Source organism: Theropithecus gelada, chromosome 7b (genome assembly GCF_003255815.1).
Source record: "Theropithecus gelada isolate Dixy chromosome 7b, Tgel_1.0, whole genome shotgun sequence".
Taxonomy (NCBI): Eukaryota; Metazoa; Chordata; class Mammalia; order Primates; family Cercopithecidae; genus Theropithecus; species Theropithecus gelada.
In genome coordinates this window covers 47,827,881-47,899,969 of record NC_037675.1, presented here as the reverse complement: position 1 = coordinate 47,899,969, position 72,089 = coordinate 47,827,881, and the positions used below count along the sequence as shown (strand labels likewise).

The following is a 72,089-nucleotide window of genomic DNA, read 5'->3' as shown; positions in this document are numbered from 1 at the left end:
ATCTAAAAAGACAAACAAGGGCATTAGATGATGGTAAAGGGATCAATGTAAGAAAAAGAGCTAACTATCCTAAATATATATGCACCCAATACAGGAGCACCCAGATTCATAAAGCAAGTTCTTAGAGACCTACAAAGAGACTTAGACTCTCACATAATAGTGAGAGACTATAACATCCCACTGTCAATATTAGATGGATCAATGAGACAGAAAATGAACAAGGATATTCAGGATTTAAACTCAGCTCTGGACCAAGTGGACCTAATAGACATCTTCAATACTCTCCATTCCAAATCAACAGAATATACATTCTTCTCAGCACCACATTGCACTTATTCTAAAATTGACCACATAATTGGAAGTAAAACACTCCTCAGCAAATGAAAAGGAATGGAAATCATAACAAATAATCTCTCAGACCACAGTACAATCAAATTAGAACTCAGGATTAAGAAACTCACTCAAAACCACACAACTACGTGGAAACTGAACAACCTGCTCCTGAATGACAACTGGAAATAATGAAATTAAGGCAGAAATAAATAAGTTCTTTGAAACCAACAAGAACAAAGACACAACATACCAGAATCTGTGGCACACAGCTACAGCAGTGTTTAGAAGTGAATTTATAGCAGTAAAAGCCCACAGGAGAAAGCAGGAAATATCTAAAATCAACACTCTACCATCACAATTTAAAAGAACTAGAAAAGCAAGAGTAAACAAATTCAAAAGTACCAGAAGACAAGAAATAACTAAGATCAGAGCAGAAATGAAGGAGATAGAGACACGGATAATCCTTCAAAAAATAAATGAGTCCAGGAGCTGTTTTTTTGAAAAGACTAACAAAATTAATAGAATGCTAGCCAGACTATAAAGAAGTAAAGAGAGAAGAATCAAATAGACACTAGAAAGCCAGGTGTGGTGACTCAACCCTGTAATCCCAGCACTCTGAGAGGCTGAAGTGGGCATATCACCTGAAGTCAAGAGTTCGAGACCAGCCTGACCAATATGGTGAAACTTCATCTTTACTAAAACTACAAAAAAGAAAAAAGAAAAAATTAACTGAGTGTGGTGGAATATGCCTGTAATCCCAGCTACTCAGGGAGGCTGAGGCAGGAGAATTGCTTGAACCCAGGAGGCAGACGTTGCAGTCAGCCAAGATCGCACCACTGCACATCAGCCTGGGTGACAGAGGGAGACTCCATCTCAAAAAGAAAAGAGAGAAACAAACAAACAAACATATAGACACAATAAAAAAAATGATAAAGGGGATATCACCCACCACTGATCGCACAGAAATACAAACTACCATCAGAGAATACTGTAAACACCTCTGTACAAATAAGCCAGAAAATTTAGAAGAAATGGATAAATTCCAGGACACATACACCCTCCCAAGACTAAACCAGAAAGAAGTCGAATCCCTGAATAGACCAATAACAAGTTCTGAAATTGAGGCAGTAATTAACAGCCTACCAACCAAAAAATGCCCAGTACTAGACGGATTCATAGCTGAATTCTACCAGAGGTACAAAGAGGAACTGGTACCATTCCTTCTGAAACTATTCCAAACCATAGAAAAAGAGCAACGCCCCACTAACTCATTTTATGAAGCCAGCATCATCCTGATACCAAAACCTGGCAGAGACACAACAAAAAAAGAAAATTTCAGACCAACATCCCTGATGAACATCAAGGTGAAAATCCTCAGTGAAATACTGGCAAACCAAATCCAGCAGCATATCAAAAAGCATATCCACCACAATCAAGTTGGGATTATCCCTGGGATGCAAGGCTGGTGCAACATACACAAACCAATAAACATAATCCATCACATAAACAGAACCAATGACAAAAACCACATGATTATTCCAATAGATGTAGAAAAGGCCTTTAACAAAATTCAGCACTCTATTTATGCTAAAAACTCTCAATAAACTAGATATAGATGAAACGTATCTCAAAATAATAAGAGCTATTTATGACAAACCCACAGCCAATATCATACTAAATGGGCAAAGGCTGGAAGCATTCCCTTGGAAGATCAGCACAAGACAAGGATGCCCTTTCTCACCATTCCTATTCAACATAGTATTGGAAGTTCTGGCCAGGGCAATCAGGCAAGAGAAAGAAATATTATTCAAATAGGAAGAGAGAAAGTCAAATTGTCTCTGTTTGCAGATGACATGTTTGTATATTTAGAAAACCCCATTGTCTCAGGCCAAAATCTCCTTAAGCTGATAAGCAACTTCAGCAATGCTTCAGGATACAAAATCAATCTGCAAAAATCACAAACATTCCTATACACCAATAATAGAGAAACAGCCAGATCATGAGTGAACTCCCATTTGCAATTGCTACTAAGAGAATAAAATACCTAGGAATACAACTTACAAGGGATATGAAGGACCTCTTCAAGGAGAACTACAAACACTGCTCAAGGAAATATGAGAGGACACAAACAAATGGAAAAACATTCCATGCTCATGGATAGGAAGACTCAATATCATGAAAATGGCCATACTGCCCAAAGTAATTTATAGATTCAATGCTATCCCCATCAAGCTACCACTGACTTTCTTCACATAATTGGAAAAAACTACTTTAAAGTTCATATGGAACCAAAAAAGAGCCTGCATTGCCAAGACAATCCTGGGCAAGAAGAGTAAAGCTGGAGGCATCATGCTACCTGACTTCAAACTATACTACAAGTCTACAGTAACCAAAACAGCATGGTACTGGCACCAAAACAGATATATAGACCAATGGAGCAAAACAGAGACCTCAGAAAGAATGCCACACATCTACAACCATCTGATCTTTGACAAACCTGCCAAAAATAAGAAATGGGGAAAGGATTCCCTATTTAATAAATGGTGCTGGGAAAACTGGCTAGCCATATGCAGAAAACTGAAACTGGACTCCCTTCCTTACACCTTATACAAAAATTAACTCAAAATGAATTAAAGACGTAACACCATAAAAACTCTTGAAGAAAACCTAGGCAATACCATTCAGGACATAGGCATGGGCAAAGACTTCATGACTAAAACACCAAAAGCAATGCAACAAAAGCCAAAATAAACAATTGGGATCTAATTAAACTAAAGAGCTTCTGCACAGCAAAAGAAACCACCATCAGAGTGAAGAGGCAACCTACAGGATGGGAGAAAATTTTTACAATCTACCCATCTGACAAAGGGCTAATATCCAGAATCTACAAAGAATTTAAACAAATTTACAAAAAAACAACCACATCAAAAAGTTCCACATACACAAATAAATAAACACAATCCAGCATATAAACAGAAACAAAGACAAAAACTTCATGATTATCTCAATAGATACAGAAAAAGTCTTTGACAAAAATCTCAATAGATGTAGAAAAGGTCTTTGACAAAATTCAACAGCCTTCATACTAAAAACTCTCAATAAATTAGGTATTGATGGGACATATCTCAAAATAATAGCTATTTACGACAAACCCACAGCCGATATCACACTGAATGGCAAAAACTGGAAGCATTCCCTTTGAAAACAGTCACAAGACAAGGATGCCCTTTCTCAACACTCCTATTCAACATAGTGTTGGAAGTTCTGGCCAGGACAATCAGGCAGGAGAAAGAAATAAAGGGTATTCAATTAGGAAAAGAGGAAGTCAAATTGTCCCTGTTTGCAGATGACATGATTGTGTATTTAGAAAACCCCATCGTCTCAGCCCAAAATCTTCTTAAGCTGATAAGCAACTTCAGCAAAGCCTCAGGATACAAAATCAATGTGCAAAAATCACAAGCATTCCTGTACACCAATAACAGACAAACAGAGAGCCAATTCATGCGTGAACCCCCATTCACAATTGCTTCAAAGAGAATAAAATACCTAGGAATCCAACTCACAAGGGATGTGAAGGAGCTCTTCAAAGAGAACTACAAACCACTGCCCCGTGAAATAAAAGAGGATGCAAACCAATGGAAGAACATTCCATGCTCATGGATAGGAAGAATCAATATCATGTAAATGGCCATACTGCCCAAGGTAATTTATAGATTCAATGCCATCCCCATCAAGCTACCAATGACTTTCTTCACAGAACTGGAAAAAACTACTTTAAAGTTCATATGGAACCAGAAGAGACTCTGCATTGCCAAGACAATCCTAAGTCAAAAGAACAAAGCTGGAGGCATCATGCTACCTGACTTCAAACTATACTACAAGGCTACAGTAACCAAAACAGCATGGCACTGTTACCAAAACAGAATATAGACCAATGGAACAGAACAGAACACTCAGAAATAATACCACACATCTACAACCATCTGATCTTTGACAAACCTGACAAAAACAAGAAATGGGGAAAGGATTCCCTATTTAATAACTGGTGCCGGGAAAACTGGTTATCCATATGTAGCAACTGAAACTGGATCCCTTCCTTACGCCTTATACAAAAATTAATTCAAGGTGAATTAAAGACTTAAATGTTAGTCCTAAAACCATAAAAGCCCTAGAAGAAATCCTAGGTAATACCATTCAGGACATAGGCATGGGCAAGGACTTCATGTCTAAAACACCAAAAGCAGTGGCAACAAAAGCCAAAATTGACAAATGGGATCTAATTAAAGAGCTTCAGCACAGCAAAATAAACTACCATCAGAGTGAATAGGCAACCTACAGAATGAGAGAAAATTTTTACAGTCTACCCATCTGACAAAGGGCTAATATCCAGAATCTACAAAGAACTTAAACAAATTTACAAGAAAAAAATCAAACAACCTCATCAAAAAGTGGGCAAAGGATATGAACAGAAACTTCTCAAAAGAAGACATTTATGCAGTCAACAAACATATGAAATAAAGCTCATCATCGCTGGTCATCAAAGAAATGCAAATCAAAACCACAATGAGATACCATCTCACACCAGTTAGAATGGTGATCATTAAAACATCAGGAAGCAATAGATGCTGGAGAGAATGTGGAGAAATAGGAAAGCTTTTACACTGTTGGTGAAAGCGTAAATTGGTTCACCCATTGTGGAAGACAGTGTGGCGATTCCTCAAGGATCTAGAACCAGAAATATCATTTGACCCAGCAATCCCATTACTGGGCATATGCCCAGAGGATTATAAATCATTCTACTATAAAGACACAAGCACACATATGTTTACTGCAAGAATATTCACAATAGCAAAGACTTGGAACCAATCCAAATGCTCATCAATGATACACTGGATAAAGAAAATGTGGCACATATACAACATGGGATACTATGCAGCCATAAAAAAGGATGAGTTCATATCCTTTGCAGGGACATGGATGAAGCTAGAATCCATCATTCTCATCAAACTAGCACAGTAACAGAAAACCAACCACCACATGTTCTCACTCATAAGAGGGAGCTGACCAATGAGAACACATGGACACAGGGAGGGGAAGATCACACACTGGGGCCTGTCGGGGGTTTGGGGGTTAGGGGAGAGATAGCATTAGGTAAATATCTAATGTAGATGATGGGTTGATGGGTGCAGCAAACCACCATGGCATGTGTATACCTACGTAACAAACCTTCACGTTCTGCACATGTATCCCAGAACCTTAATTCTGCCACAGAATTTTTTCCTGTAACTATAACTAATAGAGTAGTGAACTACCTCTCTCTACTTATTTATTTACTTATTTATAACCTTACTACTTAACTGTTTCTCTACTTCTCTTTATGCCTCATATACAACACAGATTGTTAGCCTTATTTTCTGATTAGCTCTCCAAGTAAATTAGTAAATAATCATCAGACATAGATTCCTTTATAACACAGTACATGTCTAAATTCTTCATTCCTCAAATGATATTTTATATTGAAGAAACATTTAGTAATAAATTAAAAATGTTTAACAAACCTTCTTTAAAGTAATCAATTATTTAAAATATTTACAGTATTAACCCTAAGCAAATAAAAAATGAAAACATATAAATCTTGAAACAAAAAATTAAGCAAATATCACAAACATGAGCAGACTGAGATGATCCTGAAGTTGAAATAGGACGCTGAATGAATAATACTGTGGGATGTGAGGAAAAAAAGTTAATGTTATTCCCTTTTCGCTCTGAAGTTAAAACTGGATTCATCCTTTTTAGATTTGTGGCTATCACTTTTAGATCTGAGGCTATTAATCATTATCATCTGAATCTGGGATAATTCTCTTCGCACAGTTCTGTGTGTCTTTTTTTTTTTTTTTTAATTTTTTAAAAATTTTATTTATTTATTTATTTTTTAAAGTCTCGATTCTGTTAAAGTAAGCCTTGCCTTAGAGGTTTTAGAGTGCAAATTCAGCAACTCACTGATGAAAGTTGTTTCCCTTGCTGATTCCTGTTAAAATGTTCCATGGGCATTATTCCATTAAGAACAAGTCCAGCAAACCAGTGAGTCCTTTGCAACTTGTTGTGGTAAAATGAAACTGATTAAGTCAGTGAGCTTTAAAAGTGTCTAGTCAGTTGTCTGATTAGTCTTGTCTGTTTTCTGTTGGTGTTTGCTACACAGCTTTGTTTCTCTAAACATAGTGCTAGGTTTTCACTGGCATGGGAAGAAAAACTATCTAAAAGCCTAATATAAGAAAATAATAAAATATATTTTACATGTAAAATTAACCTTTTAGAAATCCAGTTCATTAAATAATTTTAGTATATTCTTTCTATAATGTATTTACATTGAATAGGTAAGTATATTTAATATTAGAAGGTACAGTGATCTACATACAGAGATGCAAAGCTAATTTTCAAGGAAATACTTGATACTTAATCCAGCTGCTGTATTTTTTTTTTACGAGTTTAAGTTAGTATAATGTTCCATTTACTAGAAGGAGAGTCAAAGGAGGCCTCCGTGTTGGTCAGAAACTCATACCACTGAAGTCAAAATAAGAAGCACAACACTACACTGATTGATGACAATGTCTGGCAGAATCTGAAACTGTTAGCTTTATAGTACAGAAAAGAAAGCTACAGTATATCCTAAACATCCACACTGCAGGATTTCTGTGGGATTCTTTAACAGCTTCAATTTCCTGAATTGGGCAACTAAATTCCTGGAATAAAGACAAGGAGCAGATCAAAAAGGGATACTAGATAACAATGTATGACTAACTACAGAAAAGAAGTTTTTAAATTGAAAGACTAAGATGGAAAAGAGAAAGTTGTATTGTATATTATTAAAAAATTATGACAGTTAAAGAATGAAAGTCAGTGCTCATCAAAGAATACTTGAAGTATTAATTGTTGCCTTTTACATAATTCTGTTGCCAAAGTCAATCAACAATATTTTTTAAAGGTGATCTTTAATATTTAGTAGAGTCTCATGTAAATAACATTGTGCTTTACTTCTTAAGATTTATTTTTAGGAAACTGGTCTTGACTACATTTTCTCATACTGATACACAAATTATAGAATATAACATTTTTGACCAGCCAACTACTTTTAGTCACAGTATAAGCATAAACTAACACACACACACACACACACACATATATATATATTAGATACATATATAATAAAAGATACATATATACACATAACTATTATCCACCATAAACATCAGTTTTTATTTGGGCTGTAACAGAGGCACATGCAATTAACATCAAGAACTAAAAGCTGAGAATCCAATAACATATTGAAGACAAACTTAAAACTATTTATAGATAAATAATTTCACTGTTAAAGTCTTTAAGATTTTCCTACATAATATAAAAATTAAAAAGATAGAAATTAAGTGGAATACAAAATTTTATAATCTAATAAAGATGTGCTAGAGTAAATAAGTTAAAACATCTGTATCTAATCATCTACATAAACATTAACTGGAACATTATATGTAGAGAAAAATGTAAAATTTTGAAAGGCCACTCCAAATAAAGACACAAACAAAAAGTAATATTCCACAGCAAACAATGGAAGCATTAAGACATAGTTCTCACTGGGATGACATAGCTAGAGTACATTAAATAAGACAATAAAGTGAAGGAAGCTCTTGCAAAGTTCTCTGACAAGGATGAATGTGTTTATCAGGGGTCAGTAATGAACTTTGATGTGTCTGGAATGAACTAAGAAATCATGTATAAAACATTAGGATCAACAATGCAGTATACGAAATTGGTGTTCTTTTGCTGTTATATTGCAACGTTCCTTGAATATACTGAACGAATCTATTAATCATTGCTGCTGAGATGGCCATTCTACCAGACATATGGAAGCCTGAATGACTTCTTCCTCTAACTGTTCCATGCAAATTGAATTGCAGGTTGTAGACAAACCAATTTATTATGATTTTCACTTAAAATATGGTAAACACTTGTTGAAACATAAACTTAGCAGAATGTCTGCATCATTCTGAATAGATAAAAATTAAACTCATATATTTAACTGAGCATCCACTCTGAGCAATTCTTAAGTAAAATAGATGGGTGTGAAATAGATGCTTTGTAAAATACAAAGTTTTATTCAAACATTAGTCATGTATTTAATAAAGCTTTAATGACCACCAAGTACTGAGCACTAGAAAGTATGTTTGGCCTTAGGGACATATAGGCAAATGTGATTTGGTCTGTACTATCAAAAGTCTTAGAGAAGAGTCAAAGACACAAGTAATCAATGCTTGAGAGACCTTGTGAAAAGTGTCTTGATGGAGGTGTGCCTAATGTGCTCTGGGGATATGGAGAAGTGTCTACACTGGGCATGGGAATGAGGAAACTCTTCTTTGGAGTGGGGTAAGTGGTTTGGATGTTACAAGAGTCAGTTATAGGTAATCAGTAGGAGCATTATGTGTCAAGACCAAAATTTCTGACCTTAATGTTTTCCATGTCGTAGCAATATTTACCTAACCATGAGTATGGGAACCTGTTGCTTCTTACATATTTTCCATAGTATCTTTTTAAAATCATGAAGACTCATGGCCCCTTACAAATGTTACACAGAGGGATATGGTTCTTGTGACTGAACTAGGTATGAATTGAGAGAGTATACAACTGTAGGAAACATATCTGTTCTGTGCTACCTTACTCAGGGACCTTTGACGTTCAAATTTGTTTAGAGCTTAGACTACAATTTTGCCCACCACAAGTAGTAATACACTTCTGCCTCCCAACTGATGCCTCCACCACCCACATCACTTAGGTCTAAATTTCCCTTCAATGGACACCTTGTAACTAAGGTGACCCTATTTCCAGTTTGCCTACAGAAGTCCTAGCTAACTTCTGATGTCACAGCAAAATTATTAACACCCGTTTCATCTTCAAGAATGTCCTAGTTTAGTCAAAACCATTATATGGTCACTCTATGTAAATTCACTTGAGTTCCTGCCCATGATGCAGTCTCCAAGATTTTAGAAAAAAAAAAAGCATCATCACCCTCTCTGGTTCTGAACAATTTATTGTTCAAAAGCCTGATGTTGGTATTTTATTTTCTTCTAACTTAATGCCAATGACCTAGTCTCCACAATAGCCATAAATAATATATAATATGCTAACAGCACCTGGTTTTGCCTTAGGATAACAAACCAGTCAAATGTTTACAAGTAGTAAAGATGGATTTTGTAATGATGATATGACTTAATCCCCCAGTTATATGAATTAAAAATGACACAACATTATCCTTTAGGCTGTTACATAGAAGTTAGTGTTATGCCTGAAAAATGAAATAAAAGGGCACTATTGCAATGTCTGTGTCTCATAGCACTGTCATCAACTACACTTTAGTACCAGATTTTTATGTACATGACTGCAAGAGAGAAATAAGGCAATAAAAGATAGATTCTGAGTTATGAGGATGAACAAAAAAGGAGGAACTGCCATGGATATAAATAAAAAAACATGATATCATATATATGTATGTATGTATGTGTGCTCATCTAAAAACATGAATATGCACATATTGATGATCAGTATGATTTTATAATAACAACAGATAAATTTGTGCACTTTCTGTTTCTAAATATTTTACATGCACTTTCACTTCTTCCCCCCACAGCCTTAAATGGTAGGTAGTATTAGTATCTCTAATCTTACTATGGGGAACCTAAAAACGAGAAGGATCAATGATTTGCCAAAGGTCAAACCTCTCATAAATGTGGAATAGGTCATTTGACTCCCAGAACCTGTGTTCTTAGCTACCATGTAAGCATAATAATTTTTAAAATAAATACACAGAGAGAAGTGCACAGCTCAATTTTTTTTTAAAACAAATTTGAATCCAGGACCTGGAATAAGAATGAACATTATCAGCACCTTAGAAATCCTGCTTATAGTCATCCCTGGTTATATATACCCCTCCTCAAAAGTATAATAACTAGATTAGATTTGCCAGTTTTGAGATTTTATATATATAGAAGCATATCAAGTATAACTCATTTCATTTGCCTAATTTTGTTTGTGTGATTCATCCACTTTGTGTATAACAAGTTTTTAAAACTGTTTTTGCTGGCAGTAGTTTATTGAATGATTCTGCTATAATGTATATTGTGTCCATTCCCCTGTTGAAATATATTTGAATTGGTTACAGCTTGGAGTTATTATAAATTATACTGTTTTGAACTATTCCATACATGCCTTTTAGTATTTGCATGTAATTATTGCTACCACTTTGTAGACCTAAGTAGAATTACTGGGTCATCGGGAGTCACAGGGCTTGTGTTCAATCAACTTTAGTAGGTAAGTCCCAGCTTTCCAAGGTGGTTGTACCCAACCGAGTAAGAGTTCTCACAACTCTCAGTCTAAAAGAGTTTTACTTCCTTCACATTCTCCCCAATCATGTGTATTTTCTGTCTTTTTCATTTTAGTCATTTTGGCCGATGAGGTTTTGTTGTTTTAATTTTCGTTTCTCTGATGACCATTAATGAAGTTGAGCTGTTTTTATATGTTTATTGGCTATTTCTATATCCACTTTTGTGAAGTGCATATGTTGTTTTATGCCTTTTATAATTATTTAAAGGAGTTCTTTATACATTATGGATACAATTTTTTTGTGGACTGCAAGGTCAGCTCACGCCTTGAATTCTACCTTGCCCTTCCTCATAACCTTCCCAAGGATTTCGAACTTGCCTAGCAGGCCCCATAATCATGTAAGCCAATTTCTTGCAATAAATCTCAAATATATATCTTCTGCTGGAGTGTTTCTCTGGTTGAACCCTGAGTAATACAATATCATTCATCAGATTTTAAAATTGCTCATCTATTTTTAGTTTGCTGAAAGTTTTTTTTTATCATGAATAAGTATCGACTTTTATAAATGCTTTTCTGCATCTATTGAGATGATTACCTGGCTTCATTCCACCAATCTGTTAATATAATAAACTACAGTGAATTATTTCTTAATGTGAACCCAAACTTGCATTCCTGGAATAAACTCTAGTTGATCATGATGAGTTATTCTTTTTATATATCTATGGATTCAATTTCCAAATGTCATTTTCAGGACTTTAGTGCCCATGTTCATGAGAAATATTGGCCAGTGATTTTTCTTTCTTATTAGTGTCCTTGTTAGGTTTGATTAAGAAATTATGGGCCTTATAAATGAAGTGGAAGGGTACACACTTTTTTTTTCATTTTGAAAGAGAATATATGGAAGCTTTGCATCATTTCCTTTTTAATATTTGGAAGAATTTGCCAGTATAATTATCTAGGCCTGGAATTGTTGTATTTCTCCTGGGCCAGTGTAATCATCTGGGATTGTATACTCTTTATTTTGCAATACAGAGAAATTCATTCAGGTTTGTTTTTCTTCTGATTTCAGTTATGGCGAGTTGTGTTTTTCAAAGGAATTTGTCCATTTTCTCCACACTGTTATATTTATTGACAACAATTTGTTTGTATTTTAGACATATTATCATAGCAGTATTATGTATTTTTCATTGACAGTATTGATCATTTATCTTCTCTCTTTGTCCTGATTAACTTAAAAGAGGCTTTTTTTTTAAATTAACCTGATAAAAGAATCATCTATCTCTGTTGATTATTTTGATCATATATTTGCAATTAGATTTTATCTCTATACTTTATTTTTATTTTTATTATTTCCTTCTTTCTACCTCCTCTGGTTTAAGTTTGCTCTTCTATTACTATCTTCTTGAGTTGGAAGTTGATATTTTTGGTGTCTACCTTTTTGTTAATGTACACAATTATTATCATAAATTTCTCTCTGAACAATGCCTCAGGTCCTCAGCTGAATCCCTGCAAGTGGAATAATGCCCTTGTATTATGAGGGTTAATTTTACTAGGCCTTGCATTGTTGTGGGCTATGTTGAAGTAATAAATGTGCTTAAATGGTAATCATTACTGGTCAAGAGCTGAGTATACTGATTAGTGTTTTTTTGTAACCATGTGTCCAAGATGAAGTCTGGGATGCTTTATAACAGTTTGTCAACATTGTTTATTGATAACGGGGAGACTGATTATTTGTGCCTGATCTTAGGTAAAACCTTGGAGAGCTCTACCATTGAGGATGTCTATGCAGTATGAAAATGCCTACGTGATCAGAAGGAAATAGGTTTTGCACTCTATTTTGGGCTCCCTGGTTTCAAGGGTGTTCCATCCACTTGTCGGTGCTTTAAGATCCGAGAGAGAAGAATGTCAATTATGACCCTACATAGGGAGAAGAATTGGAGATTGTGCCTATCCTCTGTAGACTTCTAACTGTGAAGCAGCCTTTGGCTACTGTGTTTATTTTTAATTGTTCCTATTTTGTAGTATTTCCTTACAATAAATCATAGATTTATATGCATTGTCATTTGGGGTCCTGTGAATCTTTAACAGTCAAATCCTGTTTAACTGCTACCATTAGAGAAGACCTGCTTTCATTAACATTCAGTTCAATATATTTTCTCAATTCCATTGTAATTTCTTCTTTGACCCCTAAGTTTTTTTAGCATAGTGTTGTCCAAATGTTTAGGAGTTGTCTATCTTCACAACTTAATTTCTATTTTAAGTTTACATAGATAGAACATCATTTAAAATTTTATTACATTTCAACATATGGTATATTTTAATAACTTTCTATGTCCACTTGAATGTGTTATATATTTGTTGGAAGTAATGTTTTATGTATTCCAACTGGATCAAGTTGCTAGCGATAATAATAATAATAATAATAATAATAATAATACATAATCCTTATTTGTTTGATCTGCTCATTCTACCAGATACTGAGGTCATTGTGTTAAAATATCAAATACAACTGTGGATTTGTTTGTACCTCCCTTTATTGTTTCTTATTTTGTTCTTTTGTTTTTCAGGTGCATCCAAATTTAGCATTGTTATGTCTTCCTTTTGAATCAATACATTCATCATTATAAAATGTTCCTCTTTTTTACTAATTGTATTTCTTGTCTCAAAGTACTCTCTCTTCTTTTAGTAGACTAGCTTTCCTTTTATTTAGTGTTTGTGTGGTATATTTTTTCTGTCCTCTTATTTTCAATATTTCTGTGTCCTTAATATTTATAGTATGGCTTATATATATAACTGCATAAGTTTCTTATTTTTTCTTATCCAGACTAAAAATATTTGTTATAGTGTTTAACACACACACACACACACACACACACACACACACGCACACACACATACAATATGTTTTAGTCATATATAGTATTATTCTTTAATGGTTAACCTGTGAACTACAAATATACACTCTTCATTTACTATAGCACTTTTATTATTTTACTATTAGATTGGTGCAAAAGTTATTGTGGTTTTTGCCATTACTTTCAATGGCAAGAAACACAATTGCTTTTGCGTCAACCTAATATTTTTCTAAAGACACTAGAATCATACAACAATTTAATTCCATTTATTCATGACTGCACACTGCATGTTTTTTCATATATTTTACTTTCTCATGTGGTTTATATTTTATATCATTTGCTATTGTTTTTAAAAGTCAATACAAATTGAAGAATGTTTGCTATCAATGTAATATTAACTTTTCTTTTTCAACTCACTCATCTTACTCATCACGAAATTGAATACCAACAAAAATAAGTAATTTATTCAAAGTCACACATCTTATTTTTAGCAGAGCCAATACTTGAAGTCTATTCTATTAGGCCAGTCCTCATATCTTTACAAAAAGTGGCTTCAAATATTTTGAAACTGACTCAGAGGTTTTAAAGCTATGGATATATTTATAGCTATGGCTATACATAGAGACTAAAATTCGTTTTAATATTTATAAGCAAAATACTTACTGAGCAACTTTTATGGGGCCAGGAACCATACTATGCACAAAAGTTATAGTAATGAGTGAAACAACAAGATTCTTGCCAAAATAAGGCATTTTTCTAATTCAGTTTTAAAGTGAAGGAGTTAAGAATATGCCATCCACAATCTGTAATTCTTGCATATTAATTAAGTTAAAGGCAACTGAAAAATAGCAATTTTAAGAAGATGACTTTGACCTTTGTGCATTCTTAAAAGCAAGAGATGAAAGTCTCATGTGACAGATATTCTCCCTATCTTAGAAGAAAAATCACATTATTATCATCAAAAATGTAAAACTGAAGCCAAAGAAAATTTGTGCAAACCTTATTACACTTAATTCCTATCTTCCTGGCCACTTTTCTACCCAGTTAACTATCCTGGCTCAAGCACCTTTGCCTTATCACATTTTCATAATTTATTATTCTTTGTCAAATTTGGTATATAAGTGATTGATTCTAATTCCTTCTTTGGGTCTTTATTTTCTTGTGAGGGCTTCCATGACATGTAAAACTTGTATTAAGTAAATTTGTATGCCCTTCTTCATTTTAATCTATCTTGTGTCAATTTATTTCTTCTTTTTTTTTTTTTTTTGAGATGGAGTCTCGCTCTGTCGCCCAGGCTGGAGTGCAGTGGGTGGATCTCAGCTCACTGCAAGCTCCGCCTCCCGGGTTTACGCCATTCTCCTGCCTCAGCCTCCCCGAGTAGCTGGGACTACAGGCGTCCGCCACCTCGCCCGGCTAGTTTTTTTGTATTTTTTTTTTTTTTTTAGTAGAGATGGGGTTTCACCGTATTAGCCAGGATGGTCTCGATCTCCTGACCTCGTGATCCACCCGTCTCGGCCTCCCAAAGTGCTGGAATTACAGGCTTGAGCCACCGCGCCCGGCCTATGTCAATTTATTTCTTGAACTGGAAACCCTAAAAGGATCGAGGTGGAATTTTGCCTTCCCTATAACAATTTTATTATTGTTTGCTAAAACCTACTTTATACCAGGCAATATGTTGTATGTGTCAATATTTATCACCAGCAACTAGATATCTAATGTGACAAGGTATATAATTCTATTGTTCTTGTCCTGGATACATTGTGGAAAATTGAACCAGAAATTTTAACCTAAATACTAGATCTGTACTCCTAACTTTTTCAAACTTAATGCCATATGAAAGAAAATAGCTTCCAAGAGAGTAAGCTCAGGGAACCAGAATCTAATGTTACCATTTTATAATTCAGTATTTGTTTTTCTCCTGCCAAGAGGAATTCAACCAATCACTAAATGAGTTTTATGAAATAGTTCACCAAGTATAACCTGAGAAAAAGTTCCCACACTTCACTTGTCAAATGCCTCATTCCTAGAGGGACTTTGGGATCTTTAAGAGAAATTTATTTATAGATCACAGATGCTCAGTATTGCTTAGAATATGGACATACATATGCCAGACTTGTTATATATAAAGATCTTATAATTAAATGTCATATGTGGCAATTTCATGTTGGCTCCCACCATGGATGTTACATGTAGCTCTCTTTGAAAACCAGGTGTCTCAACTTCAAGAATCAATTAAAAATATCAAGTTGTCAGGAAACCACTTCAAGGCATGACAGCCTATATAGATGCTACTCTATCTTAATATTATATTATTTATAACAATCACTAATCTAATGTGCAACTAAATCATCACCAAGGCAGCAACTTCTCAAAGGGAAAACAAAATTCTACTTTCTGAAGAGCTGTGCAATATCTGAAAATATAATTTGAAAGATGAAGATAATAAAAAAGTAAAAGGTTATTTATAAGAAAGCCTAACAAGGCAATATAGTAAAGTGCAGTTTATTTGAAAAGCATTAGGAGCTCATCTAGACACTAATCAAATGCCAGGTAAGCAAATGCCTTGATTCAAGGGAGAAAAACTGACTTAGATTAAACATTCATGGCAAGTAACGGTAATGGTAAAAAAATTATGAACTGTAACATTAAAAAAGGAGGGAGGAAAAACATTTTCTTTTTAAAAGTTACCATATTTTCAAAAGTAAAGTAAATGGGGAAAATATAAATGTGAGATATGATTTAGAAGCTGCAACTCAAGATCTTAGATTATATAGACAGGTATTCCTAAAACACACAAAAAATTATAATTTTAGGGATAAATCAACTATTTTTTTAATGTTTTATTTTTAGTTGTTATGGATATATACTAGTTTTACATATTTATGGGGTACATGTGATATTTTGATACAAGCATACAATGTATAATCATCAAATCAGGGTAATTGGACTATCCTTAACCTCAATCATCTGCGATTTCTTTGTGTTAGGAACATTCCAATTCGACTCTTTTACTTATTTTGAAATATACTCTAAATTATTGTGAACCTTAGTAGCCATATTGTGCTACTGAACACTAGATCTTCTTTCTAACTGTATTTTTGTACCCATTGACCAACCCCTTTTCATCTCTCCCTCCCCACTACCCTTTCAAGCCTCTGTAATCATCATTCTACTCTCTATCTCCATTAGTCCAATATTTTGTAGCTCCCACATATAAGTGAGAATATGTGATATTTGCCTTTCTGTACCAGGCTTATTTCAGTCAACATAATCTTCTCTAGTTCCAACCATGCTGTTGCAAATGACAGGATTTTACTTTTTTATGGCTAAACGGTATTCCATCGTGCATATGCATGACACTTTCTTTATCCCTTCATTCACTGATGGACACCTTGGTTGATTCCATATTTTGGCTATTGTGAATATTGCTTTAATAAACATGGGAGTGCAGATATCTCTTCAATACATTGATTTTTTTTATGTATACCAGCAGTGGGATTGCTGGAGCATATGGAAGTTCTATTTTTAGTTTTTTGAGCAACTTCCATACTGTCTTTTATAGTGTCTGCACTAATTTACATTCCTGCCAACAGTGTACAAAGGTTCCCTTTTCTCTGTATCCTTGCCAGCCTCCTTTATTTCCTGACTTTTTGGTAAAAGCCATTTTAAAGGGTGTGAGATGATATCACAATGTAGTTTCAATTTGCAGTTGCCTGATGATTAGTGACATTGAACTTTTTTTATGCTTCTTTGTCATTTTTATGCCTTCTTTTGAGAAATGTCTATTCAGATCTTTTGCTCATTTTAAATTTGCATTATTTTTATTGTTATTGAGTTGTCCGAGCTCTTTATATATGCTGGTTATTAATTCCTTGTCGACACATGGGTAGTTTGTAAATATTTTCTCCCATTCTGTGAGTTGTTTCTTTATTGTGTTGATTGTTTCCTTTGCTGTGCAAAGCTTTTTTTTTTTTTTTTTTGTCCTTTTTCACTTTGGTTGCCTAGATCTTACTCAAGAAATCTTTAGCAGTCTTAAGAAATCTTTGCCCAGACCAATATCCTGGGGTGTTTCTCCAATGTTTTCTTATAGTAGTTTCATATTTTCAAGTCTTAAATTTAAGTCTTTAATCCATTTTAATTTGACTATTTATATGGTGAGAGATAGGGGTCTAATTTCAATCTTCTGTATATGGATCTCCAGTTTTCTCAGCACCATTTATTGAAGAGATCATCCTTTCCCAATGTATTTTCTTGGCACTTTTGATAAAAATCAGCTGACTGTAAACGTGTGGATTTATTTCTGGGTTTTCTGTCCTGTCTCATTGGTCTTATGTGTTTGTTTTTATGCCCGTCCTATGCTGTCTTGGTTACTATTGCTCTATAGTATAATTTGAAGTCAGGTAATGTGATTCCTTCAGTTTTGTTCTTTTGCTCAAGATAGCTTTGGTTATTCTGGGTCTTTTGTGGTTCCATGTAAATGTTAGCATTATTGTTTTCTATTTCTGTGAAAAATATCATTGGTATTTTGATAGGAGTTCTATTGAATCATTAGATTGCTTTGGATAGTGTGGGAATTTTAACAATACTGATTCATCTAATCCATGAACATTGAATAACTTTCCTTTTTTTGTGTCCTCTTCCTTTTCAATTACTTTCATCAGTGTTTCATGGTGTTCATTATAGAGATCTTTCATTTTTTTAATGAAGTTTATTTCTAGGCATTTTGTTTTATTTGTAGCTATTGTAAGTGGGATTATATTCTTGGTTTCTTTTTCAGACTGTTGGCTGTTTTAATATATAAATGCTACTGATTTTTGTATGTTTATTTTGTATCCTAAAACTTTACAGAATTTGTCACTTCTAATAGTTTTTGGTGGAGTCTTTACATTTTCCCAAATTTAAGATAATTTCATTTGCAAACAAGGAAAATTTGATTTCTTCCTTTCCAATTTTGGTGTCCTTTATTTCCTTCTCTTGTTTAATTGCTCTGGCTAGAACTTCTAGAACTATGTTGAATAAAGATAGTGAAAGTGAGCAGCATCCTTATCTTATTTCAGATCTTGGAGAAAAGGCTCTCCATTTTTCTCTGTTCAATGTACTAGGAGCGGGTTTGTCATATGTGGTTATATTTGCTTTAGATATAGTCTGTTCTGATCTCTTTATTTTATAGACAAAGGCAACAAATCTTTGAGAGAGTAACCCATTCCCTGAAGCCCTAGAACTAAAATATAATAAAACCAAGCATAGAACCCATGTGAATCTGTAATATTGTGTTATTCCTGTCATACTTTTCAACATAGAACATTTGTAAATATCCTTTTTGAGAAATATTAGACATTTTATCTTCTTTGAGAACTAAATAAACCATTTTGACATGACTAAGTAGAACATTTTTGTTTTCTGGCTTCTAATATTTCTTGGAACTTGGTTGATTAGATGGCTTTCTTTTTCTTTTTTTAATTATACTTTAAGTTCTAGGGTACATGTGCACAACGTGCAAGTTTGTTACATATGTATACATATGCCATGTTGGTGTGCTGCACCCATTAACTCGTCATTTACATTAGGTATATCTCCTAATGCTATCCCTCCCCTCTCCCCCAACCACACAACAGGCCCTGGTGTGTGATGTTTCCCACCCTGTGTCCAAGTGTTCTCATTGTTCAATTCCCACCTATGAGTCAGAATGTGCAGTGTTTGGTTTTCTGTCCTTGTGATAGTTTGCTCAGAATGATGGTTTCCAGCTTCATCCATGTCCCTACAAAGGACATGAACTCATTCTTTTTTTATGGCTGCATAGTATTCCATGGTGTATATGTGCCACATTTTCATAATCCAGTCTATCATTGATGGACATTTGGGTTGGTTCCAAGTCTTTGCTATTGTGAATAGTGCCACAATAAACTTATGTGTGCATGTGTCTTTATAGCAGCATGATTTATAATCCTTTAGGTATATACCCAGTAATGGGATAGCTGGGTCAAATGGTATTTCTAGTTCTAGATCCTTGAGGAATCACTGCACTATCTTCCACAATGATTGAACTAGTTTACAGTCCTACCAACAGTGTAAAAGCATTCCTATTTCTCCACATCCTCTCCAGCACCTGTTGTTTCCTGACTTTTAATGATTGCCATTCTAACTGGTGTGAGATGGTATCTCATTGTGGTTTTGATTTGCATTTCTCTGATGGCCAGTGATGATGAGCATGTTTTCATGTGTCTGTTGGCTACATGAATGTCTTCTTTTGAGAAGCGTCTGTTCATATCCTTTGCCCACTTTTTGATGGGGTTGTTTGATTTTTTTCTTGTAAATTTGTTTAAGTTCTTTGTAGATTCTGGATATTAGCCCTTTGTCAGATGGGTAGACTGTAAAAATTTTCTCCCATTCTGTAGGTTGTGTATTCACTCTGATGGTAGTTTATTTTGCTGTGCCGAAGCTCTTTAATTAGATCCCATTTGTCAATTTTGGCGTTTGTTGCCATTGCTTTTGGTGTTTTAGTCATGAAGCCCTTGCCCATACCTATGGCCTGAATGGTATTGCCTAGGTTTTGTTTGAGGGTTTTATGATTTTAGGCCTAACATTTAAGTCTTTAATCCATCTGGAATTAATTTTTGTATAAGGAGTAAGGAGGGGAGTCCAGTTTTAGTCTTCTACATATGGCTAACCAGTTTTCCCAGCACCAGTTATTAAATAGGGAATCCTTTCCCCATTTCTTGTTTCTGTCAGGTTTGTCAAAGATCAGATGGTTGTAGATGTGTGGCATTATTTTTGAGGGCTCTGTTCTGTTCTATTGGTCTGTATCTCTGTATTTGTACCAGTAGCATGCTGTTTTGGTTACTGTAGTCTTGTAGTATGGTTTGAAGTCGGGTAGCATGATGCCTCCAACTTTGTTCTTTTGGCTTAGGATTGTCTTGGAAATGTGGGCTCTTTTTTGGTTCCATATGAAGTTTAAAGTAGTTTTTCCAACTCTGTGAAGAAAGTCATTGGTAGTTTGATGGGGACGGCATTGAATCTATAAATTACCTTGGGCAGTATGGCCATTTTCACGATATTGATTCTTCCTATCCATGAGCATGGAATGTTCTTCCCTTTGTTTGTGTCCTCTTTTATTTCACTGAGCAGTGGTTTGTAGTTCTCTTTGAAGAGATCCTTCAGATCCCTTGTAAGTTGTATCCCTTGTCTGTTATTGGTGTGTAAGAATGCTTGTGATTTTTGCGAATTGATTTTGTATCCTGAGACTTTGCTGAAGTTGCTTATCAGCTTAAGGAGATTTTGGACTGAGACGAGGAGGTTTTCTAAATATACAACCATGTCATCTGCAAACAAGGACAATTTGACTTCCTCTTTTCCTAATTGAATACCCTTTATTTCTTTCGTCTTCCTGATTGCCTTGGCCAGAACTTCCAACACTGTGTTGAATAGGAGTGGTGAGAGAGGGCATCCCTATCTTGTGCCAGTTTTCAAAAGCTTCAGTTTTTGCCCATTCAGTATGATATTGGCTGTGAGTTTGTCATAAATAGCTCTTATTATTTTGAGATACGTCCCATCAATGCCTCATTTATTGGGAATTTTTAGCATGAAGAGCTGTTGAATTTTGTTGAAGGCCTTTTCTGCATCTATTGAGATAATCATGTGGTTTTTGTCATTGGTTCTGTTTATATGATGGATTACATTTACTGATTTGTGTATGGTAAACCAGCCTTGCATCTCAGGGATGAATCCCACGTGATCATGGTGGATAAGCTTTTGGATGTGCTGCTGGATTCGGTTTGCCAGCATTTTATTGAGGATTTTTGCATCGATGTTCATCAGGGATATTGGTCTAAAATTCTCTTTTTTTGTTGTGTCTCTGCCAGGCTTTGGTATCAGGAGGATGCTGGCCTCATAAAATGAGTTAGGGAGGATTCCCTCTTTTTCTGTTGATTGGAATTGTTTCAGAAGGAATGATATCAGCTCCTCTTTGTACCACTGGTAGAATTTGGCTGTGAATACATCTGGTGCTGGACTTTTTTGGTGGTTAGGCTGTTAATTATTACCTCAATTTCAGAGGCTGTTATTGGTCCATTCAGGGATTCAACTTCTTCCTAGTTTAGTCTTGAGAGGGTGTATATGTCCAGGAATTTATCCACTTTTCTAGATTTTTTAGTTTATTTGCACAGAGGTGTTTAGAGTATTCTCTGATAGTAGTTTGTATTTCTGTGGGATGGGTGGTAATATCCCCTTTATCATTTTTTACTGTGGATGTTTGATTCTTCTCTCTTTTCATTTTTATTAGTCTTGCTGGCAGTCTATCAATTTTGTTGATCTTTTCAAAAAAACCAGCTCCTGGATTCATTAATTTTTTGAAGGGTTTTTTGTGTCTCTATCTTCTTCAGTTCTGCTCTGATCTTAGTTATTTCTTGCCTTCTGCTAGCTTTTGAATGTATTTGCTCTTGCTTCTCTAGTTCTTTTAATTGTGATGTTAGGGTGTCATTTTAGATCTTTCCAGCTTTCTCTTGTGGGCATTCAGTGCTATAAATTTCCCTCTACACACTGCTTTAAATGTGCCCCAGAGATTCTGTTATGTTGTGTCTTTGTTCTCACTGGTTTCAAAGAACATCTTTATTTCTGCCTTCATTTTGTTTTGCACCCAGTAGTCATTCAGGAGCAGGTTGTTCCATATCCATGTAGTTGAGTGGTTTTGAGTGAGTTTCTTAATCCTGGGTTCTAGTTTGATTGCACTGTGGTCTGAGAGGCAGTTTGTTAAAATTTCTGTTCTTTCACATTTGTTGAGGAGTGTTTTACTTCCAACTATGTGGTCAATCTTGGAATAGGTATGATGTGGTACTGAGAAGAATGTATATTCTGTTGATTTGGGGTGGAGAGTTCTGTAGAGGTCTATTAGGTCCGCTTGGTGCAGAGCTGAATTCAAGTCCTGGGTATCCTTGTTAACTTTCTGTCTCATTGATCTAATGTTGACAGTGGGTTGTTAAAGTCTCCCATTATTATTGTATGGGAGTCTAAGTCTCTTTGTAAGTCTCTAAGGACTTGCTTTATGAATCTGGGGGCTCCTGCATTGGGTGCATATGTATTTAGGATAGTTAGCTCTTCTTGTTGAATCGATCCCTTTACCATTATGTAATGCCCTTCTTTGTCTCTTTTGATCTTTGTGGGTTTAAAGTCTGTTTTATCAGAGACTAAGATTGCAACCCTTGCTTTTTTTGTTTTGTTTTGTTTTCCATTTGCTTGGTAGATCTTCCTCCATCCCTTTATTTTGAGCCTATGTGTGTCTGCACATCAGATGGATCTCCTGAATACAGCACACTGATGGTTCTTGACTCTTTATCCAATTTGCCAGTCTGTGTCTTTTAATTGGGGCATTTAGCCCATTTACATTTAAGGTTAATATTGTTATGTGTGAATTTGAGCCTGTCATTATGATGTTAGCTGGTTATTTTACTCATTACTTGATGTAATTTCTTCCTAGCATCAGTGGTCTTTACAATTTGGCATGTTTTTGCAGTGGCTGGTATCAGTTGTTCCTTTCCATGTTTAGTGCTTCCTTCAGGAGCTCTTGTAAGGCAGGCCTGGTGGTGATAAAATCTCTCAGCATCTGCTTGTCTGTAAAGGTTTTTATTTCTCCTTCACTTATGAAGCTTAGTTTGACTGGATATGAAATTCTGGGCTGAAAATTCTTGTCTTTAAGAATGTTGAATATTGGCTCCCACTCTCTTCTGGCTTGTAGAATATTGGCTCCCACTCTCTTCTGGCTTGGATCAAGAGATCCACTATTAGTCTGATGGGCTTCCCTTTGTGGGTAACCTGACTTTTCTCTCTGGCTGCCCTTAACATTTTTTCCTTCATTTCAACTTCGGTGAATCTGACAATCATGTGTCTTGGAGTTGCTCTTCTCGAGGTGTATCTTTATAGTTTTCTCTGTATTTCTTGAATTTGAATATTGGTCTGCCTTGCTAGGTTGGGGAAGTTCTCCTGGATAATACACTGAAGAGTGTTTTCCAACTTGGTTCCATTCTCCCCGTCACTTTCAGGTACACCAATCAGATGTAGATTTGGTCTTTTCACATAGTCCCATATTTCTGGGAGGCTTTATTTATTTCTTTTTACTTCTCTTATCATTTCATTTCATTCATTTGATCTTCAATCACTGATACCCTTTCTTCCTCTTGATCGAATTGGCTACTGAAGCTTGTGCATACGCCACGTAGTTCTCGTGCCATGGTTTTCAGCTTCGTCAGGTCATTTAAGGTCTTCTCTATGCTATTTATTCTAGTTAGCCATTTGTCTAATCTTTTTTTATGGTTTTTAGCTTCTTTGTGATGGGTTCAAACATCCTCCTTTAGCTCGGAGATGTCTGTTATTACTGATTGTCTGAAGCTTTCTTCTCTCAACTCATCAAAGTCATTCTCCATCCAGCTTTGTTCCATTGCTGGTGAGGAGCTTTGTTCCTTTGGAGGAGAAGAGGTGCTCTGATTTTTAGAATTTTCAGCTTTTCTGCTCTGGTGTCTCCCCATCTTTGTGGTTTTATCTACCTTTGGGCTTTGATGATGGTGACATACAGATGGGGCTTTTGTGTGGATGTCCTTTCTGTTTGTTAGTTTTCCTTCTAACAGTGAGGAGTCTCAGCTGCAGGTCTGTTGGAGTTTGCTGGAGGTCCACTCCAGACCCTGTTGCCTGGGTATCACCAGCAGAGGTTGCAGAACAGCAAATATTGCAGAACAGCAAATGCCACTGCCTGATCCTTCCTCTGGAAACTTCATCTCAGAGGGGCACATGGCTGTATGAGGTGTCGGTGAGCCCCTACTGGGAGGTGTCTCCCAATTAGGCTACTCGGGGGTCAGGGACCCACTTTAGGAGGCAGTCTGTCCGCTCTCAGATCTCAAACTCTGTGCTGGGAGAACCATTACTCTCTTCAAAGCTGTCAGACAGGGACATTTAAGTTTCTGCTGCCTTTTGTTCAGCTATGCCCTGCTCCCAGAGGTGGAGCCTACAGAGTAAGGCAGGCCTCCTGGAGCTGTGGTGGGCTCCACTCAGTTTGAGCTTCCTGGCCACTTTGTTTACCTACTTAAGCCTCAGCAATGTCAGATGCCCCTTCCCCATTCTCACTGCCACCTTGCAGTTTGATCTCAGACTGCTGTGCTGGCAGTGAGCGAGGTTCTGTGGGTGTGGGATCCTCCAAGCCAGACACGGGATATAATCTTCTGGTGTGCAGTTTGCTAAGACTGTTGGGAAAGTGCAGTATTAAGGTGGGAGTGTCCCGATTTTCCAGGTACCCTCTGTCACGGCTTCCCTTGGCTAGGAAAGGGAATTCCCCAAACCCTTTCACTTCTTGGGTGAGGCAATGCCCTGCCCTGCTTCGGCTCACACTCCATGGGCTGCACCCACTATCCGACAAGCTCCATTGAGATGAACCCAGTACCTCAGTTGGAAATGCAGAAATCACACGTCTTCTGCGTCGCTAACGCTGGGAGCTGTAGACTGGAGCTGTTCCTATTCAGCCATCTTGGAACCAGACCTCAGATAAAATAGATATCTTTCATTTTCAAAAGGTTGTAAGTTTACTGAGTTCCATTTGATGTTATTTATCTTTGATTTTGCCAGAGTCCAATATCATACCTTACCCATAGTAAGTGAACAAGATTTTTGAAGTATATTATGCTTTTGTTCACTTAGTGATTGGTTGAATTTCCTCTCAGCAGGAGAAAAGCAAACAGTGAACTATGAAGCGCTACCACTAGATTCTGATTCCCTGAGTTTACTCTCTCTGTCGCTATTTGCTTGCATGTGGCATTTACTTTTGAAAATTGGAGTAGAGATCTAGGATTAGATAAAGACTTCTAAATTACTACATCTGTAATTATTCAAACTAACTTATGTATCAGACTCTGTTCATAAACCATTCCAGATCGGCTCCAGCTGTTTTCTTCCTTGGCCCTAGCAGCTTCTTCATAGGAGACATTGGGCCACTGTCCTTATTGTCTTATCTCCTCTCACTGCTGGCACTCAGCCCTTTCCAAGTGAGAGGACATCAGTAGGAAGTCTAACCACACTGGACTCACTGGCTTTTTATTTTTTTAACCACTTCTGAGCCCTGATGAATTGTCCCAACACGGGGAATAAAAAAATGGGATTCTCAAATATGTGTTCAAAGATACCAGATAATAGCAACTGCAAATGTACTTGAAGGATAAGACTACTGCCTCTCGGAGTAAGATATGAAGATAGGAAGGAACTGACAGATATGCTTTCCTTCCTTCTCTGTGATGGACTGTTCCAAAAAACAACAGTTTCATATAAACTGACTGGAAGAAGCCATATATGCTTGAGGAGGCAGCTGCATTTTCTTGTGATACTCTCGCCAGCTTAGGAATTCAGCACCTTGTATTTGCTTTCTATCCTCTACCTCAGCATGTATGTTTTTCAGACTGTGTTTCCCAGGGAACATAGTCTAAAAGAATTTCAATATGTAGCGGTTCTTATCAGTTGAGCTTCATGATTTTTTTATTTTTTTTATTTTTTTATTTTTTGAGATGGAGTCTTGCTCTGTCACCCAGGCTGGAGTGGAGCTTCATTAAATTTATAAAGAGGTTAGTGACCAGTCATAATTCAGAGACCCTTTTGTGTTTCCCTATAATCCTTATAAGATATAAAGTGAATTTTACATTTGAAGCTTGCTTAAAATAAAGGTAAACATATTCTTAACAACTGTTTTATGTGTTCCATTTGGGCCTCAGTTTCTTTTTATTTAACTGAGTATAAATAGGTAAGCATTTTTTATAATTCATAATTGAATTATGAAGTTTATCTCAGATGCCTCTAGATAATTAAAATGAGTAATTCATGGCATCACTATTTTAATCCTCTTGAAAATTTTAAAACGTTGCTTGAAGCATGAATGACAAGGCCTATTGAAATAAGTTATCTCTTGTGAATCATACTGTTTTTGTTTTCAACACATAACCCCTCAGTTCATAACTTATTCATATGAAGATCTTGCAAAACAGCTGATAGCGATGCTAAGGGAGGTGGGAGTGGGGTTATCTTATTACATCTTGTACAATCTCTAATACCTTCCATTTGTTTGATACTTTTCACATTATGTAAAATACACTTTTACTCCAGCTTCAGTGTTTACCTTCTAACCAGAGTACTTGTAGTTCACTCCCCTGCAGAAATTCTTGAGCAGCCACTAGCAAAAAGCTTAACCTCCAAATCCCATTTATCTAATTTGAACAATTAAAAGTGTATTTTATTTACATGGTGGCTATAAGAGTTAGAGATAAAGATGGTTTGTAGCCTGTACAGCATAGAGATGTTTATACTATTATTTTATAAGGTTCTTGGTTCCTCTAAGTTTTTTATTTTACCATTCCAGTGTCATCTCATTTACTCTCAAGGCTTCAATTACCTATCAATTACCTATGCTAGAAATTTCCAAATATATCTCTAAGACATCTCCACTTAACAACCCACAGAAATCTCAAAGAGTTTATCAAAGCTAAATTAAGTATATTTTTATTTATCCTGCCCTTTCTGTCCTTTATCTTTCTACATTTTGCTCAAGTCAAAAACCTAGGTTTCAACCTTGTCTCATCTCTCCCTTGTTAGCTATGTATAATCAATCAACAAGTTTTGTAACTGCATGTCATAAATAGTTCTCAAATATGTCCCATTTATCTTCATCCCTGTGGCTTTTATTATATTTCATGCCATCATGCGTCAACCACAAATATTGTAACATGCTCCCAAATTTTCCCCACAGGAATTAAACTGATCCTCTTAAACACAGGTATGTATCACCTCCTTACAGAAAACTACGTTGCAATTAATGGAAAAATCTTACATAGTGCTTAACATATGCTAGGTGCTGTTCTAAGTTCCTTAAATGTCATAATTCATTTAGCTCTCATGATAAATTATGAAACAGTTTCCTCCCCTTCTTCCTCGTCGTCTTCTTCCCAGTGAGCAAACTAAAGCACATGTGCTAAATAACTGTCCAAGAACACAGAACAAGAAAAGTGAACAAAATTAGGATTCCACGTCAAACTTGGAAACTATACTTGCACTGTCCAAAACACTAGTCACTTAACACACGTGGCTATTGAGGATATGTGTGTGTGTGTGTATAAATTTTGTCATTAGCAGCCACTTATACACACATATAAATATAATGGCTTATGACAATAATATCTTTTTATATTAGGCCATATATTTAGCTATATATCATACTGTTTTATCTAATCTATTCTTACTAAGTATGTCAAAATGAGTTTTTACCCTTTCACTGTATATATTGCTGTTTATTATTAATTTGAAATTCAGCACTTTCAAAAAATTTATATTACAAACTCCTGTCAAAGATAATTTCATGATTTGTGTTCAGTATCTCAGACAATTCTCACCATAATCCTGATAAAATGGCACTTTCATTTCCATAGGTGAGGACCCTTAGGGAAGAAAACAGCTTTTCAAAGTTAACAGAACAAATGTTGAAATAAACATTCAAAACTATGATTTCAAAGTTTGTACTTCCTTTTGCTCTTCTTGCTATACATCTTTCTTAATTTTATTTGAGAAAACTTTGGTTTCTAGTCTATATTTTAATATATTAAAAAACTCGAGCCAGGCATGGTGGCTCACCCCTGTAATTCCAGCATTTTGGGAGGCCGAGGTTGGTGGATCATTTGAGGTCAGGAGTTTGAGACTAGTTTGGCCAACAAGGCGAAACCCAGGCTCTACTAAAAATACAAAAATTTGCCTAGTGGTAGTGGGGGTGAGCCTGCAATCCAAGCTACTCAGAAGACTGAGGCAGGAGAAGTGCTTGAGCCTGGGAGGCGGAGGTTGCGGTGAGCCTTCTTCTAAACCAAGCCTTGACCTTGGCCTGTGATAAGGTTTGGGTCTGTGTCCCCACCCAAATCTCATGTTGAACTCTAATCCCCAGTGTTGGAGGTGGGACCTAGCGGGAGGTGATTGGATTATGGGGCGTGGTTTCTCATGAATGGTTTAGTATCGTCCTGTTGGTAAGATAGTGTCCTTGTGATAGTGAGATCTGCTTGTTTAAAAGTATGTGGCTCCTGTCTCCTCTCTCTTGCTGTTGTTTTCACCATGCTCCCTCTTTGCCTCTGGAAGGTAATTTGAAGGCTGTTAGAACTGAGAAGCTTTTAGTATAGACAGCAGTGGCAATTGCTGGTAGGTGCTGGAAATTGCTGATGTTGCTATAGCTCAGATGAGATTAGGTGACTGAGAATTCCAGCAGTCCCATCAGGGGCTAAACTTCCTTAGGGTTTGCTTGGTAAGCAAGCACCAACATAGCTCTGGTATCCATTTTTAGCAGTTTCAGCCCCTGAGCAGCTGCCCTACTGCAGACCAGCAGTAGGCACTGGTTCCTGGATTCTAGTCCAGTGGCATTTGTAGTATTTTGGAAAACACACTTATTCTCTCTGTTCTGCCAACAACTCTCCCTTTTGCTACACCAGGCCTTCTAACACTTTTTAACCAATTATCTGTTTGATATCCTCTTGGAAAAGTTAGCATATTTCTATTTTCTAGGCTGTACCCTGAAGATAAAATTTCTCAACCATAAAGCCATGTTTATTTCTATGAAAGAAAAGAACAATTTTATAATCAGTACATTTGTAGTTGACAAAATCAATATATTTTATAATTTTAAGAATGCCAAAAAAATATCCACAGAAAGTAAATTTATAATATTTTTCTACAGGAACAGGCAACATAAAGATTTTTCTCAGGTACATGGGTTTAAAGGGAGGATTAAAATTCTCTATAGCAATGCTATAGACCTCAAAATGAGGTCTGTGAACCAGTGCCAGTCTACAGACGGTTACCAGTCTTTTAGGCGATAGAGAGCTTATTCTAGAATGGAAATAAGCACACTGTACCTTTCATAGAAAATGCCTTTCTACAAAAAAAAAAAAAAAAACCCACATATTTTACATATTTTTGTGAGCGCCTTACCTCCCACACCAGTTGCAATCAGTTCACAAACTAGTGCATAGGCCACCATATAAAAAGATTATGAGATTATAATAAATTATAATAATTAGACTAAAAGTAATTCCTCTGAAATATCAAAATGTAGCACATTAGGCAGGTTTTCTTTTAGATGAAATTTCTTTTAGGTCAATATGTATTTTATTTTTGGAAAAAAATATGTTCACAATGATATATGAAATAACAATCACATGAAAGTAAACCTAATACCTAAAAGTTATAATGCTGATGTAAAGGGACCAGTCAATACACTAAGAACAGTCCCATTCACTATTCTATAAGGAACAGAAATGACTTGCTAAAGAAGTTATATTTTTAAGGAAGAATTGAAAAAAAAATGGCATCTCCTTATAAGGATAATGAAAAACTGATTCCACAGAAAAGGAAACAAAAAGATACAGAGCATTAAAAACAGAGAACAAGGCTGTATACTTCCACCTTTGTGTGCTCAACACAGAATTGTGTGAATGAAATAATAAGTAGGAAAAAGAATGAAACATCTAATTTATGTGAGAGAAAAGTAGAAAAAAAGTAGAAAATTTAAAATATTAGGGTCAGAGCAAATCTTTATAGTGGATTGTGAAGCAATTAAAAGAAATCAGAATGTGGTAAATAGATGATCATTTTTACCTCCTATTAGAGTGGAAGTCTTCTTTTCCAACATCCTTTTGAACTACCTGATGAAAAATGACAAAGGTTTATGTTAGTTTCACATATGCAAATAATAATTTCAATATTACAGTACTCATAATTTCAACCAGTATTGTTGAGCTTGTATTGGAATAATTTTTTGGAAAAAATACAAATATTATACTTGATATAAGTTAAGTTGTTAGAAATTTAATCTCAGGGTAGTGAATAAGTCAAATTTATTATCATATTTGATGTTTGTGTTGTCCCTTTGTACTCAGTTCTTTTTCTGAAAATCTGTACCAGCTGCTGAGTACAGAAGAAGCCTGTGATTTTTAAATAATTGCAGCACATTCTATAGCTCAAACAAATAAAGCTTTGATTTAAGATTGTTTAATCTCAAAGAGATCAGTATAGAAAACAGATTAGAAACATGGATGAAGTGGAATTCAAAAAGAATCTCTATTCAGCTCCAAAGCTAAGCAATAGCATTTCTCAAAAGATGGCTTCATGATGTGAACTGGAATCAAAGAAATTACTACATTCCTTTGAATTTAAGTGAGCTTTTAAATCAGAGGATGAGTGTATCAAAACCTGTTCTTTGTGAAAGATTGAATATGAGCCAATGCTAATTTTATATCTCTATCCTCTCAGAAAACTTACTAATGTTTAAAGTAAAAAGAAAATGAAACTTTCCTTATATTTTTAAATCAAAATCTATTCTGACAAAAATGTTTTATTGTTAAACCTATGTTTCACCACCGAGCCATCTTCATTCATGAGAATAACAACTACAATAATCACAGCAACAATTGTCAACATTTACTGGGTGCGTACCATGTGCCAGGTACTCTTTTTATCTATTTTGCATATATTAATTTAATCCTCAAAACAACACTGAACGATTATATCCGTTTTACACAAAAAGAGATAGAGCGATGGACATTTATCCTAGAAATTTCTGAGCTATATTCTTTTGGTAATTTACTGCCAAAAATTCTGTTCTTCAGAATTAGCATGTTATGATATGTAAAACATAATTCAACATACCTCTAAAAGCCTTTCACACAATAGGGCTGTTACATTAAAAAATAAAAAAATCTAAATCATAAAAAGAAGTATATATGTTTTGGAAATAATACCAGAAACTATTTTCTTCATATAATCCGGCCTTCCACAGATAAATAGATTTGTTATGTGTACGAAAAAATAAAACAGGCTTTCAATGACACTGTTAGTCTAGAAATAGAAATTTAATATACATCATAAATAATAATTTAACCTATTCCTAGTGCAAAACCATTAAGTGGTGAAAATTACTTAAAAAACACAAAGAAACATTCAAAGTCTCTGAAAATTGCCACAAGGGAATAGAGCAAACCAAGAAACATTTAGTCATGGATATTTAGTAAATCTCTGTAAGAAAAGCTAGCCTGTCAGACTTGAGTTACAGCCTCATCCTTCTGCCCCCACCCCTCCACCTCAGCATGACAGACTTTCCACCAGGCAGGTGTGGACAAGAAGACAAGAATTCTTTTTGTCCCAGCTCCCCATCAAAGGCTACTATATCTCACCAGAAAAAGTAGATTGCCATCATTTTTCATCTCTTTGAGCTCTGTTTTGCAGAGGCTAAATTCCAGATTAGTTTAGCCAAGATATCTCAGACTACAGTCTTTGATCTGGCACCCATCCTTAAAGCAGAGGCTCTAATTCAGGCACCACAGACCAAGAACACTAATACCGCAATAGCCATTGACCCAACTCTCTCATAATATGGAAATTCCACAGAGGAGAGACAAGCTGGGAAGACAAGAGGATACCACTTATGCTCAAAACTCTGCTCATAAAACAGGTATTTAACTCCAAGAGGATCTGGATCATAACTTTGTTGTCTTGATCATAACTCTGAAGCAATAAATCAGAATTTTTCCTCAGGGAAAGAATACAGGAACAGAATGCACTGCAACTCACCCCAAGGAACTGACTTTATTTAAGAAAGAGAATGAGGAAGTTCACCCCTAAGTTTACACTCCAACAAAATGGGACGCAAGGCTGGTTCAACATATGCAATCAATAAACGTAATCCATCACATAAACAGAACCAATCACAAAAACCACATGATTATCTCAATAGATGCAGAAAAGGCCTTTGACAAAATTCAACACCCCCTTCATGCTAACAACTCTCAATAAACTAGGTATTGACAGAATGTATCTTAAAATAATAAGAGCTATTTATGACAAACCCACAGCCAATATCATACAGAATGGGCAAAAGCTGGAAGCATTTCCTTGGAAAACCAGCACAAGACAAGAGTGCCCTGTCTCAGCACTCCTATTCAACATCGTATTGGAAGTTCTGGCCAGGGCAATCAGGCAAGAGAAATCAATAAAAGATATTCAAATAGGAAGAGAGTAAGTCAAATTGTCTCTCTTTGCTGATGACATGATTGTGTATTTAGAAAACAGCATTGTTTCAGCCCCAAATCTCCTTAAGCTGGTAAGCAACTTCAGCAAAGTCTCAGGATACAAAATAAATGTACAAAAATTACAAGCATTCCTATACACCAATAACAGACAAACAGAGAGCCAAATCATGAGTGAACTCCCATTCAAAATGGCTACTAAGAGAATAAAATACCTAGGAATACAACTTACAAGGGATGTGAAGGACCTCTACAAGGAGAACTACAAACCACTGCTCAACAAAATAAGAGAGGAAACAAACAAACGGAAAAATATTCCATGCTCATGGATAGGAAGAATCGATATGTTGACAATGGCCATACTGCTCAAAGTAATTTGTAGATTCAGTACGATCCCCATCAAGCTACCAATGATTTCCTTCACAGAATTGGAAAAAACTACTTTAAACTTCATATGGAACCAAAAAAGAGCCCACATAGCCAAGACAATCCTGGGCAAGAAGAACAAAGCCGGAGGCATCATGCTACCTGACTTCAAACTGTACTACAAGGCTACAGAAACAAAACAGCATGGTACTGGTACCAAAACAGATATATAGACCAATGAAACAGAACAGAGGCCTCAGAAATAGCACCACACATCTACAACCATCTGATCTTTGACTAACCTGACACAAAAAAGCAATGGGGAAAAGATTCCCTATTTAATAAATGTTGTTGGGAAAACTGGCTAGCCGTATGCAGAAAACTGAAACTGGACACCTTCCTTACACCTTATACAAAAATCAACTCAAAATCGATCAAAGACTTAAATGTAAGACCTAGGACCATAAAAATTCTGGAAGAAAACCTGGGCAATCCCATTCAGTTCATAGGCATGGGCAAAGACTTCATTTCTAAAGCACCAAAAGCATGGCAACAAAAGCTAAAGTTGACAAATGGGCTCTAATTAAGCTAAAGAACTTCGGCATAGCAAAAGAAACTATCATCAGAGTGAATAGGCAACCTACAGAATGGGAGAAAATGTTTGCAATCTATCATCTGACAAAGGGTTAATATCCAGAATCTACAAAGAACTTAAACAAATTTATAAGAAAAAAAAAACATCAAAAATTGGGCAAAGGTTTTCTGTTCTTGTGATAGTTTGCTGAGAATGATGGTTTCTAGCTGCATCCATGTCTCTACAAAGGACATGAGCTCATCCCCTTTTTATGGGATGGCTGCACGGTATTCCATGGTGTATATGTGCCACATTTTCTTAATCCAGTCTGTCGTGGATGGCCATTTGGGTTGGTTCCAAGTCTTTGCTATTGTGAATAGTGCAGCAATAAATGTACAGGAAGGGGAACATCACACACCAGGGCCTGTCATGGGGTGGGGGGAGGAGGGATAGCATTAGGAGATATACCTAATGTAAATGACAAGTTAATGGGTGCAGCACACCAACATGGCGCATGTATATATATGTAACAAACCTGCACGTTCTGCACATGTACCCTGGAACTTAAAGTATAATAAAAAAAAATGGGCAAAGGATATGAACAGACACTTCTCAAAAGTAGACGTTTATGCAGTCAATAGACATATGAAAAAATGCCTATGGTCACTGGTCATTAGAGAAATGCAAATCGAAACCACAATGAGATACAATCTCATGCCAGTTAGAATGGCCATCATTCAAAAGTCAGGAAACAATAGATACTGGAAATGATGTGGAGAAATAGGAATGCTTTTACACTGTTGGTGGGAATGTAAATTAGTTCAACCATTGTGGAAGATAGTGTGGTGATTCATGAAGGATCTAGAACTGGAAATACCATTTGATCCAGCAATCCCATTACTGGGTATATACCCAAAGGATTATAAATCATTCTACTATAAAGACACATGCACACGTATGTGTATTGCGGCACTATTCACAATAGTAAAGACTTGGAACCAACCCAAATGTCCATCAATAATAGACTGGATAAAGAAAATGTGGCACATATACATCATAGAATACTATGTAGCCATAAAAAATAATGAGTTCATGACCTTTGCAGGGATATGGATGAAGCTATAAACCATATTCCATATTTCTCACAAGTTATCACAAGAACAGAAAACCAAACCCTGCATGTTTCTCACTCATAAGTAGGAGTTGATCAATGAGAACACATGGCCACTGGGAGGGAAACATCACATACCGGGGCCTGTTGGGGGGGGGGGGGCTGGGGAGGGATAACATTAGGAGAAATACCTAATGTAGGTTATGGGTTGATGGGTGCAGCAAACCACCTTAGCACGTATACACCTATGTAACAAAACTCCACGTTCTGCACATGTACCCCAGAACTTAAAGTATAATTTTAAAAAAAAAAAGAAGCAATAAAAACAACCTAAATATCTAAAAAAATTAAAACGAATGAGGAGCAAATATGAATATATGGAAAGAATTTTGTGTAAGAGAACAATGTTATTTTTTAGAATAAAATTTAAATACAGAAAATTGAAAACTAAAATCCATGATTTGGCAGTAATCCACAGCTGCTAGCATTGAGCGTGATTGGTGGATACCACATTGCTTAGGCCAGCCACTATGAGTGCATTTTTGCTCCATTATTCTTGCCTCCACTCAGGCCAGATTCAGCATCCCAGCTCCCATGTTTATGCTCTAGGTGTCATGTGGTGGAAACAGGGCTTCTCTCAGAGGCTGTACTTGGAGTTGTGTCCTAAACTATGACTCACAGATATAGAAAGCAGGGGTGGATGCTGATTAGGCAAATATGGGACAAACATCCATGGCAGAGTGAAATGGTTAGATGGTAACATGCCTTACCTGGCTGAAATCATGATTGAGAGATAATGTACAGCAGCATCAATTCCTTCAATATTTAACTAATAGGAGAATTTACTGTGAGTCTGAATCCAAACAAAAACTATCTCCAGCCTAGGATCAATTAAAGTCACCATTAAAAAAAACAGAATATTTGTATTTGAAGAAGATGTATTTGATTATGAAAGTGAAGTTCACAAATTAGAGAGAAAGACCAAGAGAGGAGAGCTGAAAGGTTTTATAGCTGTTCTTGCGCTATCAGTGAAAGCAGATAGTATTTTGAATATTATGCTGGATGGGACAGTCTACTTAACAAAACAGTACTAAGGTTCTGATTAAAAGTACAGGCTGGGAATAAAATTATGTTGACAAATGTGAGTACTGGGCCAAAACCTGTGAGACAAAGGATAGGAATAACAAAAGTGGAAGAAGAGGAATCTGGAGTGAACCGCGAAAGACACTAGTTTCTAAATATCTCTACTGGACTAAATATTGTTACCTGCTACTTACTGAGAAAGAATTGAAAATTCATTTTTCTAATACCTCATGTAGTCTTTATGTTTTATTATGTAAAATTTAGGATTAAAGTAAATTTATAGAAAATAAAAATAAGGGGAGCAGTATTTTGGATCTTAAATTAATTTATTTATTTGACATCCTCATCTATCTTTACCTGTTGTAGACATCCTCATCTACCTCTACCTATTGTCTTGCCCTGGTGCCAATCACAACTAGAAAATATCAAAATGTGCATGGAGGATTCCAAGAACAGTGGACTAGTAGCCTGCTTCCTCTGGCCTTGCCTGAGGGAGACTGCAGGATGCTAAGAGGAGGTTGCATCCACATGGGTGTCCCACTCATTACTGAGGGAGGAGGATAGCACTACTTTAGCAGAAGGAAGGTCCCAGTTAGATTAACCCAAGAGAGACTCCCATGAGTAGTGAGTTATCTAGATTGTGTCCAAAAATTCACGTGTGCCTTGTCAGTGCTGCAAAGAAGATGAAATGATAGCAACTGGGTTTCAGTGATATGTAGATACTTTTTAACTGAAGAAAAGGACCAAAAGGACCAAGACTGCATAGTTGTGTGCCAGTACAGTGATTCAAAAAGGCAACTGAGTCTGTTCACACCCCGGGTATTATCAATTTGATGATTGAACAACATCTGTGACTGCCATAAAAATCACCTATATACTCAGACAAATTTTTGGAAAGGAGTGAAGAAGTGAAGGAAAGCTGAAGGGCAAGGATGTAAAAAAGAACATGACTAACAATTATCTAAAATAAAGAGCCATTTAAATTAGATTATTTACACTCAAGACTCTGATACCAGTAATTGACAAATTTAAAATATTTTTCTCTTATTTGTCCTAGTAATTAAAATGGAATATGTGAAGGAAAAGTTTAGTTCCATCATAGGAAATAAAATAAAGTATATTTTGTTTGTACTTATGAGTATAGATGCCATACATTTGCCATGTCATTACATTTAAATGTTTTGTATTCCTTAGGGCAGATTAAAAGATAATAAATCCTACTGTATCTTTAGAAGGAATTAGATAAACCCTGTGGTTATTTCCAGATACCTGGACTAGGGATATCCTATCTGATTATTGAAACCCCTAGCAGTGCTGAGCTGAATTTTCATACTTGCCAAGCCAAATTGTTTCTTTCTCCCATTCTCAAGAATCATTTTTTTCAACCTCACAATACTGAGCACCTACAATAGCCTGATAATTCTCAGAGAAAAGATCCATTCATAAGGAGCACCAGAATTCCAGATTTACAGAATTTATTGTACTTACATAAATGCTTGCCTTCCTCTCAAATACTAAAATAGCAACAGCATTTATCCTAACATTATACATATAATCATATTGAATCTCATTCACTTGGAATCTCATTATATCAAATTTCTCTTATTGCCTCTCACGAAAATGACCTTGCCATTAAGTTTCCAGTGAATGTTGTAACATACTCAAGTATCTGTCATATGCAAAGGAAAACCACTTCCAAAAATTTAAATAAACAAAAAAATAGCATTTATGCTGTAATGACTATCTTCTCCCTTCACAGTAAATTTTAAAAAAAATCCTCCAGAAACAAAAAACAGTAAAACTGATTATGTTTTCTCTCATTCACCTCATTTACCCCTCAACAATGATAATCACTTTCTGTTCTCACCATGATAACCTGAAATTGCTTTCAACTAAACCATTGACAGCTTACGTGTTCTTAAATAAAATAGAAACTTTGACTTTTCTACAGCATTTGACATTATTCACACTGACTCTTTGGAAAGCGTCTCTCCCCTACTTTTCCTCCCTCTCTTAGGACCTTTCAAGTTTTGGATTTCTCTAGTCCTTTTGGCTCCTGCCTTGCATTTTATTTTAAGGTTTTCATTGATCATCTCACTCCATAAAGAGATTGTAGCTATTTAGTATTAATGATGATGCAGAGGGGGAAATGAGCAGTCACAAGCATTTCTTGTCAGACATTAAAATTAGTTTAACTGTTTGGAAGGGCTATTTGGCAGTATTTATCAAGATACAAAATGAGTAAAGGTCATGAATGAAGTATTTGGATATCTAGGGCATGTAGCAGTTTGAAATTTGTGGGCTACAACCATCAAACAGTATTATTTTTCTCTACTACTTCTAATCACACTGCACTGAATTTCTTTTGCCAGCTGAGTAGCAGTCCCTTTCATTACAACCAGGACATGTCCAGAACTTTCCAGTTACAGTTTAAATTTTATCTCAAATCTACATTTTTATATTACTTGATTGAACTATATTTTATGTACAATGAACTATATACATCAAGCACATAATTGGGTAAGTTTTGGAATATGTGATACACTTGTGAAATAACTGCAATCAAGGCAGTGTACACTTCTTTCATTCCCCCAAATTTTCCACGTTTTTCTTTGCAATCAAACTGATCTTCCCATCACTCCCATCCCCAGCCAATTACTGATCTACATAGGTCAGATTGCATTTTCTAGAAATTCTTGTAAGTGCAATCATATATCATGTGTGCTTTCTGTATCTGACTTATTTCATTTAACATAATTATTTTGTGATTCATCCATGTTGTTACACGTGTTGATAATTCATTTTTTATTGCCAAGTAGTATTTCATTCTATGGAAAACATTTTGATACATTTATTTGTGGATCGATGTTTGGGTTATTTCCAGTTCTGAGCTTTTACAAATAATGTAGCTGTAAACATTTATCTACAAATATTGATGGAGATGTATAACTTCATCTCTCTTGGATAAATTCCTAGTAGTGGAATGCCTGGGTTTCATATAAACATATAATAAGCATATGTTTAAATTTTCATAAAATTGCCAAGCTGTTTTCCAAAGTACTGGGCTCTTTTACATTCCCACCAGCAGTATACAAGAGTTCCAGTTGCTCTACATCTTTACCAACACTTGGCACAGTCAGACTTTTTCAGCATTCTATTGAATATTCTTTGATTTTATGTTCACATGTTGATAGATATTTGGGTTATCTCCAATTTTTTGTTATTGTAAATGAAAGGGCTATAAACACTTGTTTCCAAATCTTTGTCATGACATATACTTTCATTTTGTTTTAATGTTGATAATTTTGGACTATGGCACTGTGGATAGTATGTTGTGTTCAATCCAGGATCTTTTATATTCCTCTATGTTGATGCTTTTGTTTTAGCTAATAATTCATCTTTTCAAGTTATTCTGTTAGCTCAGTCTCATCTTCTGTGGATGCTTGTTCAAATCTCCATCCTATTACTTAAGCCTTTGCTGAAGTGATTTGAGTTCATCCCCACTGACGTGGTTTATGGATCAATCGGAGATTGTGTGCATACCCAGAATCATGGGATCTCATCCTCCATTTTTTCTCCCCTGCGAGAATTCCCCTCACTTTCTGACAGCTGGCCATGGCTGTCCCGAATCCTTTTCCTTTTTTCTATATCCAGAAAGTAAGTGAGGTTTTTCGCAAAATTAGTTGTCTGTGATGAGCTGCTCTGCATCCGTGGTCAGCCTGCAGGGAAAAACTACAAGAAAATGGGAAACTGACAACTTGTTTTTTGTCATTTTTCTAAGTTTGACTCCACTGAATCACTGAACACTTAGGTAGCTGTTTTTGTCTTGTTTTATCTGGAGTTTGTAGTTGCTCTCAGTGAGAAAGATGATCTGAATGAGGGGTTATATTATCACACTGAATGTCAGTATCTCAAATCCAATTATAAGACTATGTCCTTCCCTCTCTCAGAACAGGTTAAAGTATGGCTTGAGGTACTCAGATGGTGGAGGGGAATGAACTACTCTTTAAGTCCCCTTTACAGTCCTCTTTTCTGGTAATGTAGCAGGGTAAACTATTGAAAAAGACAAAATATTGATAAAATATTTGTATTTTATTGGCATTTACTCATCCCTCCTTATTGGTTACTTTCTTTCTTATCCTGGATGGCCATTGGAATCTTTAAATCAACCACTGTTGACAAGTATGTTTGTCAGGGCAAACTCTTTTTACCATCCCGGTTTATAAAGAAGAGGGATACCGGCAAGGAGTGGGCTTGAGGACCTGAACGTTTGCAGATGTATAGCTGTGAATGGGATGCTGATTTTCCCTTCCTCAGGCATCTTCAAATTCAGAGAATCAATCTGGACTTTTGGACCTTTTTTTCCCTCAGCGTGGATCAAATGTTGGACTTTTCTTACTCAACTTGGATTGAATGTTGACATAGAGATCTAACAGCAAGTAAACTAATGCTGATTCAAAGACACCAAAGAGAGGGGGCGAAATGGAAGGTGTGAAATCACAGAAACCATGGGTAAGCAGAAGCATACAAGCATACTCCCAATTTATGAAGGAAAAGTTTCAGTATTCTCTGGCAGGCTGACAACTCACATTACAATATTCTTTCTTTCTCCTCCTATTTAGTACTCATTCTAAGGAAAGATTGGGCCACCTCTAAATCATTTTAGGAGGAAATCATTTTAAGAGGAAGACTAGTCCCAGATTTCTGCAGTTTTCCATAGATTGTGACTTACTTAGCTCTGTTGTCCTCAGATTTGTATCCAGGCATGAGAAAAGTCTCACTTGATATCATGCTACATTTCCATGAATGAAAAACTGCAAATAAATAAGCCATCACTTGATATCTTGCTACATTTCTAGGAATAAAAAACTGGAAATAAATAAGCCATAAGTAGAGAAATGATTAAACAAATTCCAGTGTTTCAATGCTATGAAATACTGAACAGTTATTCATATGAAATAGTTAACAAGATTGAGGAAGAAATATGTATGCTTACACGGAGGAATAACTATCTAACATATTTGGTAAAATAGCAATTTATGGAACAAATTGTGGGGTATGTTCTCATTTTTTGCAAAAATCATATGCACTTATATTCACGCATTTATCCTTATTCTCCATTTACTTGTCAGAGCTATTTGGGCAAGGTATTTGACTTCTCTATCTCTATTATCTCATCTATGAAAGAAATATAAAAATTTTCACAAGACAGAATAATAATAAAACAATTGAAACAACACAAATGTTCTGACTTGTTATAATCAAGAATGAATGAGCATAATTACAATTCTTTATCATGAAATAAAAAACGACTACTCAATAGCATTCTAGCCATTTGTGTTAGAATTGTCAGATGGGTTCTGAGTAAAAGAGATATGTGTACATAAATGCAGCTAATGAGGCATTGTTTTAAAGCCACCTCCGCACCACCAGAGAAGTAAGAAAGAACTATAAAGCCTCAATGGCTGCATGGCTTCATGTGTAATGAAGTTATAATTCTTCTCAGGTTGTATTCAGTTCTAACCACCTAGTAATCATGTTCTCACCTCACCAGCAGGTGTTCAATGCTTAGAGCTCTATAGTTCCCATTACGGTGATTCAATTATTCTGTTTCTGCTTTTATGTCTACTGACACTTTCAATGATCACCTACTTTCTCTCCCCTATTGCTCCCCTTTGTGACTTTTGCTTACCCATGGTTTCTGTGGTTTCACAGCTTCCATTTTTACCTTCTGTCTCTTGGTTTCTTTAAGTCTGTGTTAGATCACTTCTGGTTAGATCTCTATGTCAACATTCAATCCCTGACCCCCAACAGAGGCAATTTAGTTATTTCAGTCACTAGCTAGTATAGAATCTTTGTTCATCTGTCAGAGTAGACTTGGCCGCCCATACCAATGAGATGTGGCAATGTCACATTGCGAAATACCAGGTAATTTACATATGAGAACTCCTTCAAAACAGAAAGTGGAAGTGACAGAGATTATGTGGTTTCTAGGGAGAACCCCCTTACCTGAACTTTTTTTTCCTTGCATTACATGGTAAGAAGTGTCTTATATGCCAGAAGGTCATTCTTATGGCTGACATGGAAAATTCATTCTGATAGTTCTATAATTTTTGTCAGCAAGACAATAAGAATTTTGAAAAATATAAATTGTTAATATTTAACTTAGCTTTAAATTGTTGATAAAGTTAAGTTCACTTCTTGTTAGATCTCTGACCCCCAACGAAGAGTTATAATTGTTCAGTCAGTAGGTCAATAGTATAGAATCTCTATTTTAATCCAAGAACTCTCCCATAGCTCACAAATGTATTCCAACAATTAGCTGAATGACAATCTACTAGGCTAAATTTGCATTCAAATAAAAATTCTTGTAGTTTCCACATAAAACAAAATAAATTCTTTTTAAGTAAATTTCTTAATTTTAAAAAATTAGACTTACAAAATCATCATTGGAGATTGGCAAAAGTTCAAATATTGCTAACATACCTATTTTTAAGTGCCACATTCAAATTTTAAAAGTTATTATTCCAAAATTATATTATATGCCACCCTTGGTTTTTTAACATAGATAAATCTCTAAAACAAATGTCTTATTTTTTTACTTTAGTTTAAAAAAATCCTACACTTATTTTACCCGACCAATTATTTTTACATTTTATTGTTAGAATATGCTCTTAACTATAATGATTGGTAATTCACAGTGCCAGTATGTCACAATATATTCCTGCTTATTTATAAGAATTCTAGGAAACAAAGTCTACTAAGAAGTAGTGCAAAGGTAAATTGATGGAAAAGTATTGCTTTCTTCATTTGGAGATCTCTGTTGATTTAGGGTTGGATTATTTTCAAATACAAAAAAAAAATTATCATTCAATAAGACAGACCCAAAAACTGTGTTATACAGCCTGGGCATGCACAATAGCAAAAGCTTTGACTTCTAACAACACCTGGAATAAATGATTCTTCCTCTCAGAGCCAAGAAGATTGATGCACAACTGGAGCCAGAATGGCAGAACTTTCTCAGAAGTGAGGAGTCTGTTGGACCAGAAGATCTGAGGTAAAATCTGCTTCAACATACCTTACTGTAAGTGGTCAAATTTGAAGCCCTCCAATCAGATCCTGCCAAGTCAACATTCCTAAATCCTTTCTCTTGCCCTCTGATATCTTAAAATGTGCCCCACACTTCAAATTGGATAGATATATTTAAGCTCAACAATAGCCTTTCAACAGGCTGTTTCTGCAATACACCTTTTCTTTTCTCAAAAGCCAGAACCATAGGTATTAATTTCTGTGAGCACTGGGCTATAAGCCTATTTGGTCTGTAACAGGAGCCTGCTATAAAAAGGTTAAAAAAAAAATCTACTATCCTCAACACAAAGTCATCTAATACAGCTCTAAGCTTGGAACTCTAACATGAGTGGAGAAAACAAGAGAGTAGAGATCATTGAGGAGGTTTTTATGGGACAGACTGCCTACATCTGTTACCCACGTCTTACTCCCATGGCTGTATCTACCTTTTAAAGAGGCTCAAAAATGTAATTTTGTTTCGTATCAGAAGAAAAGAGAAATAGCCTACATTTCCATTTCATTCTCCCAACTATACTTAAAAACCACTCATTTCCTTCCCAAGTGAGCCAATGCAGAGAGCCAGCAGTCACTGGCCCAGCTCAGTCAACGCTCAGGAACTTCAGATTGTAGACATATCCTCTTTAACAGGTCAAGACATGGCTCCATGCAGCCCAGCAATTATGAACTAGAAAGAAGTTATCCAATAACTCTATTCAATAACTCTATCCAATAATTCTATTCAATTATTTAAATATTTCCATTTTGGATGAGTATTTAGCAACGTGGAGAAATGCTCATGACCTCATAAACAATAATGAGTAACAACAAATGGTATATATAACCCTACCTACAATATGAATTCAATTCTGTTTATATTAAAGGAGAGAAAAGGAATGAAAAATAAGTAACATTTGTACTTGGATAGTAATTTTTGTGTTATTCTTTATGCAATTGGATACTAAATGTGAATTGTCTTCTTTGTTCAGCGTTTTCAAAGAGACTCTAGAGTCTAAAATGAACAACCAATCAATTCTGCAAACCTTGCATCTTGAGGAGTTGCTGCACCTCTTTTCCAGGATTTGCAAAAGATGTAGTCCAAATCGAGTTCAGCTAGAACTGGCCTGTCATTGAGATATGGCTCATGAAAGAGATTGACGTTTAGGAGGCAGGGAAAAGGAAATATTTTGAGAGACTTCGTGTGCTCCGCACATGGAGGTGGCTTCCTTTTGCCTCAGGTGAAGGGAATTTCAACAAGATCACTCAGAGAGTTTGATCAGTGATCCTAGAATTTGCAGGACATAGGGACTGCCATTTGACTCACCCTTTAGCAAGCAGGAGGAAAGGTTACGTGGCTGGCACTTCTCGTGTCTGGGAAGAAACAACTGTGAAGTGCTGACCTAGATGAATGTTGCACTTCCACTGATGTGTAGGCAATGGCCAATGTTTTCCAGGGTCCAAATGTGGACCCAGCAACAGACAGGCTGTCTGTAATCACTTTATAAGCGACACTAACAACAATGACTACTGGGACTAAAGAGAGCACAACAGAAGTAGCTCTGCCAGAAGGGCTGAGGAGAGGGCTAAGCTACCACCCTCAGGGGAGGCAGACCCACATCAAAGACATCACAGCAGTCCCTTTCCCATGAAACAAAGAGCTAGGAATTGTCCATTTGACACACACACAAACCAGATCCCAGACTGCAAATGATTCAACTAATGAAAAGCTTGTTTTTTTCACTTGCTGTTCTAGCCTAATTGCGTAGGTGTCAGAAGCAGTTGCAAGCTAGGAGAGAAGTCGGAGCAAGACAGAAGCCAGTTCTGCCTTTGCTTCAGGATTCACTGTCCACTCAGAGGCAGGCTGGCACATGGGGGATGAGAACATTCCAAGAAAGATGTGAATTTGGAATTTTCATTTTTGTGGTAGATGGGGATTTACTTAGTGAAAGGAGCATGTTTTTGCAACTAATAGTGACCAAAATAATTTGTACTTACTAAAAATTATCTTAAAAACATGGGATTACCCTAGCATTTTGTTTCAGAAACTGAAATTCACAGAAAACTATAAAATTACTTTCTGCCTGCAACCTAAGAAGGCCAACTCATGCCAAAAACCAGTTACATTCACAATTACCTGGATTTTGTAACTTCCTACAATGAATAAAACTTACTATAAAGCAGAAAAGCCATCACTGTTTGTGTACGTGTTTGTGCGTGTGTGTACATGCATGTGTGTATCTGAGGTGTATCACTGTAATCACCTGATGTCAAGACAAATGATCAATTCTAGCAATTCAGTACAAAATGTCAAACTAGATGTTTGGCATGAGGTAGGTATAAACAACTTCAGCATTGACTGAATTTTTAACATTTAAACCAGTTATCTGAATGTCATGGAGATCAAAGTATGGAATGTGGTGACCTAAAATCTTTAGCCAAAAGGTTGAGCTTTGCAGAAGCTTGCATTTTATGCATTATAGATTAATTTGCTAACTAAACAATTTTGCCCTGCTTAGCCTTTTAATAATTCGTAGGAAGCTCATCGGGTGCAGATAAAAAGTTCACAGCAATTAGTTTCCAACTAATATTTTAGCACACTATAGCATAAGGATTATTTTGCAATAATCAGCATCAAGAGTAAAATATATAATTTATCCAGACAAAGCTACAAATAAACTATCTCACATTTTTTTCTCCCAACAAAGTATATAGTAAACCTGAACTCCCTATTGAACTACTTAAAAGTTTTGCAATTATACCGACAGAGGTGAAGGAAAAAGTATCAACATCTATACATACTTTTGCTGCGTAGTAAGAGCTGTTTTTATTCCCTAACCTTTGTCTCATACTTCACAGCAAATATGTGAAAATATTACCGTTAATAAGCTTCTTGGATCTTGCTTTATTTGCTTTAACTTTTTTCTTTTATCTCTCTCTTTCAATACACATTTTTTCTGAACACCTGCTAAATGTGTGGTATCTTTTAGGTGATAAGAATTCATAAAGAAATGCAAAGTTATGAAAAATGCTGGATATCACTAATTATTAGAGAACTGCAAATCAAAACCACAGTGAGACACCATCTCATAACAGTTAGAATGACTGCTGTTAAAAAGTCAAAAAATAGCAGATGCTGGTAAGGTTGCAGAGAAAAGGGAACCCTTATACATTGATGGTGGGACTGTAAATTAGTCCAGCTACTCTGAAAAGCAGAGTGACAATTTCTCAAAGAACCTGAAACGGAATTAACATTTGACCCAGCAATCACATTACTGGGTATATACCCAAAAGAATATATATTTCTCTGCCATAAAGACAGATGCAAGCATATGTCCATTGTAGCACTATTCACAACAGCAAAGACATGGAATCAACCTAAATACCCATCAATGGTAGACTAGATTTTTAAAAAATGTGGTAGATATATACCATGGAATACTACACCACCAGAAAAAAAGAATGAGATCATGTTCTTTGCAGTAACATGGATGGAACTGGAGGCCATTGTCTCAAGCAAGCTAATGCAGAAACAGAAAATGAAATATCGCATGTTCTCACTTATAAGTGGAAGCTAAACAACAAGAAAACATAGACACGAAGAGCAGAACAACAGACAACAAGGCCTACTTGAGGGTGAAGGCAGGTAAGAGGGGGAGGGTTAGAAAAATACCTGCTGGATACCATACTTACTATCTGAGTGATGAAATACTCTGTACATCAAATCCCTAGGACATGCAGTTTACGTATATGACAAACCCGCACGTACACCTCTGAACCTAAAATAAAAGTTATAATGAAAAATAAAAAAGAAATACAGAGTTGGCTCTTCTCACAAAATATCCATAGTCTTGAAAAAAAGGGAAAAAAAAGACTTGAAAACAGTTAAATTTAAGCTAATATATGCTAAAGTGGGGGTACATATAAGTTTGTATGTATCAAAATAAGAGCAAGCTCTTCATGTTTTCTAGAAAAGCCAGACTTTTATTTGTTATTTTTATTTTCTCAATAATTTATTTTCATAGTCAAATATTTATTTAGTTGTCTACTCCACATTTATTCATTCTGAATAATATTCTGAGTATTATTTAGTTGTATGCTAAGGCGCTGCCCAGAGTTTACTTTTAACTCGAGGCTAGACTAAGGTAAAAATCTGGATTTGTATAGTTAGTTTCAATATTAATGGGTTCTTGAAATTCTTCTTGAAAGAATAGTTAACATTGAACAACTGAATTGGAAGCTATGAACATGGTTTTGTTTTAAAAAGAGCTTAAAATGTTACAACCACCTTAATTAAATTTAACTTTAGACACAATTATTGATAATAGTTCTTTAGTATAATACTTCACACACATTTAACAATTTGTTTCTTTTCCTTCACAGATGGAGGAATTAAATCTCAAGCCCCTTCTAACTAGAGCTAGCCATTTTGAGAAGCACCCTGTTTTTATTTTTGTTTAATTTGCATTCAGTTTATGAGATATGCTTCTTGTCACTACTGTTAATCATTTTTATTAAGAAAATGCAGCAAAATGCACAAATAATTATACAGATACTGTTTTTTGATAAACATGTTGACAGATTGGAACTAAACTTTTTGCTGACAGGCAGTGTTGCTATATGTGAGGAAATCAGTTTGCCCCCTCTGGATGGGTGCTGTATTTAGATTGGCATAAAATTATTTCTTCTAATCAGGAGAAAAAGTTCATTATCTTACACTTACTAGTCATAGGAAGACATAGAAAGTTGAATTTAGAGTAGAATTTTTCCCCCAAAACAAAGAAAAAATCATATAAATTCAGATTATTTTTACTACATAAAATAAGGAATAATGAGGTTGACAAAAAAATCCATTTGTTAGAAAATAACTATTTTGATCACTCCATGATAACATCATATGATGTTAGAATATTTCTTGTTAATGTAATAGCAGATAATAAAAAAAAAGCAGAAAAATTCTATAACTTTAGAATCCATTTAACAGACATTAATTCAGTGAGTGCTATATGGGGATTGGACTGAACAACAAGAACATTTCCCTGTCCTCATTTTCAAAGAAATTTCAGAGTATTGAGAGACACAGCTAAGTGCTAGGATTGTGCATTCTTTGCCATAAGAACAAATGGAGGAACTTCTCATAGTGGCTGAGATGAAAAGGGGCAGAGGTTTTCACAGAGGCCTATCTAATGATATTTATTTAACTAAACTAAGTTTACTTCCACAAGCAGTACATGAGAGTGACAATTTCCCCACACCATTGTATATTATTGAGAAATAATTTTCTGCTTTGGGAAACTTCCCAAGACATTAAATATTTATTGAGCTCTTGTTGGAGAAAATAAAAATAAATGCAATAAATAATAATATAAATTGTAATAAAGGAATATGGGTCACAGTATTTTCTCTTAATTTCAAAGTCTATTAAGAAATTAGAGATAATTACCCGAAAAGTTAAATAATTATATGGAAGGAAGCTAATGCAATATAAGTAATGAGAAAGAGTGTGGCAGCTTTTAGGTGACAAAAATTTATAGAAAATGAAGACCCTATGAACAAACAGATGACAAAACCTCAGAAAGAAAAGCCGTATCTGCAAAAACATGATGGGTGTGGCTGTAATATATGGGACATGCATTGATAAGGTCATGGGAAAGACAGAGGAAAGCCAGTAAGACACCATGGTATTAAGCATATATGAAGAATATTAAGATACCTCAAGGAAGTGTGCTTCTTCAAAACACTGCATTCATTTTCAAATTCAATCCATAAATATCGATAGAGCATGTACTATGTGCCAGGCACTTGGGACAGAGAGCGCATAGAGCCAATGGTTGCAGCCCTTGATATTTAGAACCTAAATATTTTCCTACAGAGAAATTTGACACAGAAAAAATATATGCAACAGAATTATTCAGTGCCCTTTCACAGGTTCAAATTAAAATAATCTACATATGTGTGCCTACACACATACATATATATGCATATATTTACATTATATATGCTTTGTATAACATGTATGTAAATTGTGTATAGATAAGTAGATGAATGAATACAATGAGGCTAATATTAAATAATTATTTATCAACCAATCATTAAATAATTATGCTATACCAAGTACTGTACCAGGAACTTTACCTATGATACTTTATTTGTAGTTTCTACAACTTTAAGAAATAAGTTTGTTAGAGTGATTTTATTAACAAAGCTATCATTATACTCCTGCTATCAATAAGAATGAAAAAATCACTTGAATAATATTGTCTACTTTTCTATATATTGAAATGAATGTTTTTGTTGATAACTAAAATGTTAATTTTTTTCACAGAAAATGCTTCCAGAATATGCTCAGAACAATTTAAATGTCATAAAGATGTAGCTGAGTTCTTACAATACTGAAGTTTGTCATACTGCCATATTTCATGTGCATCTGAGTTAGAATTTAGAAATTATAACATCAAATTATATTCTTAAATTAATTAGGATATAAAATAATTTAAGGAATTAAAATACTTAGAAATCAACAAATTCAAGTAATATAACCTATTTTGATGCTTTTTATTAAAATTTGGTCCAGTTTCAAATAATTTGCAATAAGTATTCCTAATAGACTTCTGTGATTTAATCAAGTATTTGCTGAACTTTCATAGTTTACAGTTTGGTGTTAGGCATGGGTCACTGCCCTCACTATTGCTATTAGACAGAAATATGGTGAAATATGATTATTTTACAGCAGAACCAGAAGGAACAGTTATGAGAAGGTTCCCGAAGTCATATCTCCTTTATTTTCACTCCTGAAAATATAAACTTATTTTTTAAAATTGATACTAAAACCACTCAAATTACTTTTCTGCCTTTTTTTTCACTCTTCCCTCTTCTTTTCTGAGACAATAATAATTCTTGTTTATTTGATCATACCCATCATTCTTATTGCCTAGCTCTTTTTCCTTCATTATCAAATTATCTCCAAGTTGTATTATAATCACTTCCAAACATGTCTACCTCTCCATATTTTCAAACAAACAGAAACCAAACAGTATCAATGACTACGGGTTTTCTCCTATCTAAATTTTGTCCTATCTGTCATCATAATGACAGTTTCAAATCCCTCCTAGGCTACCCTTTTGTATTCTCTCCTTGATTCTTTCCTGAAAAGAACCTTTCCTGGAAAGGTAATTCTCACATGTAATGTCATTTTTATTCTAAGCCTTTATTCAGTAAACAATTCTGAAGGAAGATAAATTTCCTGAAAAAATTGTTTTCAATTATTTAAAATCTAATGCCTTTCTCTTCAGAAGCACTTTAAATATTCCATTCCTGAAGACAGGAGGTATTTTATATGATTGATTTTTCTATCAAGAGTATTCAATGCTGTGAAATTTAGTATAAAAATAAAATTAGCTAGCTCTCTGCTATTCATTAATCAGAATTGAATTCATTCTTTGAGGAAGATATAAGTTTTTTTTTTTTCTGGGGGGGTGGGGGGGCTAGCTAAATACCTGACTGCTTTAGAAACATTTTGAATAAATGAAACCTGTAACTTCAATGGGAAGTGATAGCCATATAAACCTTACTCTGTCATAGTTAGCATTTAGCTTTGTTCTGCAGTGCTACAAACCTGCACTATCTCTCCTGCTCCCTTTTTCCCTATCTCTCTCTCTTCTTCTCTCTTCCCCTCCCCTCTTACTACCTTCTTAATTCCCATTAACATAATTTTTCTGATAGCAAAAGCAAAGGATCTCAATTTAGAAGTAAGGTATTTTCTATTCAAGTCAAGAGAAAATTTTGTAAATATCTGAATGACACATTGGCAACACTTTTAGAATTCATGGTAAGCATTCTATTGAATTTAACAATCTTGGAGTGCTAAGGGATTGCCTTTTAAAAGTTTCTGACTAGGAAAGTTAGAGATATAGTGAGAATATTCACAGCAACTTAAGTGCATAAATTTTCTAGCTGGAAAGAATTTTAGAGAACTGCTATAATAATCACGTTACAGATGAGATACTGGAGGAGGGCAGGAGTGAGGCGTGACTCCCTCCTTGTTATCTCACTCACCACTGTCAACATCTACTGGCAAACAAGGCCTGGTTTTATGTCCAGACACAAAAGGGAAAGGTTTACACAGCCTCTCTCTATCACAGATACTCCTGTTTTTCAGGTCACAGCACTTCCATACACAGAAGCTGATCCGTGAAGAAGTTCCAGAAATGCACTCTGAGCACCTTGATCTTCAAACTTGTCCTACATTCTGGGTTAAGTATACATAAAAGAGGGTGCTTCACTGGCAACTCTTTGCTTTCTATAACATCTCCAGAATAAAGTAACTAAAGGAAATTAGCTTATTTATGGAACCTATGAAGATTTTAAAATAGTAATTTGTCAATTGTTCTTATAATCAACCAGATAATAAATTTTACAAAATCTTTGCTTAAAAATAAATGCCAAATTAAATGCAGTTGGATAGATGTGCACATACCTTCACTGAAATGAAGTCAGAGATCAGTATATTAAACACAGTTTTTGGATTTGAATCCTGCTCTGTCACTTAAGATCTGGGTGAACTTGTCAAGCAAAACTCTCTGTAACTCAATCTTCTTAGCTTTAAAATAAGGATATTAAATTTACCTTTATCTTTGTGGTGTTGTGAGGATAAAACAAGTCAATACATATTGAACTCCTTGAATAGATTCTGAAACTTATTAAGGCTTCAAAGATGGAGTTCTTAATGATTGAATGTCACATTAAAAGTATCCTTATTGTACATGCCTTGTCACATATGGTCTCACAGTCATTCCAGTCAATGCTCTGCTTACTCCATTTTTCTTGTAGTCCCAGGATAGAGATAAGTATATAAGAAATTTGAGCATCTGTAAATTTTGCTATCTTCAAGCAGTCCTGGAGCCAATCCTCTTAAGGATCCCAAAAGATGCATGCTAATAGGTCTAAATTCTTATATAAACATGTACAATATTTTTTCTTTCGGGAGATGAAACCCTTAAGAAATGAGGAATCCACATGTTCTAGGAATGCCCAGACAGAGGCCTAACACTTGATATGAGAGAGCTTGTTTTAACCATGTAAATATTTCATGTAGCATAAAAGTTACTAGTTACTTCTACAGTCACCTAGAGTTAAATCTGCTGCCTTATTTCATGTTCCCCATGGGCATGCCCTTGGCAAACACCACAAGTATAGTAATTCCAGAAGAAATTATCTCCAAGGAAGAATTATAATAATGTATGTTAAGACTCAAATGCTGTAATTTCTCTTGCCAAAATCATGTTTGGTATTTGGTTATGAGAATGTGCTATGTGCTACAATGAATTGATCAGAACGAAAGAAGAAACAAACTAAGAGAGCAAGAATAAGAGAAGTCATTAAGAAAATTAATTATTCTCTAGAGCACACTCTCAAAAACCTAGACGTGTAGACGTGGCCTCCAATTGCCCCAAAGAATCCAAAATGCAACATGTGTGTGTGTGCATGCACTCCCTGTGTGTGTATTCCACTTAGAGAACTAGTTTCTTACCTCTCATTCATCATTATCACCACCAAAGACAGAGAGGGAGAGGGAGAGGGAGATTAGGTGAGATTTGTCTCCAGACTTATTCTGAAAGTAGCTTGGTGATAACTTCAGAGGTATTAGTACCAACAAAATATTAGCAATACAAATTTGCATGTTTAATATTGCTCTTTATTTTTTGTATTTTTTGGAATGGCTGCCCGAGATTGCAACTGTTTTTCCTGCAGGACATAGAATTCAATTTTCTTTTCCTTATAAAGAATGGATCAACAGAATTAAGTAAATATCAACAAATTGCTTCTTTAAAAGTTTGTTATTTTACTTTCCAAATAGTAGTTCAGACTTTACCTGTGTCATTCAATCTTTAAATATTAATGTTGTTGTTGTTTCTAATTTGACAGTTAAGATATTTCATTTTTGTGTTGTGTTTATTTTACTACTACATTGGGCACATTTTTATAATTTTATTAATCCTATATGTTTCCTCCTTTGTGAATTGTCTCTTTACAGTCTTTGTCTATTAATAGTGGGTTTTGACTTTTTATTTTTATTTTTTTGGAGACAGGGTCTCACACTGTTGCCCAGGCTGGAGTGCTGTGGTGCAATCTTGGCTCACTGCAATCTCCATTTTCCAGGTTCAAGTGACTCTCATGCCTCTGCCTCCCAATTAGTTGGCATTGCATTTGCCCACCACCACACCTGGCTAATTTTTGTATTTTTATTAGAGACAGGGCTTCACCATGTTTGCCAGGCTGGTCTCAAACTCCTGACTTCAAGTGATCCTCCTGCCTCAGCCTCCCAAAGTGCTGGGATTACAGCCTGAGCCACAGCACCTGACCCGATATTTTCTTTTGAATGTTAATTTACTATAGATATTATCTTTTTTCCTTATTTTTAAATAGTTAATGGTTGTTTCTCAGCTGTAGTTTTAACTTTTTGATATTAAGATAAAATTGTAAAGTGTTGAAGTAAAATCTAACTTTAAAAAATATTTTATTATTATTATTATTATTGATACAGGGTTTCACTTCTGTCACCCAGACTGGAGTGCAGTGACAGGATCTCGGTTCACTGCAACCTCTGCCTCCCCAGGCTCAGGTGATTCTTCCACCACAAACTCCCGAGTAACTGGGACTACAGCCTTGCACCACCATGACCAGCTAATTTCTTGTATTTTTAGTAGTGATAGGGTTTCACTATGTTGCCCAGGCTGTCTCAAACTCCTGAGCTCAAGCAATCTGTCTGCCTTGCCCTCCTAAAGTGCTGGGATTACAGGTGTGAGCTACCGCGCTCAACCCGATTTTGTTACTTTTATGCCCTGAAAGTGATTTTCAACCAGAGATGAGGCAAATTTTCACATGCATTTTCATCTAGCCAGTTTATTTTCACATTTAAGCACTTCAGAGCAATTAAGTTTTTTGAATGTAGGAGAAATAGACATATTAATTTATTGCTGAACACCATAGTTTCTCAATATATTTTAATGTACAAAGCAAAATTTCACCATTCTGTCATAATATTTATTAAATACCAAATATCAAATGTGAAATCACAGAAGAAAAGTCATGTGCACCCAGCAGTCAAGTCAGATATCACCAAGAGAAGGCTATCATGTCGCTTCCCAAGACTCTTCCTAGAAAGGCGTTTCCATGATAAATTTACTGTAATACAGGGACTGGCTTTCTGACTGCCATAGTCTGAGTAATGATTTGTCAATACATCAGAAATAGACTTTTCTAGTTTTCACTCCCACCAACAGTGTCACTTCTCCACAATCTTGCCAGCATCTTTTATTTTTTTGACGTTTAATAGTAGGCAATCTGATGGTGTTAGATGGTATCTCACTGTGGTTTTGATTTGTATTTCTCTACTAATCAGTGATATTGCTCTTTTTTTTCCCATATGATTGTTGGCCACATGAATGTCTTCTTCAGCCATTGTGGAAGACACTGTGGCGATTCCTCAATGACCAAAAGACAGAAATACTATTTGACCCAGTAATCCCATTACAGGTGTATACCCAAAGGAATATAAATCATTCTATTATAAAGACACATGCATGCACATATTTATTGCTGCACTATTCACAATAGTAAAGACATGGAGTCAACCTACATGCCCATCAATTATGGACTGGAAAAGGAATTTATGGTACGTATATATCATGGAATACTATGCAGCCATAAAAAATGAATGAGATCACATCCATTCAGGAACACAGATGGAGCTGGAGGCCATTATCTTTAGCAAACAAATGCAGGAACAGAAAGCCAAATACCGCATGTTCTCACTTATAAGTGGGAACTCTTAATGACAAAAACTGCAATTGATTTTGCACCAACCTAATAAATGATGAGAACTCATGGACATATAGAGGGAAACAGCAAACACAGTAGCCTATCGGAAAGTGGAAGGTAGCAGGAGGGAAAAGATCAGAACAATAACTAATGAGTACTAGGCTTAATCCCTGAGTGATGAAATAATCTGTACAACAAACACCCATGATACCTATGTAACAAACCTGCACTTGTACTCTTCAACTTAAAATAAGTTTTGAAAAAAGAAATAGTCCAGAAATAAACAACTCACAAGTTTCCGAAACAAAATAAAAAAAATACGTATATTATATAAATATACAAACACTAAATATTGTACACAATAAAATAAGAAAATTCCAACACACCTTTCTCTCTTGCCAATCTCAGTATGTATTCTAGAGGTAGCCAGTTTTGGATACTTTCTCTCTCTCTTATTTTTTATTTCTGTCACACACACACAAACCCACAAATACATGTGTATGCACATACAGACACTCATGGGCACATAGACACACAAACACATCTATCATTTAAAAATCTATCATTTAAAAATCTATGATTTAAAAATCAATATTGTAATTTTAAAAATATATAAATTAGTTAAAAAAGAAAGCAGTAAGTACAAATATACCAAATATATAAAAAGTATATTTGCTACAATTTTCAGCAGATAATATATTTCATCTACACTTAATTCACCAAGTTTTTTGCTTTGCCTGTCTTTTTTTCTTAAATTAAGAAGAGTTGTTGCATTTGGCAAAATAATTTTTATGTTCATGAGGTGAATTACATTGATAAATTTATGTGATGGTGAATGACATTATATTCATGGTATTTGTACTACTTTATCCTGATATATAAATTCTGGTACTCTGCTTCATTTTGTCTGAAAATATTTTGTATTCAAATTTTTAACTGAAAAAATGTTTGCAAATTTCTTGTATTCTTTCCAATTTTGGTATAAAATCAAGTTGGATACCTTTCCTACTTTGTGTGAAATAGTTTGTGTAAAATAGGAACTAACTGCTTCTTGGACTGGTAAACATACCAATAAAAATTGTCCTTTATAAAACTGTTTTACTACAAATTCAATTTATTTAATGACTATATTTTGTTTGCTACAAATTCATGAGTTAAAATTATTAATTAATATAATCCTGTATAACTATTAGTTACATTTAAGTCTTTGAATGTATTGGCACACCATTTATCCTGGTTATTGTTTCACATATATTTCAATTTCTACTATATTACAATTTTGTTTCCTTTTTTATTCCTATTTTTTTGTTTTCTTTTTTTAATTCCCCGTGATTATTATTACTCGACATTTCTGTAATATTTTACTTTTTTTTTTTGGAAAGAACAAGCACCAAAAATTAATCTTTGTTTTGGGACCAATTTAAGCAATATTTCATTTTATCAATATTAAGTGCTGTTAAATTTTCTTTTAATTTGTTTTAGTGTTCATTAATTTTTTAAATTGCGTTAATTTTCAAAATGCATTTTTATAGTACTTGTTGCTATATATTTACCTATAATTTCTATCAGTTTGACAAGATTTCTCCTAAATATTAATTTAATCGGTATTACTGTTGCTGAACTTAATATATTTTGATATATATTTTTCTGAAGTTGCTTATTTTCAGTACTTCAGGGCTCTTTTTATCTACAGGAATTCTCTTTAAATAAAGAGTAAATATTAAGAACTTTATTAATAATAAAGTACAGTCAAAAGAATAAGGCTGAAGACAAGTAAAAATTGAGTGATTAATGAATGGGTGAGTAATGGTGTAATCTTAGTGAGGCAAACTGATAAATTTTTTAGATACTTTAAAAAGTTAGCATGCACAAAATCATGATTAGAGTTCATTTTTAACTTTAAAAAAATAAAAACTTCAAGAACAAAAAAGAATGCAGAGTTTTAGACGCTCCCGACGTACCTACTCTGTGCCAACCATGTTCAATTGTTCTTTAAATTTTCCGCAAGGAATATGGAATTATCATAAATTATCAGGCCACCATCTTATCATTCTCCTAATTTCTATCCAAATTGTTAAATCAGAAAGAAGATCACTGAAAACAAATTCAATAAGAAAACAAATCTAGTAAGGGAAGTATCATAATTGCACAAGAACACTATAGGTAGAAAATGCAAAACTCAAATGAAAGAAAAAATTGCTTTAAATAAGAATCTCATTAATTTCCCAAACATTTGTTTACAGATGCTGTAGATATAGGACTAATGTGGTACTTAATAACATTCACCAAACAAAAGAATTTAAGCATATATTATAAAGAATAATGACCAGATATTCTACATTCAGAAAAAAAAAAGAGACTAGTTTCATCTGAAGCAGAAAATCTTTATTACATTGTATAATAATGACCTTCACTTAGGACATTTTAAGGCATTAGAATAAGTTACAAGGAGAATTCATAATGGAAAATTGGAAAAAATACAAATTACAGCTTAATATGAGACATCACTGTTTGCAAATATCTATTCAGGATAGAATTCAAAATGCAATGTTTATAGAAACATTATAATCTTATATAAGAATTTTAAATACTCAATATAATCCCTTTTGTAAGTATGAATAAACTATAAATACTATATGACTTATAGCTCATGGAATCGTTTCTCTTTATGTCATTAAAAGTTAAGAATCTCTCTGTAGAGTACTTTTTAGGTGGCGGAAATGGTTTTCCTACTGTTACATTCCTATTATGTGTGCATCTGTTCCACAGTATTTTTTATAAAAAGATTCACTGTGATGGCCACAGAGAACCAGCATAGTTGATTGACAAGCATTATGGGTATCTGTGGCTAAGCTAGTAGGCAAAATAAATCCAGACGTGAATAAACCTATTCATTCTTCAATAAATGAAATAGCTCAAAAGTGAAATCTTTAACATTATAATTCACATGCTGCTCATATGTCTTTCTAATTTGTGTTTTTGCCTTGGTACTGGGCTTTATAGTAACACTGTGATTGAATGTGTTTGCGTTACATGTGGGGTTATCCTAGTTAGCCAAGTGGAGTCAGTCGTTCATACATTGTCATTGCATCAATCTTACAATCAAGTAACAAACAATCTGTCACCCACTGTTCCAAGAACGATGCCAGATGTCTTATTAGTCTTAACATTCTATTTCTCTATCTCAAAACTGCATGTGCTCTCCAATTGTGTTATAGTCTCCTATACCTTGTCTTGATTTGTTGTCCATTGCTTTGCTAGATAATTGAGGAGTTGCATAAAGTATTTGGACGTCAAATCTGGAAGAGCATGGAAACCATAGTTTCGTTAAAAGGTAAACATGACTAGATTTGTAGCAAACATGTTTGGAACTACTAATTAGTTACTTTAATGCTTTAATATCAAAAATGATGTTGGAGCTTTGAGTTGAGAAGATTCTATTTGCCTGATCTAAATCAAATGCTTTCTTTGGTTTTCATTTAATAATTCCATGAAAACTAACCTCAAATGTCTTGTAGTTAGTTTTCTGTAATCATTCTGTATGTGGTCTTCATTTTTTATATCAATAATACTATAATTGGTGGTAAGTTAGTGTGATAATTTTCCTAAATATACATCGGATAATACAAAGACTGTTAGGAAAATGACTGTTTCTTTGAAGTATGAGATAATCTTGTTGGCTTATTCATAATTAAATTGCCAGTCAAAAAATAAATTAGTCACAGCCAAGTCTCGTTAGTATTAAATAGTAACAGAGAGAAAAATATACATGATACTTCAAATATTTTCTACATTAAAAAATAAAATGTAAATTATCATCGTTGATTTAGGTCTCCTCATTCAACTCCCAGCTTAGTGCCTAATCTTTAGCTCTTCAAATAATTTGGGATTACATTGTATAATCACATATAAAAAGGTCATTGCAAAGTCTTTTTTCCTTTACAATATTTACTTGAATTCTGCCTTATGAAAGAATTATCATCAACTTGGATTTTAAAGAAATGGAAAACATTTTGGAAAGAGTAAGCACAGGATAGGTACTTACTGGGCTAAAGAGGATCATTTAGATATGCTGATGTAATGGAATGAAAACTGAACAGAATTTACTGCTTGCAGCACTTTTCCTTTTATACATGTCATCACCAGCTTGAAATTTTATATAAAAACAAGATGGTTCCATCAAGATCAATTGTTTCTGCATTAAGGAAATAGAAACATTTTAAAAGGAGAATAGAGCAACATAAAAATACTATAATAAGGATTCAAAAATAGAGGAAAAGTAAGATTTGAAATCAGCTTGTCTTACAAAGCAATAACAATGCATACTTATAAAGCTAGAATGATAGTAATTATTTTGAAGGAAAGAATAACCTCTATTTCTGGAGGTGAAAACCATTATGGATATACATATTAGTTTAGTTTGACCTCTAAGAATCTGTTTTTACATAGCTGACTTTGTAAATTTACTCAGGTTCACGTATTCTTCATTTACCGTATGTTCACAATTATACTTAAAGTTTAAGTATAATTAGAGCTCCAGGGTCAATTCAGGGTCAGATGAAAATCGAGCTAATGAAAATGATTATTTCAGCAGAGTTTGGTTTATACACTGTTTATTCTTTTCTGAATCAGGAGGTACTGTGGCAGAGTTCTAGTCAGCAAAATCTGGACTCTGCAATGGTAAAACTTTCCCTTATATCTTACCACACATTCCAAAGTTTGATTCCAATGGGGCTGACCTTCATGCTAAAAATGCTCCATAAATTCGGTATTGATGGAACGTACCTCAAAATAATAAGAGCTATTTATGACAAACCCACAACCAATATCATACTGAATGGGCAAAAACTGGAAAAATTCCCTTTGAATACTGGCACAAGACAGGGATGCCCTCTCTCACCACTCCTATTCAACATAGTGTTGGAAGTTCTGGCTAGGGCAATCAGGCAAGAGAAAGAAATCAAGGGTATTCAGTTAGGAAAAGAAGAAGTCAAATTGTCCCTCTTTGCAGATGACATGATTGTATATTTAGAAAACCCCATTGTCGCAGCCCAAAATCTCCTTAAGCTGATAAGCAACTTCAGCAAAGTCTCTGGATACAAAATTAATGTGCAAAAATCACAAGCATTCTTATACACCAGTAACAGACAAACAGAGAGCCAAATCAGGAATGAACTTCCATCCACAATTGCTTCAAAGAGAAACAAATACCTAGGAATCCAACTTACAAGGGATGTAAAGGACCTCTTCAAGGAGAACTACAAATCACTGCTCAGTGAAATAAAAGAGGACACAAACAAATGGAAGAACATACCATGCTCATGGATAGGAAGAATCAATATCGTGAAAATGGCCATACTGCCCAAGGTTATTTATAGATTCAATGCCATCCCCATCAAGCTACCAATGAGTTTCTTCACAGAATTGGAAAAAACTGCTTTAAAGTTCATATGGAACCAAAAAAGAGCCCACATCTCCAAGACAATCCTAAGTCAAAAGAACAAAGCTGGAGGCATCACGCTACCTGACTTCAAACTATACTACAAGGCTACAGTAACCAAAACAGCATGGTACTGGTACCAAAACAGAGATATAGACCAATGGAACAGAACAGAGTCCTCAGAAATAATACCACACATCTACAGCCATCTGATCTTTGACAAACCTGAGAGAAACAAGAAATGAGGAAAGGATTCCCTATTTAATAAATGGTGCTGGGAAAATTGGCTAGCCATAAGTAGAAAGCTGAAACTGGATCCTTTCCTTACTCCTTATACGAAAATTAATTCAAGATGGATTAGAGACTTAAATGTTAGACCTAATACCATAAAAACCCTAGAGGAAAACCTAGGTAGTACCATTCAGGACATAGGCATGGGCAAAGACTTCATGTCTAAAACACCAAAAGCAACGGCAGCAAAAGCCAAAATTGACAAATGGGATCTCATTAAACTAAAGAGCTTCTGCACAGCAAAAGAAACTACCATCAGAGTGAACAGGCAACCTACAGAATGGGAGAAAATTTTTGCAATCTACTCATCTGACAAAGGGCTAATATCCAGAACCTACAAAGAACTCAAACAAATTTACAAGAAAAAAACAAACAACCCCATCAAAAAGTGGGCAAAGGATATGAACAGACATTTCTCAAAAGAAGACATTCATACAGCCAACAGACACATGAAAAAATGCTCATCATCACTGGCCATCAGAGAAATGCAAATCAAAACCACAATGAGATACCATCTCACACCAGTTAGAATGGCGATCATTCAAAAGTCAGGAAACAACAGGTGCTGGAGAGGATGTGGAGAAATAGGAACACTTTTACACTGTTGGTGGGACTGTAAACTAGTTCAACCATTGTGGAAAACAGTATGGCGATTCCTCAAGGATCTAGATCTAGAAATACCATATGACCCAGCCATCCCATTACTGGGTATATACCCAAAGGATTATAAATCATGCTGCTATAAAGACACATGCACACGTATGTTTATTGCAGCACTATTTACAATAGCAAAGACTTGGAATCAACCCAAATGTCCATCAGTGACAGACTGGATTAAGAAAATGTGGCACATATACAGCATGGAATACTATGCAGCCATAAAAAAGGATGAGTTTGTGTCCTTTGTAGGGACATGGATGCAGCTGGAAACCATCATTCTCAGCAAACTATCGCAAGAACAGAAAACCAAACACCGCATGTTCTCACTCATTGATGGGAACTGAACAATGAGATCACTTGGACTCGGGAAGGGGAACATCACATACCGGGGCCTATCTTGTGGGGGGAGGGGGGAAGGATTGCATTTGGAGTTACACCTGATGTAAATGACGAGTTGATGGGTGCTGACGAGTTGATGGGTGCAGCACAGCAACATGGCACAAGTATACATATGTAACAAACCTGCACGTTATGCACATGTACCCTAGAACTTAAAGTATAATAATAATAAAAAATAAATTAAAAAAAAAACAAATGGGGCTGAGCTAATTTTCTTAGAAGGAAATTTCTACATGTAGGAAAGCCATATGAATTCAAACATCGGTCTTTAGTTATGTTCACCTTGCCATTTGAAAAATTTAGAGTCTACGTTTCCGCTACAGTGGCATAGCATAACATATTGTCTACTATTCATAAACTAATCATAATTCATGAGATTACATAATCATAGAAAAGAAAATGAAAGTAGAAGAACTAAAATAATTTATTTCAACAATCTTAAATTTTTATTTGAACTCTGATCCTTGTATAAGCCCAAGGATATGATTTTTCATTGTGGTAAATGAAATTCTGTAATTCACTTCTGTAATTCTTGTTCTACAATATCCAATAGTCATTAAACATGGCTATGTGACAATATCAAAACATTTTCGAATTGATTATTTAGGCCAACCGTTTTGTTTTGTAAGGAAAAACTTGAAAACCAGAAGGATTGATTTTCCTAGTGTCACACATGTAGTCCTGATGTTAAAATATAATAAGAAACTGTGTCTCTTGACTTCTAGATGAAAATTCATTTCCCTATTGTCTCTCAACAGTGTTTTGAGTTGCTAGTCTGCTTGTAGATTTGACATTTGAATTTTTCCCCCGGTAACACAAAGAAGTAATTCTTTAAAAATAACAAAGTAAATTATTGGTCTTGGAGCTAATTAAGTCTATGCCAGATAGCCAGATAGTTGGTCACAAAAAACATCTGTAAGGCTAACATTGCTCCAAAATATAATGCTTGATTGAAGGCCCATTAGGTTTTGTGCCTGTGATTTCAGTTCATGGTTAAAAATGTTATTTGATAATAATTGATAAACTACAAAACTATATCTGTGTGTAATTTACCCAAAGTTTATATCTTCTCTTGTAATTCATATGCAAATGCATTCCTAGAAATTTTAAAACAAAATAGTCAATAAACGTATAGGATGTTCCTCTGTGCCAGAAAATTTAAAAATATATATTAGCCATATATCCAAAAGCTGCCCCAGTGACAACATAATTCCTTTTCTTTTCAAATTAGAAGCACAACAGCACCAATAACATAGTGAAGAAGAACAGCCCCAGCAAGCCAGAGGCTGTAACTTTACTAATGGTTCTGTGATACCCCAGCAGTACTTCCCCATGCCTTTCTGGAATTTTTTTGTATTTTCATACAATTGTGACTTGTTGCTGAAATCAGGGAGCAATAGGGCAAACAACACTGCTCTGTTACCCCATCAGATACATATTGCCATACTGTTTACCCCAGACTAGAAAAAAATATGAAAACAGAAAGCTGAATATACATTATTTAGAGGTTCTAACTTATAAATATATTGAGTGTGTGTGTATATATATATTTATATATGAACATATAAAAAGAGATATTGCAGACAAGAAGTGCAATGAAGCCTGAAATTTTCCTGGTCTCGGGGTTAAAAAGGTGAATGTCAATTAAATCAATAGATTTTGGCATTATTTTACTTGGAAGAGATCAATGTCTCTTCAAAACAGATATGTTCTGTATGGAAATAGTGTTAACTCTGTTTAGATAAATACTAGTATTTTAGCCCCTGGATATAAAAAAAATTATTTTTACTATCCATCAAAGTTTTGGGGTTCACAGCTCATGGCTTCACAGGTCATGTATTGCTTTCTTATACTATACATTTTCAACATCGTCACCCAAAAATAATCAATCATCACTTGAAATTTTCTGAAAGTAGAAAGAAAGGCTTTTATACTACTATACTCCAAATGAATATCTATGATTTTTGTAGGATCTATCTATATTCACAGATAGATTCTTTGCCCCAAAATTCAAAAATCTCTAAACTGTGATGCCTAGAGACAAGTCTTTTTGGCATGATAAATTTTAAGAATAACGTAATATCTGTCGAAAGTAGTAATGCAAGACTTTATTATATATACTGTCTGGAAAGGGTAAGGGGATAGCAAGAGTTTGGTTAATACACACAAAATTACAGCTAGATTGGAGGAGTAAGTTCCAGCATTCAATAGCACTGTAGAGTGACTATAGTTAACAATAACTTAGTGTGTATTTTCAAATAACTAGAAAATAAGATTTTGAATTTTTTCAACACAAAGAAATAATAAATGTTTGAGGTAATGGATATACTAATTACCCTGATTTGATCATTACACATTGTATACATATATTGAAATATCACACTGTAACCCATTAATATGCATAATTATGTGGCAATTAAACATCTTTAAGATGTTCAACACTTTATGAATCAAATGAGATAGAGCAGTTTCACATATTGGAAAGGAAAATCACAGCCAAGCACAATCTATAATTGAAGGTAAGTAAAGTGGTTTGAGGCAAGTCTGTAAAGCATCTCATGGTAATGTACTGATTCTCTAGGCTGCATATTTGTTCTTTTTTTCAATGCCACCTTTAATATCCACTTTTTTTTTCTTTTCATCCTTTCCCATTCACTAGAACAAGTTGCCCTCATGCACTGGTTATAAAAGTTCTTTATCTCTGTATCTTCACAGGTTCGCACAATGCCTGCTATATGGTCATACATCTTCCCTCAATGAATAAAAGCATTTGGATAAAACTGGATCTGGTGGGTATAAATGGGTAAGAATAATGAGATCGTTCAACAAATGGCCTGGATATAAGACCATTTCAAATGGAGATAAAGAATTTTTCCAATAGTCCAATATTCCAGTTCTCCATTAAAGATTTTTTCTGAATACCAGCAATAATACATTATAATGAAAAAAAATCTTGTTCATAATTCTACATGAATACAAAATAGAGGAACATTACGTAAGACCTAAATGAAGAAAATAAAACTTTATTAATATAAAAACCTTGAGTCAATGAAGAAGTAAACCGTGTTTATGAATGATATGGCCTGAAGGTCTAAACATTTCAGTTATTCCAATATGTATGTAATTCATTTAACTACAATAATTTTTTTTTTTTTTTGAGATGGAGTCTCGCTCTGTCGCCCAGGCTGGGTGCAGTGGTGCTATCTTGGCTCACTGCAAGCTCTGCCTTCCAGGTTCATGCCATTCTCCAGCTTCAGCCTCCCGAGTAGCTGGGGCTACAGGCACCAGCCACCACGACCGGCTAATTTTTTGTATTTTTAATAGAGACGGGGGTTCACCGTGTTAGCGAGGATGGTCTCAATCTCCTGACCTCGTGACCCGCCGGCTTCGGCCTCCCAAAGTTCTGGGATTACAAGTGTGAGCCACCGCGCCTGGCCTTAACAATAATGATCTTAAAATGTCACTTTTAAAAATTTAAAAACACAAGTACTTCTGAAATTGTTGTTGAATAAGAAAGAGGCAAAAATAAATAAACAGTTTTGAATAGAAGAGTAAAAATTAAATTTTTCTCTAGATATTAAAATTATTCAACTACTGTCATAGTTAAAGGAGAGTGGAACTGATAAGAATTAGCAGGCAGATTAAAACAAACAAAAAGAGTAAACAGAAACACTGTTATCCTTATCTTGATGTTAAAGTGAGCTATAGCCCTAAGAATTGAGGAATATCAATGTTGCTCTCAGAGACTGAATTGTGAAATCAACACATTAATGCATTATGCATTAAAAATCACCATAAAGAAATCATACAATTGTGTACATTTTAAAGCAGCAGTAGCCTACTTTTAAAAAAATCGTTTTTTAAGCTGACTCAGCAAGTCATTCTCTCCCCAGCAATCTTCATTTGTTAATCTGAACTATGTGCCAGTCTGCCTTCTAGAAACAGTATGCACCGATCCTAGACACTGAGTGTGTGGTTATCATGGCAGTATTGATTCTTATTGTAAATGAATCCACTAGTTTAGATACATCACTGCTAAGAGAAAAATCTATTTTTTTTAACTTTTAAGTTCAGGGGTACAAGTGCAGGCTAGTTACACAGGTAAACATGTGTCATGGGGGTTGGTTGTGTAGATTATTTCATCATGCAGGTATTAAGCCTAGTATCCATTAGTTATTTTTCCTGATCCTCTTCCACTTCCCAGTTTCCAGCTTCCACCTTCCAATAGTCCCTAGTGTTTGTTGTTCCCCTCTATGTGCCCATGTGATCTCATCATTTAGCTCCCCCTTATAATTGAGAACATGTGGTGTTTGGCTTTCTGTTCCTGCATTAGTTTGCTAAGGATTATGGCCTCCAGCTCTATCCATGTACCTAAATGGACATAATATCATTCTTTTTTATGGCTGCATAGTATTCCATGACCTATATGTACCATATTTATTTATCCAGTCTATAACTGATGGGCATTTAATTGATTCTGTGTCTTTGCTACTGTGACTAGTGTTGTAATGAACATATGCATGCATGTGTCTCTGTATCAGAATGATTTATATTCCTTACAACCTACATACATTATTTTTATTTTAAAAATAAAGTCTTAATGTTAAAATATGACAAGAATACACTGAATTCAATTTTTATTTATCTTATCTTTTATATCTAATTGATTATAAGACTTTTAATGTCTTTATGCACATCTACATTTGTAAAATTAAAATACCTAAGGTCAAATTATTAAAATGCAGGGGAGACATTTAAAAAATTATTTAAATATTTGAGGAAAAGGTCATGCATTGTATCTTCTACAGAGTCTGGTAAGTAGTTTTTATTCTATGAGTTGTGTGGGGTTTTTTTGGTACACTACATGAAACATTATAACTTATGATCATTGATATCATGGGATTTTGAAATGAATGTTTTAAGTAACTCTGGATAATATCTTTATGTAGAGCTTTGACAATCTAAAAGTGGTGTGAAAATGTTGAAGTAAAAAAATAGGAAAAATATGTTAAGGCCTTAGTATTTAATTTAGATTGATAGAGTGTACTTATAATTATCAATTTATTGTTAAAAATAATTGTGCTAAAATTTATAAAATTAAATATATTTCTATGTAATATATGGACTATATAATCAAAGTTTAGTAAAAATTCAGAATTGAAAAATTTAAAATAGTTGATTAATAAATCAATTTTTAGATTACCTAATACCATGACTGATACACAGTAAATGTTTATTAAATGTTAATTTTAAAATAAAAATGACTAATATTTACCAACTGCCCACTCTATGCCTAGAACTATGATAATTATAATACATGTATTATTATCTTATTGTCCCAACACAAACTTAGGAATTAACAATATGGATCAATAATCCCTGCCTAGGCTACCATCTAGTAGTGATCAATTTAACTTTTAATCAGAATTGTCATTCTGGCACTCCAGGAAAGCTTTGCAAATTCTGTTACAGAGAAAAAGTTATATTGCTCAATGCTTGTTTAGAAAATAGCATGAAATCCTAGATTTTAATGGCATTTTAAACTATTTCTGCATATTTTAATATTTTCTCTTTTGAGAAGTTGTGTTAATGAATCTGACTACTATGAAAATATATCAAGTTTTGTGGACAACAAGGAAAGTAATTTGCAAATTATTTTTATTTTTATTAAATTATTATGTAATTATCACCTAGAATTAAACACGGTTCAATTCAATAGTCATTATATTACAGAAGATTGAAATAATTTTCTTTTATAGACAGGTGAGAGTAAGAAGAAGAGAAAAATCTGAAATACCTATTTGGATAAATAAGCAAAGAAAGAAGTTAAAACTGCCTGTTTACACGGAAAACTCTCAGTATTCTCAAACCATGACTCATGAGTGCAAACCTGTTGGTATCTGGAAGTTTGGGCAACACACATATAACTTGTTTGTAAATGGTTTCTATGGCACAACCCACACACCATCCAAAACCTCCATGCACTTGGAATTGAGCAAGAGATCTCATGAGACTTCACACTCAATTACAGAGTACTCTGATGGGTGCATTCATGCTGGTTTTCTTAGTTAATTATAGCAACTGTCCCCATGGACAGCTTACAGCAATTAATTGAATTTGACAGGTTAACTTGAGAGCCCTTTTCACTGAATGCAATAGGGAGTTGGGCAAGGAAAAGGGCTACCCAAAACAGAAACAGAAGACTCTAAAACAACAACAGCAAAATAGTAATGAAATCAGCATTAGGTAGTTTGGGAATCTTTATTTCCAAAAAGAGAGAATGATCAGACAATCAGTGAGATGCCATTTCATTATTTTTATATTCTATTAGACTGTCCTATTTGCTTCTATTTTATAAATTTCTGTACTGAGATGTATAATTTTGGAGACTTTGATGTTATTTTAATAACTGCACAAAATTAAAATATATTGCTCTTCCATCCTTCCTATTGGACACATTCAAAAGCCATAGGCACAAATTTTAAGTTCAAAATTAATTTCATTTTTTTATTCGCCCCACTTTAAAATTGTCTCCTCTTTCTGTATTCCTGATGCTTGTCAAAACATTAACAAAAGAACAGTGGATCTAATTACAGATCTTACCTTTGACATTGTTTTCTTTCACAAGCCTGTCACTAACACCATTCAGTAATTCCCACTGCTTCTATTGCTCAAGTATCTCTAGAATCCATTCTAAACTCATTGCCATTTCTCTAATTCAGACCCTCAGTATATTAGCTTATTTAATCATAATACATTTTTCTAAAATCCTCTCTTTCTATGTTCCTGTTTTCATTTTCTTATCCTCTGTGTGTTTCTGCCTTGAGTACATCCTTTATAACATTATTAATGTGAATTATTTTCTAAAATGCAAATTTGATTATGTTATTTCCATCTCTAGGAAAGTGATAGACCAATTATTATATTAAGTTTAATTAATTAAATTTGAAATTTAAATAGATACATATAGGTACATATAAGCTACTGTATTGAGCAGTACAGTTCAAGGAGGATCCTCTAAAAATGCAAAATAAAATATAAACATTAAACTTGAATCTTAAAGAAGCATTCCACTTACCCAAGGTAAAGCAGAAAAGGAGAAACAGAGGAACACAAAGTATACAGAGATAAATAATAAACAAATGACAGAATGGTAGCTACAAATTCAACAATATCAAATACTACATTTAATGTAAATGGGCTAAACATGCCACTAAATGGTAGACATTTTGAGACCAGATTTTTAGAAAAGAGCTCAACAGTTATATGGTGACTATAATACAAGTATTTTTAAGATAAAGTCTTAGGTGGAAAGTAAAATGATGAATACAAGATATACCATGTAAACAATAATCATATGAAAGCTGGACTGTTTCAACAAAAACAGGTGAATTATCAAGACAGGAAGATAATTAGAGATAAAGAAAATAATTTTATAAAGACAAAGAGTAATTTTAAATAAAGAAGACGTAATAACCATAAATGTGCATACTTCCAATAGCAAAGCTTCAAAATATATCAAGAGAACACCAACAGAACAGATAATATACATGGACAATCTGTGGTCATACCTAGATATTTTAATACCCATATTTTAGTAATTACTAGAATAGATAGAAAATAATGGCCAGGTGCAGCGGCTCACGCCTGTAATTCTAGCACTTTGGGAGGCGGAGACTGGCGGATCACGAGGTCAGGAGATTGAGCCCATCCTGGCTAACACGGAGAAACCCCGTCTCTACTAAAAATACACAAAAATTAGCCGGGTGAGGTGGCGGGTACCTGTAGTCCCAGCTTCTCGGGAGGCTGAGGCAGGAGAATGGCCTGTACCCAGTAGGCGGAGCTTGCAGTGAGCCGAGATCGCACCACTGCCCTCCAGCCTGGGCAACTGAGCAAGACTCTGTCTCCAAAAAAAAAAAAAAAAACAAGAAAATTAATAAGTTTGTAGAAGTTTCGAATAATACCATCACACATCTTGGCCTAATAAATATTTTTAAATTTTTTAAAATAAATATTTTTAAAGTGACACATAATTGTGCATATTGATGGGGTACAATGTGATATTTTGATACATGTATACAATGAGTAATGGTCAAATTAGGGTAATTAGCATACCTATCCCCTCAAAACTTTGTGTTGGGAACATCCAAAATCCTCTCTTCTAGCTACTTGAAAAAATAAAATAATTATTGTATACTATATTCACTCTACAGTGCTATGGAACACTTGAACTATTCCTTCAATTTAGCTATAATTTTGTATCCATAACCAACTTTCCTAAACACTCTTCTCAGCCACTAGTAACCACTATTCTGCTTTCTGCTTTCTACTTCTATGAGATCGACTTTTAAGTTTCTACGTAGAACTGAGAACATGTTGTATTGATATTTCCATGCCTGACTTATTTCACTTAACATAATGTCCTCCAGGCCCATCCATGTTGCTGCACATGACAAGACTTCATTCCTTTTATGGCTGAAGACTATGTATGCCACATTTTTTTATCCATTCATGTGTTGATGAACATTAGGTTGACTGCATATCTTGGCTCTTGTGGATAGCGCTGTAATAAACATGGGAGTGCAGATATCTCTTTGACAAACAAATTTCTTTTCCTTTGCATATATACCCAATAATAGGATTGCAGGATCATATGATAATTCTATTTTTATCTTTTTGAGGAACATCCATACGAATTTATATTCCCATCTATCATGTATAAGAGTTCCTTTTTCTCTGCATCCTCATCACTGTTTTTTTAAATAATAGTCATTCCAATCAGAGTGAGATATCTCATTGTGGTTTTGATTTGTTTTCTTTCAGTAATTAGTGATGTTAAACATGTTTGCATATAGTTGGCCATTTGTACGTTTTCCTTTGAGAAATGCCTATTCAGATCATTTGAATATTTTCGATCAATTTTTATTTTTATTTTTTTTGCTGTTGAGTTGTTTGAGTTACCTATACTGGATATTAAGCAATTATCAGATGAATAGTTTGCAAATATTTTCTCCCATTCTTCAGGTTGTCTCTAAGCTCTATTGATTTTTTCTTTTGTTCTGTAGAACACTTTTAGTTTGATATAATCCCACTATTTTTGCTTTTGTTACCTGTGGTTTTGAGGTATTAACCATAAAATCCTTGCTAAGATCAATATTTTAAAGCATTTCACTTATGTTTTATTCTAGTAGTTCCATAGTTTCCAAGTCTTTCATTTAGGTATTTAATTTATTTTGAATTGGTTTTGTGCATGGTAAGAGATGGAGGGCTAGAGTTGTTCTTCTGCATATGGATATCCAGGTTTCCCAACACCATTTATTCAAGAGATTGTCCTTTCCCCAGTGTTTTTGGCACCTTTATTGAAAAGCAGCCGGCTACAATATGTGGAAGTATTTCTGGCTTCTCTATTCTGTTCCATTGGTCTATACATCTGTTTTTATACCAACACCATGCTGTTTTGACTATTATAGCTTTGTAGCGTAATTTGAAGTCAGGTAATTGATGCCTCTAACTATGTTTTTGTTTTTGTTTTTGTTTTTGTTTTTTGCTCAATATTACTTTGGCTACTTAGGGTATTTTCTGGTTCCATATAAATTTTAGAATTTTTTTTTTTTCTATTTCGGTGAAGAATGTCTTTGGTATTTTTACAGGGATTGCATTGAATCCGTAGATCATCTTGGGTAGTACAGTCATTTTAACAAAATTTATGCTTCCAATCCATAAACATAGGATGTCTTTCTATTTGTGTGTGTGTGTGTGTGTGTGTGTGTGTGTGTGTGTGTGCTCTTCAACTTTTAAAATCAATGTTTTATAGTTTTCATTGTAGAGATCTCTAATCTCCCTGGAAAATTTCTTCCTACATTATTTTATTTATTTTGTAGCTATTATAAATGGCATTGCTTTCCTGATACTTTGTCTACGAGTTCATTGTTGGTATATAGAAATGCTACTGATTTTTATATATTGATTTCATATCCTGAAAATTTACTGAATTCATTTGTCAGACCCAAGAGATTTTTGATAGATCCTTTAGGTATTTCTATTATACGATCATGTCATCTGCAAACAGAGACGATTTACTTTCCTTTTTCCAATTCCAATATTTTCTATTTTTTTCTCTTCCCTGATTGCTCTGGTTGGGACTTTCAATATTATGTTGACTAAGAGTGGTAAAAGTGGACATCCTTGTTTTGTTCTAGTTCTTAGAGCAAGTTTCAACTTTTCCCCATTCATTATGATGTTGGCTGTGAACTTGTCATGCATGGCCTTTATTGCATTTAGGTATGTTTCTTCTAAAGCTAATTTATTGAGAGTTTTACCATGAAGAAATGTTGAATTTTATCCAATGCTTTCTGTGCATCTGTTGAAATGATTACATGATTTTTATTCCTTATTCTGTTGATATGACGTATCACATTATTGATTTGTGTATACTGGATCACTCTTGCATCCCTAGGAAAATCCAACTTGATCACGGTGTATAATCTTTTTTATGTGCTTATGGATTTGTTTGTATTTCCTTGACGATATTTGCACCTATATTCATCAGAAATACTGACCTCTAGTTTTTTTCTCGTTGCTGTTGTTGTTGCTATTGGAGTGACCTTTTCTGGTTTTGGTATCAGGGTAATGCTTGCCACATAGAATGAGTTAGGAAGAATTC

At 34.7% G+C, this 72,089-nt stretch overlaps 1 long non-coding RNA gene across 1 annotated transcript; it reads right to left on the bottom strand.

The window, feature by feature from the left end:
* Window positions 1-29,665: 29,665 nt before the first annotated feature.
* LOC112628867 lies at window positions 29,666-58,834 on the bottom strand. Its single transcript, XR_003120490.1, has 3 exons — window positions 58,682-58,834; window positions 41,764-41,858; window positions 29,666-30,241 (listed from the first exon to the last, which is right to left on the bottom strand). It is a non-coding gene; the product is annotated as an uncharacterized LOC112628867 (long non-coding RNA).
* Window positions 58,835-72,089: the final 13,255 nt, after the last annotated feature.